Genomic DNA, 72,089 nt, shown 5'->3' with positions numbered 1-72,089 from the left:
AATAGGAGAAGACAGAAACTTATAGTCGCCCATCTTGATAATGGAATCCGGAACGAATACTCAAGAAGTCATATGTCGGGCCGGAGAAACAATAGACAAAGGTCTCGGCAAAACTTGCATAACCAAATCATGCATAGCCACAAAAGGTCTTGAAATGAAAGAATGCGATGCACCAGTATCAAAAAGGACTTTTGCAGGAATATCATTAACAGGAAGATTACCCATGATTACTTCTGAAGAGTCCTCTGCCTGAGCTGCGCTCATCATGTTGACCTTTGCAGACTTGGGATTATGCTTGACCACTGCATTGCTGGCAGATCTCACAGGAGGAGGAGGCGGAAGGCGCCTTCGGTTGAAGCATTTGTTCACATAGTGTCATTTCTGCTGACACTTGTTGCAAGTAACCTCTGAGAGCGGACGGTGATAAGGAGCACTTGACCTTGGAGCATGAGACGGAGCTTTGTTTGGATAGCCTGGGTTGGGTGGGTGGGAAGATCCATTGCCACCTTTACTCTTCTGCTGGTAAGGCTGACGGAACAGAGGAGGAGGAGGCAACCAGAACTTCTGTTTCTTAGCTGCCACTTGAGTTGAAGAAGAAGATGGAGTGGCATCCCTGACTCTCTTCTTAGATGCATAGCACTTGGGCTGAGCGCTTCTTGCTTTAGTGCCATGTTGTAGAATTCATCATACTTGGTCGGCTCAAAAAGCACGAGAGCTAATTGTAGATCTTCTCTGAGGCCACCTCTGAATTGATAAATCATGCTCTTCTCATCAGGGACGTCTTGTTTGGCAGAGCTAGTGAGCCTCTGAAACAGGATGTTGTATTGGTAAACAGACATGTTGCCTTGCTTGAGGTTGCGGAACTCCTCACGCTTACTCTCAGCAACACTTTGTGGAATGTGGTGAGCTTTGAAGTCTCGACGGAAATCATCCCAGGTAATCACACGACCTCCTCTGGAATCTTTGTATTGTTGATACCACTCAGCAGCTTGGTCCTTGAGTTGAAATGAAGCAAACTTGACAAAGTCCTCAGGCCTGACATTGCTACACTCAAAATGTTTGCGGATATCCATGAGCCAATCTTCAGCGTCTGTGGCCTCGACACAATTACTGAAGGACTTCGGCTGGTTTGCGAGGAACTAATTGAGGGTAGCAAACTGAGCTTGATTGTTGCCTTGGCCTTGATTTCCTTGGTTGCGCTCTTGCAGGAGTTGCAAAAGCATCTGAGTGTTGGCGTTGGTGGTGGCTATGACAGCTTGCCATGCCTCCGGAGGTGGAGGTGGTGGCGGAGGTTCCAGATTCTGACGCGTTGGAGGAGCCATCCTGAAGAGGGTGACATCCGTTAGCATCTTGACAGACATATATTCAAGCTGAATCAATGGATCGAAATTGCAATATGTAGACTTAACATTCGAACAAGAATGAACGAATGAATTCCAAAGTAAATGATCACACTTCCATAAGTTGAGAAGCCACTTAGATAAAGGTAGATGAATAAAACAACAAGGTACGGATATGAACAAATAATTGGTAAGGATTACCCAATCACAAACCAAATATCTGCGGAAAGAAATCCTAGTGCTACATGAATTCCCACCTATGAAACTCCCGAAACTTTATGGTTATGCAATCAGGTGTTGGGGATACAGGGGAAGCATAATATCTCACCCAAAACTAGCAAATCCTACATCCAGCTATATCCATCCTTCAACACATAACCAAGAAACCTTTGGAAATCATTTACCTCAACCTTCGAAAAGCATCCATTATACGAGTTATGGCAATACTCCTGAACTCCCGCCCCAGTACTGGGTGGCATCGAGGTTATCTCACCAACAACTGCATAAAAGAGATTTTCGATGTTGGCGAACTCAGGTATTCCAGAATTGCAACGATAAAATTGTGACGACAACACCTCGGAGCTCAACTCCCCGGGACACTGCCACAACCCCTAAATGTCAGGAGGCACCAAGAACAATGTTCTCATCACAAAACCATCAGAACGATTCCAAGATACCCGCGTGATCCTAAAAAAATTCATGAAATTTGAGAAGAGAAGAGTCAAAACTCTACGTCAGGAGGCCTCACCAGAGCGACGAAGGGACTGAGGAGTAAAAAGAATCCTACTCTCCAATATATATAATCCTATAAGACTCAAAACATTTTCTTCTAGACTCAACAACGTCAGCGATTCGATCAAGCAGGGGGCTCCTAAGTCAGGGAAGGCTCTGATTACCAACTTGTAACACCCACGATGCGGCTATATCTCCCACGTGTCGGAGCACAACTTAGAGGCATAACCGCATAGTAGGCATGTCGCAAGAGGGGTAATCTTTACACATCCCATGTACTGAATAAGAAGGGGATAAAGAGTTGGCTTACAATCGCCACTTCACGCAATACATAAATATAGCATTACATCATCCAGAATACAATCAAGGTCCGAATACGGAACCAAATAAAGAAAGACAAACCCAAATGCTAGATCCCCGATCGCCCCAACTGGGATCCTCTACTGATCGTCCGAAAAAGACACATAGTAACGTCCCGAATCCTCGTCGAACTCGGTCGCGTCCCCTGCACTGGCATCATCGGCACCTGCATCTGTTTTTGGAAGTAATCTGTGAGTCACGGGGACTCAGCAATCTCACACCCTCGCGATGAAGACTATTTAAGCTTATGGGTAGAAAAAGGTAGTGAGGTGGAGCTGCAGCAAGCACTAGTATGTATGGTGGCTAACTTACGGAAATGAGAGCGAGAAGAGAAGCAAAGCATGGTCGAGAAGCTATAAAGATCAAGAAGTGATCCTGAAACTACGTACGTTCAAGCATAACACGAGACCGTGTTCTCTTCCCGGAATCCGCCGAAAAGAGACCATCATGGCTACACACGCGGTTGATTCATTTTAACTAAGTTAAGTGTCAGGTTTTCTACAACCGGATATTAACAAATTCCCGTCTGCCCATAACCGCGGGCATGGCTTTCGAGAGTTCAAAACCCTGCAGGGGTGTCCCAACTTAGCCCATCACAAGCTCTCACGGTCAATGAAGGATATTCCTTCTCCCAGGACGAACCGATCAGACTCGGAATCCCGGTTACAAGACATTTCGACAATGGTAAAACAAGACCAGCAAAGCCGCCTGAATGTGCCGACAAATCCTGATAGGAGCTGCACATATCTCGTTCTCAGGGCACACCGGATAAGCGATCCGTACAACTAAAACCAACCCTCAAGTTTCCCCGAGGTGGCGCTGCAAGGGCTCTAGTTTGGACCAACACTTAGAGGAGCACTAGCCCGAGGGGTTAAAATAAAGATGACCCTTGAGTCTGCGGAACCCAAGGGAAAAAGGCTTAGGTGGCAAATGGTAAAACCAAGGTTGGGCCTTGCTGGAGGAGTTTTATTCAAGGCGAACTGTCAAGGGGTTCCCATTATAACCCAACCGCATAAGGAACGCAAAATCAAGGAACATAACACCGGTATGATGGAAACTATGGTGGCAAGAGTGGAATAAAACACCAGGCAAAAGGCCGAGCCTTCCACCCTTTACCAAGTATATAGATGCATTAAAGTAAACAAGATATAATAATGATATCCCAACAATCTCCATGTTAATATGGGAGGCATGACATGGCAATATGGGAGGTGGGTTAGAGGCTTGACATGGCAATATGGGAGGCATGATATAGCAAGTGGTAGGTATCACGACATGGAAATAGAGCAAACAACTAGCAAGCAAAGATAGAAGTGATTTCGAGGGTATGGTCATCTTGCCTGCAAAGTTCTCCGAGTTGACGAAAGCTTGATCCTCATAAGCATACTCAACGGGTTCCTCGATCACATACTCGTCTCCCGGCTCTACCCAAGGCAAGCACACAAGCAAAAGACCAACAATCAATCACGGTGCAATGCGCAAGCAACATGATGCAAAATATGGCATGATATGCGAGATGTGATGTGCAATGCATATGAATGCTCCGGAAGGAAAAGATTGATCAAGGCATCAACTTGGCAAACCAAGTGTTCTGCTGGAAAGATGAGTTGATTTTGATCGAAATCGATATAAATATCAACGGAATCGGATGCACGGTTTGCAAATGGCAAGCAAAACAATAATGACACAATTCTGCAATTAACAGCACGATGCCATCTAGAATGCAACAAGAAACTAAGCTACTGCACCCCAACATAACAACAAAGCACATGGCAGTGATCTACTCAAGATGCTTGACAAAAGATGAACAGCTGATCTCGGCTAAATCACACCAGAGCAGGTACAAACAAGCATGTCAAAAGTGCAAAAGATATCAGCATCACAGACTTAGTGAAAATAACAACATGCCAGGAATTAACATCAGGAACCAATGTTTAGAGCAAGCAAACAACATGCTACAGGAACTTATCATAGCAATACAAGGCACGGCATGAATCTACTCAAAGCATAGAACAAAAGTCCCTTACTGACCATAAGCCAAAAAGGATCAGAAGATATGATGGCACCCATGTAAACATAGCAAGTTTTGTTGACAGATTCAGACTTAGGAGAAAACTGAGCATGGCAAAATAGAAATATGAAGGCATCTTTGCGAGTTTGATTCACTCATCACAAAGCCTTGCATGACAAACTAAGCATAGAATCAACAAGATGGCATGTTCAAGAAGCTAACCAAGGCAACAACAAGTTTATAGCATGCTTGGATCAACTGCAACAACCATGGCAAAATTGATCAACATGTAAACAATCTGCCAGGAACATTTTATAGCAAAAGTAGAGCAAGATTAAGTCATGCTAGGGCACTCCATAATTGCAAACAGGGGCAAGGATGGATAGAGCATAACCATATGTAAAAATCATCCTTACTGAAGATACTCAAAACAAGCATGGATCACACTGTAGCATCATGGATACATGGCATAAAAATAATAGCAAGGAAATGACTTAGTGAAATTCTAAGTCGCTGAAATCAGCAATATCACGAGAGCTACTTTGCATGCTTTTGCTAGTCACCAAATTGATCACAAAAATACATGGCATACACCCCTGTGAAGATGGCATGGCGTAGCCCAAAACACATGTAGAGCTCATGACCATAGGCAGCACACAAAAAATGTAGCAAAATGACAAATGCTCATACTCTGCTAAGAATCAGCATCTAACATTTTGTAGCACTCTTGCATCAATGATTTGGGCATCAAGATGGACTCAAACAAGCATGTGATAATGGAACAAAATGAAGACCACATCATGGTGAACATTTTGATATATTATGCATGCAAAACGGATCTACGGATTATGAGTTATGGCATGTTGAACAGGGCTTCAGAATGCAAAATAAAATGACTTAGTGGGAAAACGAGGTCAACCCTAGTCTTCCAGATCTGGATCTGGGGCTTCGGGTGCGGACTTTGAGGTTGACCGAGGAGCTCCCGGAGTTCTAGCCGGGAAAGAAGAGGACGGCCGGAGGCGGGACGGGGAGGCCAGATCTGGCGCGGGCACTTGGCGCGGTCGGCGGTGACCTCGGGCGCGGGGAGCCCCAGCCGGAGAGGAGGGAGCGGTGCGGAGTCGCAGTCGGCGGTGCGCCGGAGCGGGGCAAGGCGGCGGCGCGGTGCGCGGGAGCCGCGGGCGGACGACGGCGCACGGGCGCGGCCCGGTTCGGGCCCGGCGGCGGGCCGGCGGGCCTCGGCGTCACGCAGAACGGCGACAGTGACGTGGCGGCATGGGAGTGGCTGAGGCGGCGGGGTGGACGCGTCCGACCCAAACGGACGTGTCCGACGGCGCGAGGAGAGGGAGAGTTAGGGTTTCGTCCGCGAATTTTTGAGGGGGGCACATGTTTATACATAGAAGGAGGTGGGAGTGTCCAAATGAGGTGTAGTTTTTGACCACACGATCGTGACCCGACGGCGAAGGACATGGGAGAGTTTTGGATGGGTTATTGGGCCGTTTTGGAGGGGTATTGGGCTGCAACACACACGAGGCCTTTACGGTTCCCCGGTTAACCGTTGGAGTATCAAACGGACTCCAAATGGCACGAAACTTGACAGGCGGTCTATCGGTGGTGCACCAAGGCCGCTTGGCAAATCTCGGTCCATTCCGAGAATGTTTAACACCCGCACATGAAAAGAGACAAAAGGGGGCGCCGGAGGACATAGGAGTGTCGGATTGCAAAACGGACAACGGGGAAAATGCTCGGATGCATGAGACGAACACGTATGCAAATGCGATGCACATGATGACATGATATGAAATGCATGACATGGACAAAATGCAAAATGAAGATAAAACCCAACCACAAAGGAATCTCATAACTTAGAGCCGAAAATGGCAAGAGTCAGAGTACAAATATGGTAAGTTACATCTGGGGTGTTACACTGGTGCGGATCTTACTCTGGTTGACCTACGAGGTTCAGTAGTAACTTGATCTGAAGTTTCATGATCATCATCATTATCTTTGTCACTAATTGGTGTAGGTGTCACAGGAACCGGTTTCTATGATGAACTACTCTCCAATAAGGGAGCAGGTACAGTTACCTCATCAAGTTATACTTTCCTCCCACTCACTTCTTTCGAGAGAAACTCCTTCTCTAGAAAGGATCCATTCTTAGCAACAAATGTCTTGCCTTCGGATCTGTAATAGAAGGTGTACCCAACAGTCTCCTTTGGGTATCCTATGAAGACATATTTCTCCGATTTGGGTTCGAGCTTATCAGGTTGAAGTTTTTTTCACATAAGCATCGCAGCCCCAAACTTTAAGAAACAACAACTTTGGTTTCTTGCCAAACCACAGTTCATAAGGCGTCGTCTCAACGGATTTCGATGGTGACCTATTTAACGTGAATGCAGCTGTCTCTAAAGCATAACCCCAAAATGATAGCGGTAAATCAGTAAGAGACATCATAGATCGCACCATACCTAGTAAAGTACGATTACGATGTTCGGACACACCATTACGCTGTGGTGTTCTGAGTGGCATGAGTTGCGAAACTATTCCACATTGTTCCAAATGTAGACCAAACTCGTAACTCAAATATTCTCCTCCACGATCAGATCGTAGAAACTTTATTTTCTTGTTACGATGATTTTCCACTTCACTCTGAGATTCTTTGAACTTTTCAAATGTTTCAGACTTATGTTTCATTAAGAAGATATACCCATATCTTACTCAAATCATCTGTGAAGGTCAGAAAATAATGATACCTTCCGCGAGCCTCAACACTCATCGGACTGCATACATCAGTATGTATTATTTCCAACAAGTCTGTTGCTTGCTCCATTGTTCCGGATAACGGAGTCTTAGGCATCTTGCCCATGAGGCATGGTTCGCAAGCATCAACCGATTCATAATCAAGTGATTCCAAAAGCCCATCAGCATGGATTTTCTTCATGCGCTTTACACCAATATGACCTAAACGACAGTGCCACAAATAAGTTGCACTATCATTATTAACTTTGCATCTTTTGGCTTTAATATAATGAATATGTGTATCACTACGATCAATATTCAATAAACCATTCACCTTGGGTGTATGACCATTGAAGGTTTTATTCATGCAGATAGAACAACAATTATTCTCTAACTTTAAATGAATAACTGTATTGCAATAAACATGATCAAATCATATTCATGCTTAACGCAAACACCAAATAACATTTATTTAGGTTCAACACTAATCCCGAAAGTATAGGGAGTGTGCGATGATGATCATATCAATCTTGGAACCACTTCCAACACACATCGTCACTTCACCCTTAACTAGTCTCTGTTCATTCTGCAACTCCCGTTTCGAGTTACTAATCTCAGCAACTGAACTAGTATCAAATACTGAGGGGTTGCTATAAACACTAGTAAATTACACATCAATAACATGTATATCAAATATACCTTTGTTAACTTTGCCACCCTTCTTATCCGCCAAATACTTGGGGCAGTTCTGCTTCCAGTGACCAGTCCCTTTGCAGTAGAAGCACTTAGTCTCAGGCTTAGGTCTAGACTTGGGCTTCTTCACTTGAGCAGCAACTTGCTTGCCATTCTTCTTGAAGTTCCCCTTCTTCCCTTTGCCCTTTTCTTGAAACTAGTGGTCTTGTCAACCATCAACACTTGATGCTTTTCTTGATTTCTACCTTCGTCGATTTCAGCATCACGAAGAGTTTGGGAATCGTTTCCGTTATCCCTTGCATATTAAAGTTCATCACTAAGTTCCAGTAACTTGGTGATAGTGACTAGAGAATTCTGTCGATCACTATCTTATCTGGAAGATTAACTCCCACTTGATTCAAGTGATTGTAGTACTCAGACATTCTGAGCACATGCTCATTAGCTGAGCTATTCTCCTCCATCTTGTAGGCAAAGTGCTTGTCAAAGGTCTCATACCTTTCGACATGGGCATGAGTCTGAAATACTAATTTCAACTCTTGGAACATCTGATATGCTCTGTGGCGTTCAAAACGTCTTTGAAGCCCCGATTCTAAGCCGTAAAGCATGGTGCACTAAACTATCAAGTAGTCATCATATCGAGCTCGCCAAAAATTCATAACGTCTGCATCTGCTCCTGCAATCGATCTGTCACCTAGCGGTGCATCAAGGACATAATTCTTCTGTGCAGCAATGAGGATAGTCCTTAGATCACGGATCCAATCCGCATCATTGCTACTAACATCTTTCAACTTAGTTTTTCTCTAGGAACATATCAAAATAAAAGGGGAGCTACATCGCGAGCTATTGATCTACAACATAGTTATGCAAATACTATCAGGACTAAGTTCATGATAAATTAAAGTTCAATTAATCATATTACTTAAGAACTCCCACTTAGATAGACATCCCTCTAGTCATATAAATGATCACGTGATCCAAATAGACTAAACCATGTCCGATCATCACGTGAGATGGAGTAGTTTTCAATGGTGACCATCACTATGTTGATCATATCTACTATATGATTCGCGCTCGACCTTTCGGTCTCGGTGTTCCGAGGCCATATCTGCATATCCTAGGCTCGTCAAGTTTAACCCGAGTATTCTACGTGTGCAAAACTGTCTTACACTCATTGTAGATGAACATTGAGCTTATCACACCCGATCATCACGTGGTGTCTCGGCACAACGAACTTTGGCAACGGTGCATACTCAGGGAGAACACTTGTACCTTGAAATTTAGTGAGAGATCATCTTATAATGCTACAGCCGAACTAAGCAAAAATAAGATGTATAAAAGATAAACATCAGATGCAATCCAAATATGTGACATGATATGGCCATCATCATCTTGTGCTTTTGATCTCCATCTGCAAAGTACTGTCATGATCTCCGTCGTTACCGGCATGACACCATGATCTCCATCATCTTGATCTTTTATCAACGTGTCGTCACATGGTCGTCTCACCAGCTATTGCTTTTGCAACTATTGCTATCGCATAGCGATGAAGTAAAGCAATTACATGGCACTTGCATCTTATGCAATAAAGAGAAAACCATAAGGCTTCTGCCAGTTGCCGATAACTTCAACAAAACATGATCATCTCATAGAACAACTTATATCATGTTTTGACCATATCACATCACAACAAGCCCTGCAATAACAAGTTAGACGTCCTCTACTTTGTTGTTGCAAGTTTTACGTGGCTGCTACGGGCTGAGCAAGAACCGTTCTTACCTACGCATCAAAACCACAACGATAGTTCGTCAAGTTAGTGTTGTTTTAACCTTCTCAAGGACCGGGCGTAGCCACACTCGGTTCAACTGAAGTTGGAGAAACTGACACCCGCCAGCCACCTGTGTGCAAAGCACGTCGGTAGAACCAGTCTCGCGTAAGCGTACGCGTAATGTCGGTCCGAGCCGCTTCATCCAACAATACCGCTGAACCAAAGTATGACATGCCGGTAAGCAGTATGACTTGTATCGCCCACAGCTCACTTGTGTTCTACTCGTGCATATAACATCTACGCATAAACCTGGCTCGGATAGCGCTGTTGGGGAATGCAGTAATTCAAAAAAATTCCTACGCACACGCAAGATCATGGTGATGCATAGCAACAAGAGGGAAGAGTATCATGCACGTACCCTCGTAGACCGTAAGCGGAAGCGTTATGAGAACGCGGTTGATGTAGTCAAACGTCTTCACGATCCAACCGATCCAAGTACCGAACGCACGGCACCTCCGAGTTCAGCACACGTTCAGCTCGATGACGTCCACGAACTCTGATCCAGCAGAGCTTCATGAGAGAGTTCCATCAGCACGGCGACGTGATGATGGTGATGATGTTGCTACCGACGCAGGGCTTCGCCTAAGCACCGCTACAATATGATCGAGGTGGATTATGGTGGAGGGGGGGGCGTACACGGCTAAGGGGTCAATGATCAACTTGTGTTTCTAGAGGTACCCCCCTGCTCCCGTATATAAAGGAGCAAGGGGGAGGCCGGCCGGCCCTAGAGGGTGCGCCAGGAGGAGGAATCCTCCTCCTAGTAGGAGTAGGATTCCCCTCTTTCGTACTCCTACTAGGAGGGGGAAAGGAAGGGGGAGAAGGAGAAGGAAAGGGGGCGCCCCCCCCCCCTCTCCTAGTCCAATTCGGACCAGAGAGGGAGGGGGAACGCGGCCTGCCCTGGCCGGCCCCTCTCTCTCTCCACTAGGGCCCAACAAGGCCCATTAACCCCCGGGGGTTCCGGTAACCCCTCCGGCACTCCGGTAAAATCCTGATTTCACCCGGAATTTTTCCAATGTCCAAATGTAGGCTTCCAATATATCAATCTTCATGTCTCGACCATTTCAAGACTCCTTGTCATGTCTATGATCATATTCGGGACTCTGAACTACCTTCGGTACATCAAAACATATAAACTCATAATACCGATCGTCACAGAACTTTAAGCGTGCGGACCCTATGGGTTCAAGGACTATGTAGACATGACCGAGACATGTCTCCGGTCAATAACCAATAGCGGAACCTGGATGCTCATATTGGTTCCTACATATTCTACGAAGATCTTTATCGGTCAAACCGCATAACAATATATATTGTTCCCTTTGTCATCGGTATGTTAATTGCCCGAGATTCGATCGTCGGTATCTCAATATCTAGTTCAATCTCGTTACCGGCAAGTCCCTTTACTCATTCCGTAATGCACTATCCCACAACTAACTCATTAGTTGCATTGCTTGCAAGGCTTATAGTGATGTGCATTACCGAGAGGGCCCAGAGATACCTCTCCGACAATCGGAGTGACAAATCCTAATCTCGATATATGCCAACTCAACAAGTACCATTGGAGACACCTGTAGAGCACCTTTATAATCACCCAGTTACGTTGTGACGTTTGGTAGCACACAAAGTGTTCCTCCGGTAATCGGGAGTTGCATAATCTCATAGTCATAGGAACATGTATAAGTCATGAAGAAAGCAATAGCAGTAAACTAAAATGATCAAGTGCTAAGCTAATGGGATGGGTCAAGTCAATCACATCATTCTCTAATGATGTGATCCCGTTAATCAAATGACAACTTATGTCTATGGTTAGGAAACATAACCATCATTGATTCAACGAGTTAGTCAAGTAGAGGCAAACTAGTGACACTCTGTTTGTCTATGTATTCACACATGTACTAAGTTTCTGGTTAATACAATTCTAGCATGAATAATAAACATTTATCATGATATAAGGAAATAAATAATAACTTTATTATTGCCTCTAGGGCATATTTCCTTCAGTAATCCGTACTTTAACCATACTTCTGTAACTCCAAAAATCTAAAAAATTAGGACAACGTAGGCAATTTGTATATCAATCTTGTGTAAAAAAATCAGAATTTTATCACACTCTAGTGAATTTCTAAAATTGGACGCAAAAGTTTCTGCTTTACAACAGGATCAAATCAACTATCACCCAACATGAGCCTAAAGGCTTTATTTGGCACACACACTAATTAAAACATAAAAACACAATCATAACAGTAACATAACTATGTGCACAGAAGAAAACAGAAAAATAACTATTGGGTTGTCTCCCAACAAGCTCTTTCTTTATAGCCATTAAGATAGGCTTTGAGATTTCAATGATGCTCACATGAAAATTAATAATTGAAACACAAAGAGAGCATCATAAAACATGTGAAAAACACATTTAAGTCTAACATAATTCCTATGCATAGTAATTTTATAAGCAAACAAATATCAAGACAAGAAATATCTAGCATATGCAAGGGAGAGGAATAAAACATTGGCAATCTCAACATAATGAGAGGTAATTTAGTAACATGAAAATTTCTACAACCATATTTTCCTCTCTTATAATAATTACATGTAAGATCATAATCAAATTCAACAATATAACTATCATATAAAATTTTCTCTTCATGATCTACATGCATAAAAGTCTTATAGTCTTCCAAAATAGTGGGAGTAACATCGACTAATAGAATGGCCTCTCCAAACCCGCTTTTATCAAAAAAATCATAAGATTGAACACTCTCCAAATATGTGGGATTATTTTTACCTAGAGTTGACACTCTTCCAAACCCACTTTCAATATTATTCCAAACACTATTATCAATATTATATTCATCATGAGGCTTAAATAAATTTTTAAGATCATAAGAAGAATCACCCCAATCATGATTATTGCAATAAATAGTGGACATAGCAAAATTAGCATCCCCAAGCTTGGGGTTTTGCATATTATTAGCACAACTGACATTAATAAAATTTATAATAACATCATTGTAATCATGCTTTTCATCTAAGGAGCTATCGTGAATCACTTTATAAATTTCTTCTTTTAACACTTCATCACAATTTTCAGATTCGTGAATCTCAAGCAAAACTTCATAAAGATAGTCTAGTGAACTCAATTCACTATAAATTGGTTCATCATGATTGGATCTTTTAAAAATATTAGCAAGAGGATGATGATCCATCTTAAATAGATTTTTAGCAAGCAAAATGCAAGCAAATAGAAGGCCCATGGCAACGCAAGCAAAGATAGCAAACAAGCAACCAACAATATTTTTGTATTCTTGTAAAACTTTTTAGAAGTGAGGGAGATGAAAATGAGAGGAAAATGGCAAATAAAGTAATTGCAAGGAGATGAGAGTTTATGCATAGGTACTTGATAGATGTTGATGATGTCTCCCAGGCAACGGCGCCAGAAATTCTTCCTGATTGCTTGTATCTGTGTTGGTATTTCCCCGAAAAGGAGAGGATGATGCAGCACAACAACAGTAAGTATTTCCCTCGCTTGTGAAACCAAGGTTATCAATCCAGTAGGAGAACTAAGCAACACTATGTAAACAACACCTTCACACAAACAATAAGTACTTGCAAGCCAACGCATAAGAGGGGTTGTCAATCCCTCCTTGGTATTGAGATAGATTAAATTGTATGAGATTTGATAAATAGATCTAGCGAAAATGCAAAATAAAATAAATAAAGAAAAAGTGTAGCAAGGTATTTTGGGGTTTTAATATGATAGAAAATAGACCTGGGAGGGGCGTAGATTTCTCTAGAGGCTTCTCTCAAGAAAACAGCATACGGTGGGTAAACAAATTATTGTTGGACAATTGACAGAAGAGCAAATAACTATGATGGTATCCAAGGCAATGATCATGTATATAGGCATCACATCCAAAATTAGTAGACCGACTCCTGCCTGCATCTACTACTATTACTCCACACATCGAACGCTATCCAGCATGCATCTAGTGTATCAAGTTCATGGAAAAACAAAGTAATGCAATAAGAACGATGACATGATGTAGACAAGATCTATTCATGTAGGAATAGGCCCCATCTTTTTATCCTTAATGGCAATGATACATGCATGTCATGTCTCCTTCTCTCACTGAGATTGAGCACCGCAAGATCAAACCCATCACAAAGCACATCTTCCCATGGCAAGAAAAATCAATCTAGTTGGCCGAACCAAACCAAAGTTTCAAAGAAGAAATATGAGGCTATAACAATCATGCATAAAAGAGTCCAGCAAAGACTCAAATAATATTCATGGATAGATCTGATCATAAACTCACAATTCATCGGATCCCAACAAACACACCGCAAAAAGTCATTGCGTTAAATAGATCTTCAAGAACATCGAAAAAAACATTATATTGAAGATCAAAAAGAGAGAAGAAGTCATCTAGCTACTACCTATGGACCCATAGGTCTGCGGTAAACTGCTCACGCATCATCGGAGGGGCAAAGGTGATGATGAAGAACCTCTCCGTGATCGTTGACCCCTCCGACAGAGTGCCGGAAAAGGCCTCTAGATTGGATCTCATGGTTCTGGAACTTGTCGCGGCTGGAATTGTGTTTCGTCGACTCCCCTAGGGTTATTGGAATTTTAGAGTATTTATAGAGGTGGATGACGGTCGAGAAGCTTCCCGTGGTGCCCACTACCCACCAGGACACACCTGAGCCTTCTGGCGCACCCTGGTGCCTAGTGGGCCCCATGGGCCTCCTCCCGTGCACTTCGTATGCTCCCTGGGTCTTCTGTCCAGAAAAAATCTCCAAAAAGTGGCATTTGGATTTGGTTTGGTATTAATATTCTACAAAGTAAAAAAAAGCAGAAAACAGGAACTGGCACTGGCCACTATGTCAATAGGTTAGTCCCAAAAAATGATATAAAGTTGATAGTAAATGAATATAGAACATTTAAGATTGATAATATAACAGCATGAAACAATCAAAAATTTAGATACGTTGAAGACGTATCAGAGCCGAGCCTTTATTTTGCCGGTCAAGAATGGACGAGTCGGTACAATAGTGCCATTGTCCAAGAGGTTGGACCGTGGGCTGTTTGCAGACTCGGTCGTGGGCCTAAGCCCAGACCCATCTACCCGACAACCTATACAAGGTGTCACTGCCAGTGGAGTGAATCCTAACTAACTCACTCACTCCTTGCACAACCCTAGCCGTCATCTACTGTTCCTCTCAGTGTGCTGCTTCCGACGATCCCATCCCGATGACTGTGTGCACGGTTGGTCGGGCAGCAGGTGCCTCTAGAACCTTGTCGTTCGAGATTCTACCCGGGAGAACGGCAATAAGGTTTTTGGGGAGCGTCTAAATGCGACTGCTCCTCATCCGTCCCGTCTTCGTCCTCCTCTACTTCCACTACTTTCCCTGCATCGACACCATGGTCGAATACGCCCCGCTAAAAAGAAGGCCACACACGACGCTGAGGCTATTGTTGTCCTCGCCGCATTGGTCTGGCCAACCGGAAGGTATGATTTGTTCATCCCTCGTTTTCATGTGCTAGCCGTATATGTTGTGTTCATAGATGCTTCGATTCTATGTAGTATATATACGTGCTCACATGTTTAGGTATCGTCACATGTTTAGGTATCGTTATGAGTTGCATACCATATTTGGCATGCTTATTGTTTACTCGTGGATTAGTATAATAAAAAATATGCTAATATTTCCCACATGACCTATGCAAAAACATCTTTTTTTTTTGAACTGTGCCTGAACGAACATCTTTTCTTGGAACTATGTATGAACATTCCCGCAAAAAAACATCTGTGCAATGTGTTATGACGGGTGGTGATATGCATCGCTCCTAGCGAGCGATACAGACACGTGTAGGAGACCTCCTGTTAGACACCAGCAGGGGCGATCGCATTGGACCCAGCAAGCATTCGCTGCAGAAGCTGGGTAGTGTAGCGATCTATGTACTTTTTTTCGAATACGCACGAGCGTGTATATCATATATTAAAGAAGAAAAGGAAGAGAGTCCTCCATAGTTATATTACATAATCATCGGCGTTTCCTCGCCATCCACCTACGCACTAAACCGACTACTCGCCATGTGCCCACTCCGATGCCGCTATGAAGGCCGCTGCTAAGTCCCCTCGCAAGATGCCCGCCTACATTCAAGTCCTACTCTCGCTTGCTATTCGCTCCATAAGGCGTGTAGCGCTCACATTCGCCCCGTCGAAGACTAGCATTCATGTGCTTCCATAACTCCCATAGAGTGAGCAGACAGATGGTGCTGATCGTCCTCGCGCTACGCCCAAGCGTGTTGTGTCTTGCGCACCAGTCCTGCATTGACTCTCCTACTTGCGGCGCGTCAGCCGGCATGCGCAAGGCCGTGAAGATGCGGGACCAAACCTCCCGTGCCAATTGGTTCACTGTACGGGATCTGTGTACTGTGGCAGTTGGTTCACTGTAGCACCCGTTTTTTTGATCGGTCTTATTTATTTATTTTTCTTCCTGGTTTGGTTTTTAACTTATACACCTTTTCATTTTTATAACTTTTTGTACTATAAACATTTTTATAATATATGGTGAATTATTTCAAATATATGTTGAACAGTTTTAAAATACACATTGAACATGTTTCATATATAATTTAATATTTTATTAATATATGATGAACTTTATAATACACGATGAACATTTTGTATTATATGATGAACACTTTCTAATATATGATGAACATTTTTGCAGTACACAATGAATTTTTTTCATAATACAGTGAACTTATTTTAAATAGACACTGAAATTTTTTGTAAACACACATTAAACTTTTTTTATAGTGTACGGTGAACATTTTCTTAATTATCCAAAGACCATCAAGGACTTATTCACCGTGAAATTTAAAAAGGTTCATCATATATTAACGAATTGCCTAACATGTGTTGAAAAACCAAAACAAACAAATGTTCATAGTATATTAACAAATTGTTCACCGTGTATTAAAAAATTGCTCACCATGTATTAATAACAGAAAATGAAATAGAAAAGAAAAGGAAAGGAAAACCCAGAAATAAAAAATGGAAAACTAGAAGAAAAAAACTAACAAAACTAAAAGGAAGAAACCAAAAAAATAAAGCAACAAAAAACAAAAGAAAGAAAAAACCGGCAAAGAAACCTACAGTGCGCACTGCCACAAGCTAGGTCGGCCCACCTGCAGGCGCTGCAGGCGAAGCTGGCGCTATTTGCCGCCCGCGGTCGACATAAAGGATCGGTTGATGTGTCGGTCACGTAGCTCTGGCCCAGTCAACCCGCACATTAGTTCGGTAACTGTAGCGTTTTTATAGTTTTTTCTTCCTTCGAAGTCACTAATTCTGAAGTGTCCTTTGCAAAGGCCACTCTCACCTTCTTCGATGGTGTCAAGTGGCGCACTACATGTGCATCACTTGTCGCAACCTGAGAAATTTGCCTTTTTTCGTAGATTCATTTTTTCACAATGTTTTATCGCTTGAACCGTGCGTCTAAATTACAAACTGTTTTTAGCGTTGGATTTATCATATCGAGATCTTCGAAACAAGATCCCATGTTAAAAACTTTTTAACAAATTTCGAAAATGCATACCCAAATTAAGGTTTTTCACTTCTATCATATTGTCGGCCTTCTGCTGGACGAAGAGGGATTCTTTGTTCTCGTGTTGACCGAAGAAGAGGTCTTCGTCCATTGGCTGGCCGAAGAGCCATCTTGGTTCTACGGTGGGCCGAAGAGAAGCACAAATGAGCCGAAGTGTAGTCTTCGGTGGGCCGTAGGACGAAGAGACTGACTTCAGCCAGTACGCGGCCGAAGAGTCATCTTCGTCCAGGACGCGGCTGAAAAGGTCGCAATAAGAGCGCATCCATCTTCTTCCTCCAGACGCCTCTGCTCATTCGACTTTCTCTCTCTTTCCTTCGCCATTTCCGCTCGATCTACCTCATTTTTGGGTCATTCTCGCATCCAAGCAGTAGATCCACTAGAGTATAGCCATCCCCCGGCGGCCAAGGCCCCGATCCATCCATAGGGTAGTTGTTGTGGCGTGGCGGAGTCATGGAGGGAGGAGCGATGGTGTAGCATTGACATACATATGTGCAAGTTATACGATCATATGATTGTTCTTGTATATTGTAGATCAACACAAACTGTATGCATTTTGTTTGCAAGTTTTTGGCCATTATTATTTCCAATTCTTTATTCATTTCCCCCCTCTTTTAGGGTAATGACAGTGCTCTTAATTCATTGTTCCATAGAATAAATGTTGTCTTATTTTTTTGCAAGTAACACCACTTTCACAATTCTATCTTCTGTAGATTGAAATTTACTTATTTTTCTATATTTTTAGTTTTTGTAGTTCACAGTTTATATATTTATATTATAGTTGGCACATATAATAAAAGAGTTTGAAAATTAGTACTTATAACTTCTTCATTTTAGGCATAGTTGTATAGTATAAATTTTATTTTTAGATTTCTTACTTTATCATTCATTATAGGATTAAACCACTCCCATAAGTCATTCTTCCATAGAACAAATGTTTCTTCTTTGTTTTTGTTCATGACCTAAATTTGTACTAAAAGCTAAGTGTTGTTTTGTTTTTGTTTTTAAATTTGACCATTTTTTATCCTTTCTTAATTTTCTTTCTTCTCTTAGGGGTAATACCAATGCCCTTAATTCATTATTCCTTGAATATTTTTTTCCGATGAAACCACTTTCATGATTCTACCTTCCTTAGATTAAAATTTATATAGAAAAAAATAGTTTTTAGTTCACATTTTTACTTTTTTATTTGATTGTAAAAAAAGTAACCTTGGCATGAAAAAATTGTCTAGTTTTCTCGCATGTGCTAATGCTTCACTTTTTTTATTGCTTAGTCAATGTTTGACCGTTGGGTTTTCTTTATTTAGGCGATGATTGTTTTTCATAATCATGTGACTACTTAATTTGTGTTAGGGACTTAAAGTGGAATTCATTTTTAATTAATTCCATTAAATCATAATTATTATAAAGTTGCACTATTTTGTGCTTGTTTTGCATAGTATGGGAGAGTACTAGTTTTTATTTATTTATGTGCAATTACCAATATATTCTAACTGAAGCATATAACAAAAGAGTTTGAAAATGAGTATTTGTAACTCGTTCATGTTAGGCATAGTTGTATAATATAAATTTTCTTGTAATTCTTTTTAGGATTAAACCACTCACATAAGTCATTCTTCGTTAGAAATGAATGTGTTCTTCTTTGTGTTTTGTTCATGATCTAAATTTGTAGTACTAAAAGCTAACTACATTTTTCTAAAATTATTTTTTGGTCATTTTGTATCCTTTCTTCATTCTCTTTCTTCTTTTAGGGTAATTCCAATGCCCTTAATTCATTTTCCTTAGAATAAATTTTGTTTATTTTCATTTTAATTTTTTTTAATAACACGACTTTCACAATTATATCTTCCTTGGATTGAAATTTCTATTTTAAATAGTATTTAACCTTTTTCAGTTAATATGTTCATATGTCATTTATTATTGGTAAAAAAATGTCTGGCATGAAAAAATATGTCTAATTTTCTCGCTTGTGCTAATGTCTCATCTTGTTTTTTTGTTGTTGCTTAGTAAATTATTTGATCATTGGATTTTATTTGTATAAGCGGCGACTGCTTGTTGTAATCACGTAACTGCTTAATTTGTGTCAGAGACATAAAATGGAATTATTATTTTTAATTCATTCGCTTAAATAATAATTATTATTTGCGCTATTTTACACTTGTTTTGCACAACATGGAAGGGTGGAAGTTTTGTTATATTATGTGCAATTTATCAATAAATTATAATTTCCGCATATAAGAGAAGAGTTTGATAATAAGTATTTATAATGTGTTCATGTTAGGCATAGTTGTATAATATAAAATTTCTTATAAAATTTCTTGTTATTCTTGTTAGGACTAAATCTCTCCCATAAGTCATTCTTTCTTAGAAATAAATGTGTTCTTCCTTATCTGAATTTGTACTAAAAGCTAAATGCTATTTATTTCAAAAAAAATGTCCATTTTTATTATTTCATCATTTTCTTTCTTCTTTTAGGTAATACCAATGGCCTTAATTTGTTCTTCCTTAGAATAAATGTCGCTTTATTTTCATTTTTGTTTCAGGTAACACCACTTAGCTTGACTTTGATAATTTTTTCTTCCTTAGAAAGAAATGTGTTCCTCTTTCTTTTAACTTTTTGTTATTCTTTGAGGTACGATATGGACATGTCTGCTTCCGATATGACCAAAGAGATTACATGCATACATATAGGTGCATAGAAAAAAAGACTGAAAATTACATAAAATTCAGGCATCTGACATATAGGTGCTCCTTTTAGTTTTTGTGTTTAGTTAGTGTAGATGCAGCTCCGTCCTCCGGGGTACAATTTGAAAGGATGGTGTCACATAAGGTAAGTCAACTGTTATGTTTTGAGGAACATCAGCTACAGACGAGTGTGTACTACTCTTCATATTATTTATACTCTAGTACATACGCACCGTTTGTCTACCTCTTCGGCACCGTCTGTAGCGCTGCAGCATAGGTAGTCTGGGAACACGAACTTTGAACAAATGCACATGGGCAATTAAGAGCCCCCAGCCCTAGTATGCGTTGAGATTTGAACTTCTTCACTTCTAGAAATCACCTGCTCAGCATTATACGTTATTTTACTATAACCTACGGTACCCCCTCCTTCCCTCCCTCATCGTGATCCCCATTCTTACTTGGTTCGTAGTGGGAAGTGGGAACAAGAGCGTGCCATGCACCACTCGAGCTCGACTCCCCTCTCCCGTTGACGACGTTCGCCACATGATGGTTAAACCATCGCCGATGGAAGGTGCGTGCAACGCGCGGCGCCGGACAGCTTCTGTGGCTAGCGACAGCATAGCAGTGATGGCGGAGCAGCACGACGGCAAGCCGGCCAACGGCGTGCGCTGGCGGCCGCACTACGGCTGCCCGGCAGCGGGAAGCACCACCATCCCCCTCGTGTTCCTTCTCTTGCTCACCGGCGCGCTGCTCCTCATCCTCGGCCCGACCGACTCCATCCTCACCCTCCCCAGCCTCCGCGTCGTGTTCAGCAACCCCATCCACATTGCCACCGCAGCTCCGCCAGCGGTGCCGCCCGCAGCCGCCAACGTGAGCGACGAAGACATCGGCCTCCCGCCGCCCCGGCAGCTCACGGACCCGCCCTACTCGCTGGGCCGCACCATCCTGGACTACGACGCGCGCCGGTCCGCGTGGCTCGCCGCGCACCCGGAGTTCCCCGCGCGCGTGCCGCCCGCGGGCCGGCCGCGGGTGCTGGTGGTGACCGGGTCCGCGCCGGCACGGTGCCCCGACCCGGACGGCGACCACCTGCTGCTGCGCGCGTTCAAGAACAAGGCGGACTACTGCCGCGTCCACGGCCTGGAGGTGTACTACAACACGGCGTTCCTGGACGCGGAGATGACCGGGTTCTGGGCGAAGCTGCCGCTGCTGCGGTCGCTGATGATGGCGCACCCGGAGGTGGAGCTCCTGTGGTGGGTGGACTCGGACGCGGTGTTCACGGACATGCGGTTCGAGCTGCCGTGGGAGCGCTACGCGGCGCACAACCTGGTGCTCCACGGCTGGGAGGCCAAGGTGTACGAGGAGAAGAGCTGGGTGGGCGTCAACACCGGCAGCATCCTCATCCGCAACTGCCAGTGGTCGCTCGACCTCCTCCACGCGATGGCACCCATGGGGCCCCGCGGCCCCGTGCGCGACAGCTACGGCGAGCTCTTCGCCAGGGAGCTCTCCGGCCGCCCGCCGTTCGAGGCCGACGACCAGTCGGCGCTCATCTACCTGCTCGTCACGCAGCGGGAGAGGTGGGGGGACAAGGTCTTCTTCGAGAACTCGTACGAGCTCAACGGCTTCTGGGAGCTCATCGTGGACAGGTACGAGGAGCTGCGGCGGGAGGGCGCCTGGCCGCTCGTGACGCACTTCGTCGGGTGCAAGCCGTGCCGGCGGTACGCCGACAGCTATCCGGCGGACCGCTGCCGCCTCGGGATGGAGCGCGCCTTCAACTTCGCCGACGACCAGATACTGAGGCTGTACGGGTTCGGCCACGAGTCGCTCAACGGCACCGCCGTGCAGCGCGTCAGGAATGAGACCGGCGGGCCGCTGGACGCGGAAGACGAGGAGCTCGGTCGGCTGTTGCACCCCACGTTCAGGGCAACGTAGACGACGACTTAGCCTGGAATCGACTCTTGTTTTGTCGTGGCTGGCTTCTTCTTTTCCCATGTTGTTTTCAGTCTGATGTTTAGTTTATAATAGAGAACTCAATAGTACTAGGACTCGAGTCGAGTCCAGGGATTTTGCCTTCTCTTTATCGATGATTTACTCGGTCTACTATACAAACCCAGTGATCTGGTAGGGCATTTCCTTTACCATAATTTACACGTTAGCATTTGCTTTCTCTAACAAGGCTCTCAAGTCTCAAGTTCTTATTTTTTGTTCGTCCAATAGGATCCCATCTCTCTTGACGGCAAACAAGGGTCAAATGGTCAGGATTTCAATTTGCATCAATAAACCGGGGATCAGATCAGATATAGTTTCAAAATGTTGGGCCACACAAGAAATCCCTCCCAACCTGCCAACTATTTTGGTTCATTCCTCTTAACAAAAACATGCTTCTGCGACGCAAACGGAGAATCATCTGACGGGATGAGTGCAAAAATTCTGCTAAAAGGGAAGAATGCCAACCCCGCACAGCGCACCTCCCACTATAGTGATAGAATCTTGTCTTGGATCCATTCAGATAGCTTGCGGATCTTTTTGGTCATTTCGCCGCTCTTGGAAAAATAAGACTTGGCATTGGCAAGCATCACAGTGGCATCATGTTTGACAGCCTCCGGAGTTCTGTAGTAATCGCTCTGTAGTCTTGCTCTGATCACCTCAATGGAGAATTGGACAGGGAACCTAGAACGCAAGTTGTACAGAGAAAAATCTTTTAAGACAGGTGCTCCTTCATCATAAATAAAAACGATACGCTTCCAGAGTATGCATTGGTTGAATCTTTTTTAACCTTGTTAATGAAAATCATCAAATCTGCATTTTAACAAATATGGCCTCATAACTGAAATGGAAAAGGGGCCTTGTAGGGGTACAGCCATATATACCCAAAAACCTTGTCAAACACGCATTTATTTGACGAGATTTGGAAAATGGGCCTTGTATCAATTAGCGAATTTATGTTAGATGCTCGCTACGAGATTTGCCAACAAAAAAGGCAGTTTTGTAAAGAGGTTGGTTGCTATTATTTTCTAAAAAGTATATGTCACCTACAAATCATGAATAAAGAATCCACATTTTATGTTCCATATATCTTTAGTTCGTTAAACCTTCAAACAAACACAGGTGTGTTAACCTCCCAGAAATAAGGTATTTTATGTTCCATATATCTTTAGTTTGTTAAACCTTAAAACAAACATAGGCATGTTAACCTCCAACGGAAATAAGGTAAACTTTTTTACAAATACATGGTATACTGCATTATCTACAGATTATATGCCTCATGAGGATTATTTCACAGCAGTCATCATTCTCACTTTTGTTATAAATGAAAAAAAAACATATAGAAGCATCTGCACTGCATACTTTTATACAAGAATTACCTGTTTATGAAATCTGATTTTCCTGCAACAGTATCTAACTTCAGAACACCGTAGCGATCCTGAAGACCCGTACAAAAATACGGTAAACAGTCAAAACAACAACCCAAGAGTAGCCAAAGGGTGTAAATTTTGAAAATAAAACTTCACCTGATTTCTGAGAGACTTTTCCTGTAAACCGGTCACTGCTGATAACAATTTGTTCCTGGTACTGGGATCGATATGTGGACGGTTCCATGGAACCAATGGGTTATTAGCATCATGCACCTCCCAGGGGCTATGCGGATGTTCAGAGCCATCAGTTTCATACTGTATGACATATTTCTCCCAAGGGCTCTCAGGAAAATCAGGTGACTTAGGTCTTATTTCCAATACTCGTCCCTCCCACCAACTTCCTCCATCCTCTCCCTCATCCATCCACCAAACTTTGCACCTATCAGCGATGCTCCAGTTATACGTGGTAGTAGCTTCAAACCGTGTTCTTTCCACAAGAAAATCAGGGAACGTAACTAGCTCACGCAATGTGATTACAAACTCTTTGCCAAATCCGCTTGAAGTGTGATCAATGAATTTAATAGTTAATTCACAGCAGCTTTCCCCAGACCCTCTATCTGGCTTGTAATCAAGACCCTTAATTTTGCAAAGCTCGGCAGCTTTAAGGCCTCTGATCCGATTCGATGGGCAATTATCCGATGATTGCACTTTATAAACATATTCTTCATGGCCCTAAAAATAACAAGCGCACAGAAAGTATGATAAGAGGCGCTTCATAAATACTATTTTACGAGTCACAATGGTATATATGCTCGTATTTAACCTATGCACGATTTTCCCACCATCAACTAGTATACCTTACAACTGGGCAGGAGGGGGAAGTGGGAACAGAAGATTTATTATTATTATTTTAGTATGTTTGCAGCTGAAAGCTGCTAGCACCAAAATCATTTCCGTACTTTATACACACAATGCAGCGAAAATAAATAAATACCTGTCGCAAGTACATAACCTCATCGCCAAGTTGAGGAATATAACGGTAGATATCTTCATGCTCTAGCAACATCAACCACGGCCTCGATACTTGGTGCTTTTTCTCCAATAGATGTGTATCAGGAAAGTTGCAACTCTCTCCTTTGTTCATACAAGACTTTATACCAGCAGTCTTTGATGTTGATCCCCACATTACTTCACGCACATTTGCAACAATTCGTCTCCCACTAATTGCTGCTTCGAGGGAAGAACTTTGCACATGAGAGATTGCATCCCTTTCTCTACCATAATCAGTGTATGCACATGACCTCCTTTCGTTTCTTCGTAAACTACCAGTAAGTGCAACAGGACTGCAGTCTAGAGGTTGATGCCCACCATCATCATTGGAAACAGAAGTACTATGTCCATTTCCAAAGGCATCCGAACCCAATCTTTTCCTGTGCTTACTTGGCTCTGACCTTTTGCACACTGTGCCGTATGTGTTCGCAGATTCAAAGTCCTGGAAACGTCTGGACACACTAGTGAAGTCACTACTCCTATGTTGACTGGTGGCAGAAACCTCATCATGCTGCATGGAAACTTTAACATGGTTGATGTCACTCCCTACTGCACTAGTCTTCGATATGTCTGATGAACTTGCTCCATCTGCAAAGCCTCTTGGTCTGGACAACTTCAGTTTAAAGGATATAGACCGAGTGCTGTGGAACTGCTGACCGTGTTCCCTGTTATTTTCTTCCTCTAGATGAGTATTCTTGTTGTCAGTTATCCATTCTTTACCAGGCAAATTACCTTCACGATAATCATCAGTATTGTGGTTTTCATGGATGCTATCCAGATAAATTGCACGTTGTCTTTTCTGTACATTCTGCTCAACCCTTTGTTGGACGCCATTATCATATTGATTAGGTGTTTTCTGACAACCAGACCCATAAACGTCATGTGAAAGTGCATTATTTGAAGAGACCCACATGTCTCCTGAAGAAGAGTCCCCGAACTTGCAATGCTTTGAAGGTCGCAGCTTAAGCTCACCCCCTTTGATTGCGTCATTACTGTGAACAGTACCCGCATCATGTAGAACAGAGACCAGAGGTGATTCAGACTTGCAAGCAGAGGAGTTTCCAGGCTCAAAAGCTAGTTCCGGCTCATCGTCTTTGTATCTGGCTGCTGGAAGTGACAGCACTGCATAATGAGGTGGGAGTTCTGGATTTGCACTTTCTGAAGGAAACTGAACTTTTAGATCACGGCGTGGTATCCTCAGAATCAGTTTTCTACTATTTGCAGAATTTTTTCCCTTGGTTTCAGTGAACTGAGAAGGTCGGGTAACATATTCGGAATCATATTGGTTGGTCTCTCTACCAAGTCTTGGCAGGCCATGCCACGCTGACTGCTCAGCTTCAGTGCTTTCTGTGTTCAGTTCGTTGTCTGAAAGACTGCTCGCTGATCCATCTTCCTCTTCTGTTGAAGTTTCAATCTTCGAGAAAAAACTGTGTGTGCTGTGAGTAGCACGTCTTTGAGGTCGCAATCTCCTAGATTTAGGAGATATTTTCCTTTTGGTAGCACGGCCAGTCTTAGACTTCCTACCTCTATGTGGCCTTGACGGTGTAGCCACACCATGCCCATCCAAATTTCTTTTCTTAACTCGCCGATCAGATGAAGTAACAAAATCAGCCTGTAGAAGACGTAATAAAAGGAAAATAAGTTGAAAAGTTAGAAACCGACATAAAGGAAATGGAATGATCTTAATGTCGCCTCTTACATCAGATCTTTTCTTCTTTCTTCTAGATCTGCGGAGATTAGCAGTACTGTTAAGATTAGATCCATCAATCTCTGCACTTGAGTATGAAGCACCAGAAGCATGACCACCCCAAATCTCCTGTTCTCCTTCACTAGAATAGTCATCCATGCCATTGTACTCGGAATCAGTATCATCAGAGATCGCTTCATTTTCTGGTTCAAGCTCGATGAAGTCTGTTATCTCTGGAAGTGGTTCCCACCTATCTGGATCAATAACTGAGATGATTTGGTACTCGCCAGTGGTTGCATCGTAAGTGGGCCCAACAGCAAAATTTACCGAGGGAGGTCGCCATTCAATACCCAGGGTACCTAACCTGTGTTTCTGGTACATGCTCTGAAAAGGCTCTGGGTAAGGTATCATACCTTCAATTGGCAATTAGCAACTAACAATTATAATCATGTGCGACCAATAAATTACTAAATTATACCTTGGTTAGAAAGATAGAGAAGTTGCATACCCGAGTCGCACAAAAGGTCTTGAATATTTCTCCTATAAGGTGCAAGTTGTGTTTCCTGGGTACAGTAAGAAAAGGCATCATAAAGAAAACTTGATAGCTCATAATGCACTTTGTGAAGAGAAAAAAACAGTTCCACACAGGCAAGAATGATCAGGAACAGGGTTCAATATCCCTTTCTTGGGAAATACCGGACCCAGCAGGCGTCCAGTAGTTTTTCAAACCTGGAGTTCTGTGTTTTATCATGTTTTAAGATTCCTTAGTCTTGCAATGCTAACTTGTTTGTTGGCTTGAATAAGCACAAGAAATAAATAAAAAAGGAATAGTTACTGAAACAAATTACACCCTCTGTATGACTTCTAATGAGATGGTACGAGTAGCACCACACAAACGTTTGATATATAAAACATATTATATATTACAGCTACTAAGAAAACACATTAAGAGGTGATCGGATGATTGTGGTACAGGATGCTTGTAACTTATAAAGTTATAACATACTGTAGTAGGGAATAACAAAACATCAATGTTGTGCACTTTCAAGACTGCCATCAAAGTCAAACTTCCTGCCAATCAGCAGAGTGGTCCTCGCTCGATTTGACAGCACATAATCCACCTTACTTAGCTGCTGAGCTAGCAACACTCCATAAGTAGACTGAAATGGCGGTAGTACGTGGCATTCTTTATAAATACGGTTGGCAGCGAAAAACGACTAACGGATAGCTAGTTCAAATCATCTGACATACTACCTTGTAAACAAATGTAGTGACCTAAAACGTCTTATATTTGTTTACAGAGGGAGTATATTACTTCACCAACCAGTAAAACATATACCATCACAAAAGCAAGTCTAGGACTTCTCTTGAAAACAGTACTTTTTTTAGACAAAAAACAATACATGATACCTATACAATTTCGCTTGTTTAACAAATATTCAGAAAATATCAAAATGAAAAGTTCCACTAAAACGGATTTTGAAACAGTTCACACGATGAATCTGATGGTAGAGTTAGTTGCAGAAAATGAATATAACGACAATATACAACTCAATCGGCTAATGCAAATGCAAAAAACAGATAGCTCATATCCTCAGACGAACCTGATCAATAGCACTTCCATTTGTATCATGAACAAGGGGCCGGTAGTCTCCAAGAAAGAACTGTTTGAAAACATGAATAGTCAGCATCGATGATTGCATACAAGGAGGGATATTTCCAAAACAGGAGGATTATCCAGCGCAAACATATCTAGGTAGAGTCATGCAAACTCTCAAAGCGCCACATGGATGAATAATTCTGTGACTAAGCACCAAGGCCCTGACAGATTAGAAAGTTATACATGATCAAACTGAATTAGAATATCAACTGTGCCTCACCCAGCTGTACACATGATAATGGAGATAATGGCAGTTTGCATGACTGCACCCAACATTGGTTTGCACTAGGCATTCCCCCAATAATTTGGTAGTTCAGTAACAATTCATATACCTGATCATATTTCGCATCCTTTTGGGACTTGCCCTGCCCTGTACCAATAATGAATATTTGCCCAATTTCATCGGTGAGGACAAGTGATGTTCCATCCCTAAATGTCCATTCAGCAACACGTCAAGACATCACGACAGACAAATAAACTCAGATTCATCTGCAATCTATGGTAACTGGTCAAATGGCAAAAATTTCATTTTTGGCAATGATACATCCCAACATTACAGAGAAATAAGTAACGCTGTCAGTTGAAGTCATATTAGTTTGGCTGCACTATAACAGAAAACTAGAACACTAAGGATCATCTACATTTCGACCAGGATAGTTGCCATGCTGTAGCCTAAACAGTCAGCACATCATGGAAGCTCGCCTCACCTTTATGAACAAGGCGAGCACCCAGAAATTCTGGCATCCAAGTAGAGAGAGAAACCTAGCTGCCATTGACAGATAAGTGCACTTTTCTCCCTGGTCAACCAGATTTCACCATCAAGTCATCCGTGAAACAAAAACAGAAAAAGTCAAGAAATATAGCAGAAAAGGGAGGGATCACTTCTGAACAGAACTTAAAAAAAAGCACACCACAATATATTCTCAAAAGTTTTACTATGGAATATCCCAACCTTCCTAAGATCAATGGAACATCCTTAAAATTTATAAGTAGTCCCTGGGTTTTTTCCTGCTATTTTTCTTCATTGTTCTAAACATTTTATGGAGTATCATCTCAATGCAGGCGCATTCTTACAAAAGAAATACAAATAAAATGTACATTTGCTTAAGGGCCAAAACAAAAATTCATGTTGTCACGAATGTGAAGAAATTATAGTGACACTTACGGAGAGAACTTGCCGTCAACAAGCTTATAGTGGCCAGTTTCGTAGATCTGTACAGGCTTTCCTTCCCATATCTGGATACAGAAATAGCGTATTTTCAGGAATGAAGATAGTGACCAAGATTAAAGATGTCTAGTTGGAACTTACATCCCAGATGATTGTCTTTCCATCATACCCAGCACTCATACCTATACGGGGGTTGAACGGATGCACATCAAGAACAAATGTCTGTTGATAATGAATGTGAGCAAATTTAACAAGAGGACATTTGTTTATACAAGGGTCAACCTTTAAGAAAAAAGAAGTTGAATAACATAGTGCAGATGAATTATGAATGAGAATGGAAATCAGGATGTTGCGATCAAACAAAGCTTCAGGTGCTTGATCATTTAAACCAGTTCAATACATGCAAAAATTAGAAATGCATATAGAACTCATGAATCAAGATTGACTATAGCATAGGACAAAGAATCATTAGTTCATTACACTATCACAAGAAAAAAGAGGTTACTAATGTGAAACAATTAAAGTTAAGCATATAGATCAAACTGTGCGAACATAATTGGCTGCCAATGCACTAAACTGTCCACGATTGGGCAACAAAATATATGTGAACTGAGGTCAAGGACAATACTGCTACTACTACTCACTTCAATTCTGAAACGGCAATAATTTTGCAACACACACTGCCATACTCTTAGAAATTTTATTTTATTTTGCTGAGATTAGCATCTCCTTTCATGTTCCATGTAATTATCATCTTTAATCCATGCTCTTTGACGGCATATTCACTAAGAAAATAAGAGTTGTTTCATAGTGTTTTCACTAGTGATATGATGAATAGCATGCCCGTGATGAGTTGCCAGCGACAAAGTTCACACAAATGCACCTAACTGATAGGAAATTTCATGCACAATAAACCTGGGAATAGTTTGGATTGAAACCTTAGTTTCAGTGCGGTTTTCCTACAAAACTGTCTTTGGATTGGATTGAATGGGCTGAGCCCCTAACATAATCTGGTGTGATCTGGGTTTTGCGTATTACTGGATTAGTTTGGTTCGGTCTGGATACATACAAATTGGTTTCAGACTGTTTCAACCCATGGTCAAAACCAAATCCAGCGACCAAACTGTACGAGACCAGCGCTTCCACTCATGGCGGTCATCCACACGACCAGTCCTCAACGGCGCATCACCACAAGCTCTCTGTTGAGAAGAAGGCTACACAGGCAGAGAGAGAGTTCTCCATGGTGCTCTACGCACTAAATACGGTGACAAAATGATGGCAGCCGATCAGCCACAACCCCATCCACGGCAAGAAGCCAAGAATGCATACAGGAAATCAATTAGGAGAAGAAAAACAGAGCCGTGACTCCAGACATGCGGCAATGGCGTGCTATGGTTGCTCGACCATGGAGAAAAGAGGAGGATAAGAAATCACAGTCGGCGAGGAGGTGCTCCGGGAGCGACGGGAATATTCCTCTGTCACGACCCTGCACGCGCGACCATTAGAAAACACCGGAAGGTGGGGTGACCCCAGCCGGCGGCGCGGTCACCCAGTCGCACGGAGGCACAACACTAAGCGCAAGGCAAGGAGGTGGCCGCGAGCTAGTATTTTGGGATGGAGGCGCGCTTGTGCACGACGCAGGCCTAGCGCATGCCGCGGGTTCACTTTCGTCCCGGTGTTTGCACCGGGCAGAGGCGGAGGCTGCCGCGAGCGCGTCCCCGGCAGTCGAAGCCCTTGGCGTCTCGGCGCCAGCGTGGAGTGCGACGACAGCAGCGTCCATCCCGGAGCTCTAGGAGACGAGGTCCCGACGGCGCCGCATGACCCAAAGGGCACTGCAACGATGGGACGTCGACGGAACGGATGCGCGACTATGGCAAGACAAGCAACTGCGGCGAGGTCAGCTACGCGACGCTTGACGTCACTAGCAGCGTGATGGCGCCTGAAATCGACTGGTTCTACTTCTACCTCTCTGGTGTTGCGCTCGCTGACTCCAGTAGAGGATTCTTACTAGAGTACCAGTCCGTTAGATAAGCATGTGCATATGGATTTGTCTATGGTTTGCATCTGTGGATTCAATCCAAAAATAGGAGGCGGTTTGGATTGGTTTGAGTGAATAACTCATAGAGTTTGGTTTGATTTGGTTTGGATGATCGACATGCAGTCCTATAGTTTGGGTTGGATTTAGTTTGGATGTCAAACTATTCCCAGGTTTATGCACAAACTAAGTTTCAACATGCAATAACAAGTTGTTAACGAAATCCAAAAGTAACTCTAATGCTAGACTGCATGGCACATGCTTACTGATTCCTGATGGCCAATCAGTGAATGCACCAAGCTCCCATCAGAAGCATTCCAAACACAAATTCTGCAATCTTCAGAACATAAGACATGTTTAAGTGACATGAATACAAATGAGAACACTGAAAGATAAATTATCAATTATGTAACAACAAGATTGAATTTCTTCATGCTAGGAATACTAGGAACCTTAAATGGTAATACATGCAAATATAAGGAAAGGGTTCAGTCACAGTAAAAATATATAAAGCAGTAGACCAAAGATACCCATGATAGCAGCAAGCACAAAGCGGTTGTCCAAACTCCAAACAATCATATTCACACCCCGAGGAGTTGGATTGTATCTTTGACGTGGACCACCGCGAAGTGGTTGAGGAGCCATTGGGGGTGGAGGAACCTTGAGATGGTAAGCGCGTGTCCAGCGTCCAATCTTTCCCTGGGTTAGTGCAGGAAACAAATTGTGCAAAAAGTTATAAATTCTGCCTAAGGAAACTATAACACCAAATGCCAACTACATTCACCAGCACACACGCTAATACGACTGACCAGTTAGCGAACATGCATTAACTATTACACAGGGCACACTATTAAACTGGCTGATGTGGCAAGTTGCTTTTCAGCCAGCTCTTACTACACACCTCTAGTGATAACACACGTAATACAATCGGAAAATACAAAATATATCAGAAAATAAATATGAATGGTATTAAGGAGACAATACAGATTACTGTAGCAGCAGCCGAAATCAGCAGTAATGCAAATCGCCGTAAACATAATTAGTGAAACAATGTTTGTCAGGAGCAAACTTGGAGTTTTAGGTCCCATTAACTTACATGTGATCTCCGAGACCGCGGAACCCATATAATTGCGCTGCCATCACGGGAGCAGGTAACAATATTATGTGTGAACCTGGCAAAAGGAGACACTCAGATGATGTAGAACTGAAGCCAACAATGAACACCAGTTCAACATGAGGTTAAAGATGAATGAAGTACAGAAACTAGTAAGAACAGGTAAGACAGGAGGTGAATAAACTCAAGGATTACATAAGAACATGTGAATGACCATTCCATAAGTACAAAATATACTGACCATGAATTTCTTAGCTTAAGGTTATTTTCTTCCTTACTGGTGTGACTGCTGTCAGACGAAAAGGATCTTGATACAACACATCCACTAAACTGCACGTAGTTTACATCATTTTCATGACCTGATAATATGTCCATCTCATGATTCGGTTGGTCATGTTCGTCAGAACAACTCTTGCAAGCACTCCACACCTGAAATCAACACTTCTGATGAGAAAAGGCACTTCACCTTTTCGTAGTAAAATCAGAACCTCACAAGTGGCAGTAGATAACAAGAAAACGCACCCTCGCATAAGTGTCTGAACTGCCAGTAACAAACACAGTTCCATTAGCATTGAATGAACAACATAAGATTTGGTGATTTGTTGGTTGAACTTGAACAGCACTGGAAGATGCATCACCACTCTTCCCTGGAATCAACAGCATGTGGTTACAGCAAATAAATGTAAGCGTTACCCACACACACGCAATAGACATGCTTTAATGAACTAACCAGCGGCAACATCTGAAGGTTTTGGTATATATATTCGTGGAGATTGTTGAGAATGTCTAGCATCCCAAATCCTGCATGTCCCATCATCAGATGATCTGCTCATCAATATGATGTGACAGTTAGGGAGAGCAAATAACTTACAAAGTTATAATAGGATGCCAAAAATGCTATAACAATTGTAAAAATACATACAGCAAACAAATGATGAGGTTTTATCCCAAGAACATTCAAAAAAAACATACATCTGACAGTATGCATAAGCAAATAAACGAAATATGAAAATCTGAGCACAATGCAAGGATCTACCATATGAAAACGGAAGGATGCACAGATAATACATGATACACAACAAATGTACCATTCCTATTACTTCAGGATATGGCGGAACTGCGGTAGCAGTGATATAACTTACATAAGTTTGGTGACTAGATGCTCTCAGAGTATAAAAAATGTAAGGGGCTGTTTGGATTGTGACTATGTTTGCCATATATGGCCACATTATTTTTGCCATACTTGCCACACTTGCCTAACTTGAGTTGCTCAAATTGTTAGCCACACTTTGGCTTGCCTAAGGGAATCTTGCCACACTTTTTGTGTCTATGACATGTGGGGTTCACTTCTCATAAAAAAAATCTTGCCTTAGGTGTGGCTAGAACCAAACACCCATCTAACTTGGTCAAACTTGCCTAAGGTGAGGTGTGGCAAAATGTGGCTAGAAATCAAACAAACGAAAATGAACAAAAACTGTTCGAGAAAAAAATGAACAAAACATTCATGATTTTTTCCAAGATTGGTTCGGTTTCTCTAACTTGGACACACCTAATTCGTAATTAATCCTTGTCTTGTTTGCTTGATCAAACTGCGAGCGTGGAACTTCACGAGATGAAATAGGGAAAGACAGAACTTAAAAGGATAACTGAGGTAGCTTTAAACTGTGTGCAATTAAGCATTTCCTTCACTGAAACTAAAGCAGATTGGACATGACTTCTACTAGAGACTTGTACCAGTTCCTTTTTATCATTTTGTACAGCTGCTGCCGTCAGTTAGTACATATAATCATGAATTAAATAACTACAAAGACTATACTATCAGGAATAAGAAAAGGAAACACTCACGACAATAGCTGGAAAGCAGCACCTGGCCTTGGACTAAATGCAATAGTTGTTACAACCCCAGTATGGCCCTTCAACACTGACATTGGCATGCCGTCAGGTATGCGCCACTGCTTAGTAACCAAATGCATTAGACGTATAGAAGGTAGAAAGAGAACTGTCGTAATGTTCTAGGTGGTACAGAAACTAGCAATCTTACCACTCTAATAATGAAATCATTGGAGGAAGATGCTACCACAGCATTATTGGAACTCACAGCGAGGTCAGTAATATCACCCTTAATTTAGAAGATGAAAGGTGATTTAATGGAAGGTTGTGAATATTTATGTGTTGCATTGCAATAAGCAAAGCTTACTTCATGGCCTCGGCAACTAGCCAGACAAAATGCTGTTTCCATCGCCCAAATTTTGACAAGGCGGTCATCAGAACCAGTAATAACATAACGTCCTGAGCGGTCAAAAGTAGCTGCAGAAACAGGAACAGTAAAAACATTACAGCAGGTAAAATGGAAAATGTACAGATGGATAACTATGATGATTTGGAGTTTTGGACAACAACCAAACAGCTCATTATGAAAACAGTAAAATCTTTAGAAACAGAACAAGTGGCATGCATTTGGTAAACTTTCCAGTTAATATCACCAAATAATTTCGTGGTGAACCCTAACACATATAGATCCACTGTAGGAACCTCCTGAAACTTAAATAGGTCTTAACATTCAATTAGCACAAGTATCAACAGGACTCCAAACATAGAGTAAAATTTGGCTCCTGGATATTTTACTTGGATGCCAGTTGCTAAACCCACCAAGTAGTCATGATTTAGCTCGGGGACACAACAACACTGGTGTCCAGATGAAGCACACTACACTATTTAGAATTTTGCAAGTGAAGAGGGCTAAAAGATCATTTTTGCCCTCGGAACCAAACTTGACCCACCTGTCACTGTCAGTGCCCTCTAGCACATGGACACAACTCCCTCTACCACATGGACACAACTTGAGGATCCATGTAAAGCGTGTTTGTGAGACAACTGGAGAATCCATATAGAGTGTGTTTGTGTGGCATGTGAGGGGTCACTGACAGGTAGGCTTAGTTCGATTCTGAGGCTAAAATTAACTGTTTGAGCTACCACTGTCTCCTAAAATTCAACAATGTATTACTGCAATGGCCAGAGTGTGTTCCGCAAGACCGCAAAGTGATCAAAATTCTGTAGTGTCCCTGAGCCAAATCATGGTTGCGTTTGAGCAGGCATTACCCAAGTGGAGTGTCCAAGAAGCGATTTTGCCAATATTCGTATACTTTCCTTGAACATAACTAAATTCAGAAAACGGAGAAGTTCAACGAACCACAATACGCGGCATTCTGATGTCCCCTCAATTTCTTTATAATCTGCATCTTTTCAACAAGGGTAGATGGCTTTGCAATGGCATAGCATGATGCACGTACAGAAGGAGCTCGATGATTCTTAGTGAAACCACCAATCTCCCTCAAACTTAAACCATGAACTTGATCAGCATGTATGTGTGACCACCGGAGATACCTCGGCAGCCTGAGGGTTTCCTTATCTTGCCTGCACCTATCAGCTGAAGGATCCAAGTTTGCATCAGCACGTTAAAGTAATAACTGTTAGAAATATGCAACTTGTATTCCCATGAGGCCATAGGCCAGTATATATACATGTACAGGTGCAGGAAATATGCAGAAGCCCCCTTATACAATGGGGTAAATACAAAAGGCTACATGGCTATATAAATATACTCTAACACCCCCCCTCAAACTCATGGTGGATAAACAACACTGAGTTTGGAGAGATAGAAGCCATGTTGTGCTCTAGTCTGGGCCTTCGTAAAGAAATCCGCCAACTGTAACTCGGAAGGCACATACTGAAGAGCAATAACCCGATCCTGCACACCAGCGCGCACATAAAAAGCATCAACACCAATATGCTTGGTGAGCTCATGCTTCACAGGGTCGCGCGCAATGCTAATAGCACCTGTACTCTCAGACAACAAAAGGGTAGGTGTAGTGACAGAAACACCAAAGTCCTGAAGCAACCACCGTAACCAAGTCACCTCTGCCGTCAAAAGAGCCATAGCTCGCAACTCAGCCCCTGCACTCGAACAGGAAACTGCAGTCTGTTTCTTCGTCTTCCAGGCAATGAGAGAACCACCAAGAAAAACACAGTAAGCAGAAAGTGAACGCCGATCCGAGGGATCACTAGCCCACGTAGCATCCAAATATGCCTGAAGCTGTAGTGAAGCGGAGCGAGGAAAGAACAGACGGTGAGAGATCGTGCCACGAAGATATCGGAGAACACGAAGGAGGTGACCGTAGTGAACCGAAGTGGGAGCAGAGACAAACTGACTTAGAATATGGACTGGATAAGAGATATCTGGACGAGTGACAGCTAGATAGACAAGACTCCCAACAAGATGACAATAACATGTTGGGTCAGACAAGGGGTCACCATCAGTATCACGGAGGTGAACATGGAGCTCCATGGGAGTCTCAACAGTGTGGTCATCAGTAAGAGCAGCACGAGCAAGAAGATCCTGGATATACTTTTCTTGGGAAATATAAAAGCCATTAGAGGTAGAAGAGACCTCGATCCCAATAAAGTAGCGGAGAGGACCAAGATCAGACATAAGAAACTGCTCATTGAGACGGGCCTTCACAAAGGCAATATACTCGGGGTCATCACCAGTGTTGATCATGTCATCAACATATAGAAGAAGAAGAGTCCAACCACGAGCCGAAAGGTGGATAAACAACGCCGGATCATGAGCACTCGCTGAAAATCCAGCAGCAGCCACCACAGAGGCAAAACGCTCGAACCATGCATGAGGGGCTTGCTTAAGGCCATAGAGAGAGCGACGAAGACGGCAGACCATGCCATCAGGAACAGAACACCCAGGTGGTGGCTGCATGTAAACCTCCTCACGCAGCTCACCATTAAGAAAGGCATTCTTAACATCAAGCTGAGATACAGACCAGTGGCGAACAGAGGCCACAGCAAGAAGTGTGCGAACAGTGGTCATATGGGCCACAGGAGCAAAAGTCTCATCGTAATCACGACCATGCTCCTGCTGAAAGCCACGAGCCACAAGACGAGCTTTGTAACGCTCAAGAGAACCATCAGAGCGAGTCTTAACTTTGTAGACCCACTTACAGGTGATGGGACGAACACCAGGAGGGAGAGAAACAAGATCCCATGTGCCAGTGCGCTCAAGAGCAGCAAGCTCCTCTGCCATCGCAAACTGCCATTCAGGATGAACAACAGCTTGGCGATAAGAAGTCGGCTCAAGAACAACAGTACCAGCACTTGGAAAACCAAAGCGATCAATAGGCGGAAGCGGACGAGGACGCAAGCCATAACTAGGCTCAGAGGAGGAAGTAGATGGCACATCGGTAGACGCATCCACAACACGTGAACGACGAGTATAATACCGAGGAAAAGATGGAAGAATACGAGAGATATCCGAATGAGGCGAAGATGGCGAAGAAGACACCGGGGATGAAGGTGCAGAATCATGTGACAAGCGAGGGGAGGAAACCATGGGAGATGGTGGCGTCGGAGCTGCACAAGCCGGAGAAGTAGGGGCAGTAGGACGGACGGGCAAGGGCTCAACGGGAGTGATAGGTGTGTCAGGAAAAGTGAGGAAAGATATATCCTCCACTGAAAAGGTCGAGGAAGATGGACGCGGGTAGAAGGGACGAGACTCATCAAAAGTCACATCCCGAGAAATACGCATCCGACGACCGACAGGATCCCAACAACGATAGCCCTTATGCTCATCACTATAACCTAAGAAGACACACTCAACAGATTGAGCGGTCAGTTTGGTGCGTTCGCGAGGGGCAAGAAGAACATAACAAACACAACCAAACAAACGAAGCGTCGAATAATCAGGAGAACCATCAAAAAGACGCTCGAAAGGAACGCCACCCTGCAGAGCAGTGGACGGTGAAGGTTGATGAGATATGTGGAAGTGAAGACAGCCTCAGCCCAAAAGTGAGGCGGAAGAGAGGCGGCGATCATCAACGCACGAGCCGTCTCAAGAAGGTGACGATGCTTGCGCTCAGCCACACCATTCTGAGCATGAGCACCGGGACAAGAGAACTGAGCAAGAGTACCCTGCTCAGCAAGAACTCCACGCAACATCTTGGAGATATACTCTCTAGCAAAGTCAGCACGGAACACACGAATAGGCGTAGAGAACTGAGTGTGAACCATGGCAGCAAAACGCTTATAGATAGATAAGACCTCACTACGAGAAGACATAAAATATATCCACATGTGTCGCGAGAAATCATCTATAAAGATAATATAGTAGCGATGACCTCCCTTCGAGGCAAAGGGAGCTGGACCCCAAACATCAGAGTAAACAAGGTCGAAAGGACGCCGAGACACAGTCTCGCTATGAGGATAAGGTAACTGGACCTGTTTACCAAGCCGACAACCCTGACAGTCTAAAGACACACCGCCGGAGACGGATCCAAGAAGACCACGTCGAACTAAGGATGAGAGACGAGAGCCACATAAGTGACCAAGGCAATGATGCCACTGCTGAAAAGAGCTGGTAGACAAGGCAACAGTGGTGGAGAGACTGGCGGCGGTGGCAGCGGATGGAAGATGAAGCCAGTCAAGCTCCCAGAGACCCTGAGAGTCACGGCGCCGGGGGCCAGCACCAAGAAGAGCACCAGTGTGACGGTCTAGAACAGAACATGAGTCAAAGTCGAGAATGACCCTGCAACCAGAGTCAACAATCTGACCACCGGAAATGAGCTGCATGGTAAGTCGAGGAACATGAGCAACATCGGGAACATGAAAAGACGAAGTGCTAAGAGTGCCTCGGCCAGTAACCGGGAGAGAGGTACCATCCGCAGTAAGAACATGAACGGGAGAATCGAGAGGTCGAGTAGAGGACAGAGTGGATGAATCATGAGTCATATGAAAAGATGCTCCAGTATCAAGAATCCACGGAGATGTACCTGCTTGTGTAGAGGGTGGTCTCACAATGCCAGAAGAGTTAGTAGCAGAACCAACAAAACCTGTCGGTGAAGAACCAGGGGACGCAGCGAGCAGGCATCGAAGCTGCGTAATCTCTTGCTCAGTCAGGAGCTCAACTGAAGTGGTCGACGTAGATGCACCCGACGATGAAGAGCCGGAGGCAGCCAACAGATCGCGAAGTCGCACAATCTCCTGCTCGGTGAAGTACATAGCTGAAGGAGTCGACGCAGTAGCACCAAGAGAGAAGTGACCACCACCACCCATGGAAGCCGCTAGATGTGGCGATGTAGCATGATCAGTAGCGTCCGCAGAGGTCGATGAAGGAGATGAGACCGTATGCAGACAAGCACCAAGCGCCAAGGGAAGACGCGTGTGCGAAGCGCAGTCGATGGAGTCATATGCACCAACACAACCGGTGAAAGTCGCGAGAGGTGTCGGTATAGAGCGACAATCACCATGTGCGAAGATCGCAGGAGGGGCCGCAAAAGAGCGACCAGCACAGTCTACGGAAGACGCCGAAGGAGACGACGCCATAGGCGGACGAGCACCAAGCACTGGATGCATGTGCAAGATAGGATCGGTATAGGGAACACCCCCAGAAGGCAACGGGCAGCAATGAGACATCTGACCAAACGAAGACGTACTCTTTTTTTTAGCCAACCCAACCAGTCAACGTCACTGGATGCCTGGATGGAGCAGCCCAATGTCCAAAGTAGCAGCCGAGGCCCAGGTCAACGCGCAAAGCAGCCTCGCTCAGATCGAGCGGGCGGCTGACTCGTGATGGCGTGCACGCGCGGCTGTACAGCTGCGGGCGGGCGGACGGCGGTGGAGGCCGGAGGAGACAGCGAGATCCGGCGAAGAGCAGCGGCTGGCGGCAGGATTCGACGAGGGCAGCGGGACCTGGTGAGGGCGGCCGAGACCAGCAGCTGGCGGCGGAATCCACTAAGGGGCGGCGCCGGCAAGGGAACCAGACAACCAGTCGATGGAGGACTGGCAAGGACGAACCAAAAAGACAGAGCCGGGAGACCTGTAGATGCAGACGAAGTACGTGGACGGGCGTGCAGTAGAGTAGGAGCAGCAATCGGCCGGAGAGAGACCGAGAAAGAGAGGCGCAGCGACGGCGGACGCACAAATTTTTGGATCGGAGGAGCACGAGTTGCGCGTGCGAAAAAAAAACCTAGGCTCTAATACCATGTTAGAAATATGCAACTTGTATTCCCATGAGGCCATAGGCCAGTATATATACATGTACAGGTGCAGGAAATATGCAGAAGCCCCCTTATACAATGGGGTAAATACAAAAGGCTACATGGCTATATAAATATACTCTAACAATACACTGAATTACACTGAACATAAAACTAACTACCCAAACTTCAAAACTGAAACACTAAGTTGCAACAAAAGATGTTTTAAATAGCTCAAGAAATGGGGAAAGAAATACTTTAAAGACTAGATTTCAGAATACATACATGCAAGAAGGGAAAAGGAGTTGGAGCCAAGAAGTGTTGGAAAATCAGCAGCATTTGGAGACACATCTCTAACCAAGCTGTCTGGGCGGCAGGAAGTCATCATCAGTTGCTTTAACAGCTTCACCAAGTGGTCTTTACCAATATGAGGGTATCTAAAAGCAGCATAAAACTAGTTAGCAAAAAACTTATTTGCATTTGATTGTTAAGAAAAAAGCAGACAGAAGTTTATTGTTGATAAGGCCATAAGACCATTTTAAATATGTCTGCTTACCCCTTTTGCTAATTATTATGTGATGTGCCTTTATAACATAATAACAGATTTCATAATCATTGGTTTCATCAGTTTTAGATTAGTCACACAAACACTAACTGAAGAACATCATTACCAAATCAGGAAGGGTGGAGGAAGTACGAGCTCCAGAAGACAAAACAAATAGAGTAATGTATGTGTACCTCTCAACTAGCTTTAGGTAACCCAAAGGGAGTGATACACCATCGTCATTTTCTTTGCCGCTATGAAAACCACCACGCGAATACCAAGCATGATATCTTCTAGGTAACAATTGATGCTCCAGAAGTTCATTGCACAGCTCTCCAGCGACCCGCTTAAATGGACCATGTGATAAAAAATGCAAAATTAGAAAGTAAAGTTCCCTCATATCAATATCAATAGGAGCCTCCGATGGAAAATCTGCTGGCATCACTTGATTCACAGAATCAATATCCTCAAGCATTTGGCTAGGAAAATCCAGGTGGACCATACTAATAGAGGTTGCATTAGCAGAAGGTTGATGCTTTCGAAAATCCATGTCTACAACACCACCTGCAGTTAAAAACATAAGCTTAAATACAAGAATACTGCTAGTTGATAAAGAGATATTGAGTTCTGGAAACCAGACAAGAGCTTAGCCAAGAGACAATGCAAAAACACAAGTAGAGAAGTCAAATATTGAATGGACATGAACGGTGCAGAATATTATACTCCCAAGTAATGGAGGATAATACATATTCCATAGTACAAGCACGCACATAGAGGAAAAATAATTTGGAGAACTAGCAGCAAGCTGGTAACCATGAGATGTGGAGAAAACAAATACTCCCTCCGTTCCTAATTATTTGTCATTTTAGAGATTTCAAATGGACTATCACATACGGATGTATATAGACATATTTTAGAGTGTAGATTCACTCATTTTGTTTCGTATGCAGTCACTTGTTGAAATCTCTAGAAAGACAAATATTTAGGAACGGAGGGAGTAGTTTTTAGGATGAATCTGAAATAACTTTTCAAGTGCAATTATATGAATGAACCATAGTTTAACAGAATTGCGGTACAACTGGTCCGTTACTGCATAAAAGGTTCGTCTGAATAATACCTTTTGACAACCATAGACACATCTGCAATGATGTGTGGCATTATAAAGACAGCACAACCATACATACAAGTGGAAGTTGAAAATCTAGTGCAAACAACAGCTAGGTTATCGACAATGCTATCAAGAACCTGGCCTCCACCATCAACCAACACACGACACATCACTTGATTTGCTAAAAGGTAACTTCATTTGCCAACAAATAGAAAACTCTACCAAAAGTTCATGACATGCAACTGATATAGCGGTATAGTACTAATGGAAGTTCTATACCATATACTATGTAGTCAAATGTGTAATGTAACTATTTGAATATATTCCTTTCAACCTTTGTCAGGACGTCTATATGTTTCCGATAAGTCAAAGTTCCATGTTACAATTGCACATCAGCAGATGGAACTTTGGATTTTACATAATCGTCCCTACAAACACCTATCTAATACTTGAAATTCACAAAGTACACAAACCAAGTAAGAGTTTTCTTTTACCTGCACCAAGTGAGATGTTAAGCAAGTAAACTACATATCTAGAGTGCGCAATCACCAAATACAACATAAACACAACCACCTCGCCTTGCATAGATCTTGTTTGAAATGCAAGCATCTCTATAAATTTACCTAAGGCACATGGCAGAGGTACTTACTATTCAACCTCTTCTGCTAACCAACCACTAAAACCTAGAACCTATAAGCAGGATATATATAAGAAAAACAATCCGATACATATTTCTACCCTATATTTGCACCTCCCAGCTTCACAAACTGATCGAATCATGCAAAGCATCCATGACTACTACTCGCATTCGGTCAAAACTGATCTTTGCACTAAATACAACGATATTTTTTTATGGCAAACATTTAGCTTACCATCACTACAGCCCTAGAATTCACAGCATTCAAACTGAGCAGATACAATGCCAACAGCGCTCAATCAAATATGTTCTACTAAAGCTCGTTATGCCACAAATCTCATCTACGAAAGCATCACAGGGGAAAACTCATATGAGGCTTAAGCCTGCAAACCTAGCTGTAAAACCTGTGAAACTTTTGCAATTTTTTACAAATTAGAACTTCGAGACATTTCCTATGCTTGCCACAACTGATATTACTACAGCTTCTGCATGGCATTGAACACATCAATAAGCACAAATCTACCAATCTGGCTAAGAAATTCGCAAAGTCTGAACCACCACCGCGAAAACAGAAAGCACAATATGGTCATAATACGCGCCGGAAGGGGGCTGGTGAGAGATCCACCTACTATACTCAGCAGTGCATTGATTTCACAAATGTGAAGCAATCAAGTAACCGATAAATGTAACAATTAATCAGGAGATTCATTGATAAACACTGACCAGTGGCGGAAAGCAAGTGATTAAGTGACCAGTGTTCTGTAATTGCCTTCCGTTGACGCACGGCTGCACGGCACCGCCGCCTAATGCGCCGCTGCGGCCCAATCCCTCCTCCAGCCGCACGCCAGTTGACTGCCGCGGCTGACCACCGCTCGCTGCCCCTCCTCCAGCAGATTCCTTCGCCCGCGGCGTGCCGGAGCGAACCGGCCGACGAGCCGCTTCCTTCGCCCGCTGCCGAGAGCTCCCTGCACCCCGCTTGCTTCGCCCGCTCCCGAGAGCAGCCGCCCTCCCACAGACCACCTCCCCGGACACCCTAACGCAGCTTGGGCTCCGGCCACTCTCGCTTTTCTCAGTGTTGTCTCCCGCTGCATTCGATAGACTGAATCAGTCTGGTCGAGCCAGCCAGTAGCGACCGAGGGGGGCATAATCGTCAAACGAATAACCAGACGTTCCCCATGCGTTGTCGTGGAAACTAATTGCATTATGTTTTAGTGAGATTTGATTTTATGAAACATAAATATTTTGACTAATATTATAAGAACTGAAATTATATGTATGATTTGTTACTAGCAAAAATGACCGTGTGTTGCAATGGGATAAAAATTTACAAATAAATTATTCCCAACACGACGAAAAATTATGCTTTCAACCATACAGGTTTTGCAAAACCGTTAAATATATATGCAGTTTGGTTTGCAGCCTTCCGAGTTTCATTCTCGCCTTCATTGTTTTAGATGCAATACATCCATGATGGTGTTGTCCATGGGGAGGAGCCCATAGAAGTAATGTTAATGATCGACACTCGATTTGTGATGACGGTGATAGAGCTTCGTAGACCAGACTAACTTGAGGCTCACTGGTCTAAACTCATATGGATGAGGTTAACAAAGTGACAAAAAAGTTTACATAGGACTGACATTTCAATGCCCGCATCGAGGTGATGCTGCATTATGCAACATCCAGTTCACATCTATGGCTAGCATGGAGCTATTTTTTAAAACAATACATTTTTTATTAATTTATAAAAATAATACACGGTTTAGATATATTTCACAAATAATAGGGCGTCATCTTCGGGCAAGACAACTGGAACTAATCGTCTTACTGGTAGATGATTAGTGTCTAGTCGTCCTCGCTGAACAAGGGCTTCTGGTCATCCTCCCCGAAGATGATTAGCTCCAGTCATCCTCCCTGGAGATGATTGGAACATAACTGTGTTCCTGGGACATATCTTCGAGAATCGAAGAGACGAGTGTGAGCCACCGCCCCCCCCCCCCTCGATAGCAATCCAGTGATCCAACCAAGGACATATCTTCGGAAGATGTATGTCTATGATGGGGGCAAAGGCAGAGGTTGGTAGTTTTGCGGGCGACAGAGTCAAACCTAAGTATAGTAGACGAAAGGATTCATGTTAGCATGCCACGGTCGTGGCAATTAGCAAGGTCAATGCATGTTCTGAGTGGATTGGAAGACATGCAGTTTTACGGAAGTTGATTGAGAGGACAGTTATGAGGGCAAACTCATCAAGGAACACTTTAGGGTGAGTGCGGCAACAATGAGTGTATCATTCACGTATTGTATGGTGAGCCGAGGTTTTGTAGCGGTGTTTGACAAAATATTTGAGGTACGAAATCTTATTCCACTATACATTGCAGCTGGGTGGCAACAATAATGAAAAGATGGCGGGAACTGAAGGGATGGTGGGAAAGAAGTTGGCGGAAACATAAGGGTTGGCAGGAAAGACGATGGCGGGAACAGAAGGGTTGGCGGGTGTCGGTGTCAAAACCGGCGGATCTCGGGTAGGGGGTCCCGAACTGTGCGTCTAGACCGGATGGTAACAGGAGGCAGGGGACACGATGTTTTACCCAGGTTCGGGCCCTCTTGATGGAGGTAAAACCCTACGTCCTGCTTGATTGATATTGATGATATGGGTAGTACAAGAGTAGATCTACCGCGAGATCAGAGAGGCCAAACCCTAGAAGCTAGCCTATGGTATGATTGTTGTTCGTTCTACGGACTAAATGAAGGAAATATGCCCTAGAGGCAATAATAAAATTATTATTTATTTCCTTATAATCATGACAAATGTTTATTATTCATGCTAGAATTGTATTAACCGGAAACATAATACATGTGTGAATACATAGACAAACAAAGTGTCACTAGTATGCCTCTACTTGACTAGCTCGTTAATCAAAGATGGTTATGTTTCCTAACCATGAAAAATGAGTTGTTATTTGATTAACGAGGTCACATCATTAGTTGAATGATCTGATTGACATGACCCATTCCATTAGCTTAGCACCCGATCGTTTAGTATGTTGCTATTGCTTTCTTCATGACTTATACATGTTCCTATAACTATGAGATTATGCAACTCCCGTTTACCGGAGGAACACTTTGGGTACTACCAAACGTCACAACGTTACTGGGTGATTATAAAGGAGTACTACAGGTGTCTCCAATGGTACATGTTGGGTTGGCGTATTTCGAGATTAGGTTTTTGTCACTCCGATTGTCGGAGAGGTATCTCTGGGCCCTCTCGGTAATGCACATCACATAAGCCTTGCAAGCATTGCAACTAATGAGTTAGTTGCGAGATGATGTATTACGGAACGAGTAAAGAGACTTTCCGGTAACGAGATTGAACTAGGTATTGGATACCGACGATCGAATCTCGGGCAAGTAACATACCGATGACAAAGGGAACAACGTATGTTGTTATGCGGTCTGACCGATAAAGATCTTCGTAGAATATGTAGGAGCCAATATGGGCATCCAGGTCCCGCTATTGGTTATTGACCGGAGACATGTCTCGGTCATGTCTACATTGTTCTCGAACCGTAGGGTCCGCACGCTTAAGGTTTCGATGACAGTTATATTATGAGTTTATGAGTTTTGATGTACCGAAGGAGTTCGGAGTCCCAGATGAGATCGGGGACATGACGAGGAGTCTTGAAATGGTCGAGACGTAAAAATCGATATATTGGACGACTATATTCGGACATCGGAAAGGTTCTAAGTGATCCGAGTATTTTTCGGAGTACCGGAGAGTTACGGGAATTCGCCGGGGAGTATATGGGCCTTATTGGGCTTTAGGGGAGAGAGATAGGAGAGGTTGGGCGCCCCCCCCAAGGCCTAGTCCGAATTGGACTAGGGGGAAGGGCTACGCCCCCTCCTTCCTTCTCTCCTCTTTTCCCTTGCCTTGACTCCTACTCCTAATACATGGAAGGACTCCTAGTTGGACTAGGAAAGGGGGAATCCTACTCCCGGTGGGAGTAGGACTCCCCTAGGGCGCGCCATAGAGAGGGCCGGCCCTCCCCTCCTCCACTCCTTTATATACGGGGGCAGGGGGCACCCCATAGACACACAAGTTGATCCTTGAGATCGGTCCTTAGCCGTGTGCGGTGCCCCCTGCCACCATATTCCACCTCGATCATATCGTTGTAGTGCTTAGGCGAAGCCCTGCGTCGGTAGTACGTTAAGATCGTCACCACGCCGTCGTGCTGACGGAACTCTTCCCCGACGCTTTGCTGGATCGGAGCCCGGGGATCGTCATCGAGTTGTACGTGTGCTAAGAACTCGGAGGTGCCGGAGTAACGGTGCTTGGATCGGTCGGATCGGGAAGACGTACGACTACTTCCTCTACGTTGTGTGATCGCTTCCGCAGTTGGTCTGCGTTGGTACGTAGACAACACTCTCCCCTCTCGTTGCTATGCATCACCATGATCTTGCGTGTGCGTAGGAAATTTTTTGAAATTACTACGTTCCCCAACAGTGGCATCTGAGCCTAGGTTTTTATGGTTTGATGTTATTTGCACGAGTAGAACACAAGTGAGTTGTGGGCGATATAAGTCATACTGCCTACCAGCATGTCATACTTTGGTTCGGCGGTATTGTTGGATGAAGCGGCCCGGACCGACATTACGCGTACGCTTACGCGAGACCGGTTCTCCCGACGTGCTTTGCACAAAGGTGGCTAGCGGGTGACAGTTTCTCCAACTTTATTTGAACCGAGTGTGGCTACGCCCGGTCCTTGCGAAGGTTAAAACGGAGTCTATTTGACAAACTATCGTTGTGGTTTTGATGCGTAGGTAAGATTGGTTCTTGCTTAAGCCCGTAGCAGCCACGTAAAACATGCAACAACAAAGTAGAGGACGTCTAACTTGTTTTTGCAGGGCATGTTGTGATGTGATATGGTCAAAACGTGATGACATATAAGTTGTTGTATGAGATGATCATGTTTTGTTATCAGCAACTGGCAAAAGCCTTATGGTTGTCTCTATATTGCATAAGATGCAAGCGCCAAATAATTGCTTTACTTTATCGCTATGCGATAGCAATAGTTGCAAGAGCAATAGTTGGCGAGACGACCGTGTGACGACACATTGATATAGATCAAGATGATGGAGATCATGGTGTCATGCCGGTGACGATAGAGATCATGACAGTACTTTGGAGATGGAGATCAAAGGCGCAAGATGATGATGGCCATATCATGTCACATATTTTGATTGCATATGATGTTTATCTTTTATACATCTTATTTTGCTTAGTTTGACGGTAGCATTTTAAGATGATCTCTCACTAATTATCAAGAAGTGTTCTCCCTGAGTATGCACCGTTGCCAAAGTTCGTCGTGCCCAGACACCACGTGATGATCGGGTGTGATAAGCTCTACGTCCATCTACAACGGGTGCAAGCCAGTTTTGCACACGCGGAATACTCAGGTTAAACTTGACGAGCCTAGCATATGCAGATATGGCCTCGGAACACGGAGACCGAAAGGTCGAGCGTGAATCATATAGTAGATATGATCAACATAACGATGTTCACCATTGAAAACTACTCTATCTCACGTGATGATCGGTTATGGTTTAGTTGATTTGGATCACGTAATCACTTAGAAGATTAGAGGGATGTCTATCTAAGTGGGAGTTCTTAAGTAATTTGATTAATTGAACTTAAACTTATCATGAACTTAGTACCTGATAGTATCTTGCTTGTTTATGTTGATTGTAGATAGATGGCTCGTGCTGTTGTTCCGTTGAATTTTAATGCGTTCCTTGAGAAAGCAAAGTTGAAAGATGATGGTAGCAATTATACGGACTGGGTCCGTAACTTGAGGATTATCCTCATTGCTGCTCAGAAGAATTACGTCCTGGAAGCACCGCTGTGTGCCAGGCCTGCTGCTGGAGCAACACCAGATGTTATGAACGTCTGGCAGAGCAAAGCTGATGACTACTCGATAGTTCAGTGTGCCATGCTTTACGGCTTAGAATCGGGACTTCAACGACGTTTTGAACGTCATGGAGCATATGAGATGTTCCAGGAGTTGAAGTTAATATTTCAAGCAAATGCCCGGATTGAGAGATATGAAGTCTCCAATAAGTTCTATAGCTGCAAGATGGAGGAGAACAGTTCTGTCAGTGAGCACATACTCAAAATGTCTGGGTATAATAATCACTTGATTCAATTGGGAGTTAATCTTCCAGATGATTGCGTCATTGACAGAATTCTCCAATCACTGCCACCAAGCTGCAAGAGCTTCGTGATGAACTATAATATGCAAGGGATGGACAAGACTATTCTCGAGCTCTTCGCAATGCTGAAAGCTGCAGAGGTAGAAATCAAGAAGGAGCATCAAGTGTTGATGGTTAACAAGACCACTATTTTCAAGAAAAAGGGCAAAGGGAAGAAGAAGGGAAACTTCAAGAAGAACAGCAAGCAAGTTGCTGCTCAGGAGAAGAAACCCAAGTCTGGACCTAAGCCTGAGACTGAGTGCTTCTATTGCAAGCAGACTGGTCACTCGAAGTGGAACTGCCCCAAGTATTTGGCGGATAAGAAGGATGGCAAAGTGAACAAAGGTATATGTGATATACATGTTATTGATGTGTACCTTACTAGAGCTCGCAGTAGCACCTGGGTATTTGATACTGGTTCTGTTGCTAATATTTGCAACTCGAAACAGGGACTACGGAATAAGCGGGCACTGGCAAAGGATGAGGTGACGATGCGCGTGGGAAACGGTTCCAAAGTCGATGTGATCGCGGTCGGCACGCTACCTCTACATCTACCTTCGGGATTAATATTAGACCTAAATAATTGTTATTTGGTGCCAGCGTTGAGCATGAACATTATATCTGGATCTTGTTTAATGCGAGACGGTTATTCATTTAAATTAGAGAATAATGGTTGTTCTATTTATATGAGTAATATCTTTTATGGTCATGCACCCTTGAAGAGTGGTCTATTCTTATTGAATCTCGATAGTAGTAATACACATATTCATAATGTTGAAGCCAAAAGATGCAGAGTTGATAATGAAAGTGCAACTTATTTGTGGCACTGTCGTTTAGGTCATATCGGTGTAAAGCGCATGAAGAAACTCCATACTGATGGACTTTTGGAACCACTTGATTATGAATCACTTGGTACTTGCGAACCGTGCCTCATGGGCAAGATGACTAAAACACCGTTCTCCGGTACTATGGAGAGAGCAACAGATTTGTTGGAAATCATACATACCGATGTATGTGGTCCGATGAATATTGAGGCTCGTGGCGGATATCGTTATTTTCTCACCTTCACAGATGATTTAAGCAGATATGGGTATATCTACTTGATGAAACATAAATCTAAAACATTTGAAAAGTTCAAAGAATTTCAGAGTGAAGTTGAAAATCATCGTAACAAGAAAATAAAGTTTCTACGATCTGATCGTGGAGGAGAATATTTGAGTTACGAGTTTGGTGTACATTTGAAAAACTGTGGAATAGTTTCGCAACTCACGCCACCCGGAACACCACAGCGTAATGGTGTGTCCGAACGTCGTAATCGTACTTTACTAGATATGGTGCGATCTATGATGTCTCTTACTGATTTACCGCTATCATTTTGGGGATACGCTCTAGAGACGGCCGCATTCACATTAAACAGGGCACCATCAAAATCCGTTGAGACGACGCCTTATGAACTATGGTTTGGCAAGAAACCAAAGTTGTCGTTTCTTAAAGTTTGGGGCTGCGATGCTTATGTGAAAAAGCTTCAACCTGATAAGCTCGAACCCAAATCGGAGAAATGTGTCTTCATAGGATACCCAAAGGAGACTGTTGGGTACACCTTCTATCACAGATCCGAAGGCAAGACATTCGTTGCTAAGAATGGATCCTTTCTAGAGAAGGAGTTTCTCTCGAAAGAAGTGAGTGGGAGGAAAGTAGAACTTGACAAGGTAAATGTACCTGCTCCCTTACTGGAAAGTAGTACATCACAGAAAACTGTTTCTGTGACACCTACACCAGTTAGTGAGAAAGCTAATAATAATGATGATGAAACTTCAGATCAAGATACTGCTGAACCTCGTAGATCAACCAGAGTAAGATCCGCGCCAGAGTGGTACGGTAATCCTGTTCTGGAAGTCATGCTACTAGATCATGATGAACCTACGAACTATGAAGAAGCGATGGTGAGCCCAGATTCCGCAAAGTGGCTTGAAGCCATGAAATCTGAGATGGGATCCATGTATGAGAACAAAGTATGGACTTTGGTTGACTTGCCCGATGATTGGCAAGCAATTGAGAATAAATGGATTTTCAAGAAGAAGACTGACGCTGATGGTAATGTTACTGTCTACAAAGCTCGACTTGTCGCGAAAGGTTTTCGACAAGTTCAAGGGGTTGACTACGATGAGACTTTCTCACCCGTAGCGATGCTTAAGTCTGTCCGAATCATGTTAGCGATTGCCGCATTTTATGATTATGAAATTTGGCAGATGGATGTCAAAACTGCATTCCTGAATGGATTTCTGGAAGAAGAGTTGTATATGATGCAACCGGAAGGTTTTGTCGATCCAAAGGGAGCTAACAAAGTGTGCAAGCTCCAGCGATCCATTTATGGACTGGTGCAAGGCTCTCGGAGTTGGAATAAACGCTTTGATAGTGTGATCAAAGCATTTGGTTTTATACAGACTTTCGGAGAAGCCTGTATTTACAAGAAAGTGAGTGGGAGCTCTGTAGCATTTCTGATATTATATATGGATGACATATTACTAATTGGAAATGATATAGAATTTCTGGATAGCATAAAGGGATACTTGAATAAGAGTTTTTCAATGAAAGACCACGGTGAAGCTGCTTACATATTAGGCATTAAGATCTATAGAGATAGATCAAGACGCTTAATTGGACTTTCACAAAGCACATACCTTGAATTTTTTTTGAAGAAGTTCAAAATGGATCAAGCAAAGAAAGGGTTCTCGCCTGTGTTACAAGGTGTGAAATTGAGTAAGACTCAATGCCCGACCACTTCAGAAGATAGAGAGAAAATGAAAGATGTTCCCTATGCTTCAGCCATAGGCTCTATCATGTATGCAATGCTGTGTACCAGACCTGATGTGTGCCTTGCTATAAGTTTAGCAGGGAGGTACCAAAGTAATCCAGGAGTGGATCACTGGACAGCGGTCAAGAACATCCTGAAATACCTGAAAAGGACTAGGGATATGTTTCTCGTATATGGAAGTGACAAAGAACTCACCGTAAAAGGTTACGTTGATGCAAGCTTTGACACTGATCCGGACGATTCTAAATCGCAAACCGGATACGTGTTTACATTAAACGGTGGAGCTGTCAGTTGGTGCAGTTCTAAACAAAGCGTCGTAGCGGGATCTACATGTGAAGCGGAGTACATAGCTGCTTCGGAAGCAGCAAATGAAGGAGTCTGGATGAAAGAGTTCATATCCGATCTAGGTGTCATACCTAGTGCATCGGGTCCAATGAAAATCTTTTGTGACAATACTGGTGCAATTGCCTTGGCAAAGGAATCCAGATTTCACAAAAGGACCAAACACATCAAGAGACGCTTCAATTCCATCCGGGATCTAGTCCAGGTGGGAGACATAGAGATTTGCAAGATACATACGGATCTGAATGTTGCAGACCCGTTGACTAAGCCTCTTCCACGAGCAAAACATGATCAGCACCAAGGCTCCATGGGTGTTAGAATCATTACAGTGTAATCTAGATTATTGACTCTAGTGCAAGTGGGAGACTGAAGGAAATATGCCCTAGAGGCAATAATAAAGTTATTATTTATTTCCTTATAATCATGATAAATGTTTATTATTCATGCTAGAATTGTATTAACCGGAAACATAATACATGTGTGAATACATAGACAAACAAAGTGTCACTAGTATGCCTCTACTTGACTAGCTCGTTAATCAAAGATGGTTATGTTTCCTAACCATGAACAATGAGTTGTTATTTGATTAACGAGGTCACATCATTAGTTGAATGATCTGATTGACATGACCCATTCCATTAGCTTAGCACCCGATCATTTAGTATGTTGCTATTGCTTTCTTCATGACTTATACATGTTCCTATAACTATGAGATTATGCAACTCCTGTTTACCGGAGGAACACTTTGGGTACTACCAAACGTCACAACGTTACTGGGTGATTATAAAGGAGTACTACAGGTGTCTCCAATGGTACATGTTGGGTTGGCGTATTTCGAGATTAGGTTTTTGTCACTCCGATTGTCGGAGAGGTATCTCTGGGCCCTCTCGGTAATGCACATCACATAAGCCTTGCAAGCATTGCAACTAATGAGTTAGTTGCGAGATGATGTATTACGGAACGAGTAAAGAGATTTGCCGGTAACGAGATTGAACTAGGTATTGGATACCGACGATCGAATCTCGGGCAAGTAACATACCAATGACAAAGGGAACAACGTATGTTGTTATGCGGTCTGACCGATAAAGATCTTCGTAGAATATGTAGGAGCCAATATGGGCATCCAGGTCCCGCTATTGGTTATTGACCGGAGACGTGTCTCGGTCATGTCTACATTGTTCTTGAACCGTAGGGTCCGCACGCTTAAGGTTTCGATGACAGTTATATTATGAGTTTATGAGTTTTGATGTACCGAAGGAGTTCGGAGTCCCAGATGAGATCGGGGACATGACGAGGAGTCTCGAAATGGTTGAGACGTAAAAATCGATATATTGGACGACTATATTCGGACATCAGAAAGGTTCCGAGTGATCCGAGTATTTTTCGGAGTACCGGAGAGTTACGGGAATTCGCCGGGGAGTATATGGGCCTTATTGGGCTTTAGGGGAAAGAGATAGGAGAGGTTGGGCGCCCCCCCAAGGCCTAGTCCGAATTGGACTAGGGGGAAGGGCTGCGCCCCCTCCTTCCTTCTCTCCTCTTTTCCCTTGCCTTGACTCCTACTCCTAATACATGGAAGGACTCCTAGTTGGACTAGGAAAGGGGGAATCCTACTCCCGGTGGGAGTAGGACTCCCCTAGGGCGCGCCATAGAGAGTGCCGGCCCTCCCCTCCTCCACTCCTTTATATACGGGGGCAGGGGGCACCCCATAGACACACAAGTTGATCCTTGAGATCGGTCCTTAGCCGTGTGCGGTGCCCCCTGCCACCATATTCCACCTCGATCATATCGTTGTAGTGCTTAGGCGAAGCCCTGCGTCGGTAGTACGTCAAGATCGTCACCACGCCGTCGTGCTGACGGAACTCTTCCCCGACGCTTTGCTGGATCGGAGCCCGGGGATCGTCATCGAGCTGTACGTGTGCTAAGAACTCGGAGGTGCCGGAGTAACGGTGCTTGGATCGGTCGGATCGGGAAGACGTACGACTACTTCCTCTACGTTGTGTGATCGCTTCCGCAGTCGGTCTGCGTTGGTACGTAGACAACACTCTCCCCTCTCGTTTCTATGCATAACCATGATCTTGCATGTGCGTAGGAATTTTTTTGAAATTACTACGTTCCCCAACACTAAAACTCTCCGGTTTATATAGACACCGGAGAGGGCTAGGGTTACACAGAGTCGGTTACAACGGTAGGAGATCTACATATCCGTATCGCCAAGCTTGCCTTCCACGCCAAGGAAAGTCCCTTCCGGACATGGGACGAAGTCTTCAATCTTGTATCTTCATAGTCCAGGGGTCCGGCCAAAGGTATAGTCCGGCCATCCGGACACCCCCTAATCCAGGACTCCCTCAGTAGCCCCTGAACCAGGCTTCAATAACGACGAGTCCGGCGCGCAGATTGTCTTCGGCATTGCAAGGCGGGTTCCTCCTCCAAATACTTCATAGAAGATTTTGAACACAAAGGTAGTGTCCGGCTCTGCAAAATAAGTTTCCACATATTGCCATAGAGAGAATAATATTTACACAAATCTAATCTGCTGACGTATTCCGTAGCGTGACATCACACCACGACCAAGTCTTTATTTGAATCGTTTTACTGTCCCACCTCAGCGCGTTTAGCGAGGCGGTTTCCTTGGCACGTCTTGTTAAAGCAGAGATCGTGTCCCCTTATTCCGGGATTCTCATCAATACGGGTGCGGGTAACCCAACCGTACCCGTTGGTATATTTTCTCGATCAAAGGCGAGTCCCAAACGGTCACGAGGAAGGCCCTTGGTATTCAACCTCTTATAAAGAGACCAAGGCCTTACTCCTTTCTTTCAATCTCAAACGAGTTCGCCCTTCGCCTCGAGTTCCAACACCCAAGGCTCCAGATTTCAGGCGCTTCAGACCTTCGACAATGTCCGGTTCCGACCTTCGAGGCCGATGGATGCCCTCCTCCGTCACGGAGGACGACGTGCTGAAGTTGAGAGAGGCCAGGTTCTTGACCGGTGAAATCTCGCATAGGCTGCCTGCCCAAGGGCAGGTCATTCCCACTCCCAAGCCCGGTGAGAGTGTGGTGTTCATGTCTCACTTCCTTCGGGGGCTAGGCTTCCCGACGGATCCCTTCGTGAGGGGGCTCATGTATTATTATGGGCTGGAATTTCATGACTTAGCCCCGGAGTCCATCCTCCGTATTTCCTCATTCATCGTCGTGTGTGAAGCCTTCCTCTGTATCACTCCTCAGTTCGGACTATGGCTCAAGACCTTCAAAGTAGAGCCGAAGATGATTGAGGGACGGCACGCGGAGTGCGGAGGTGCTTTTATAAGCAAGAATGCTGGTACTCCATGGCCCGAGGGCTCTTTTCAAGAGGGGTCCGGCTTATGGCAACGAGAGTGGTTTTATATTACCGCTCCCAGGGCCCCTAAGTGGGTGGCGCCACCTGTCTTTCGCTCGGGTCCCCCGCCACGACTGGCGTCATGGGTCAATACGGGGCTGGACTGGGGGACAGCAAAGGACGTGCCCCTGTTGCAGGGCCGCATCCGAGATCTCCTAGAAAGAGACGTCAGTCTGGTCATGGTGATGCAGGTTATGTTAATTCGCCGAGTTCTGCCCTGCAAACGTCGCCCCTCCGCCTGTGGGAGTTCAACCCGGAGGGACAACGAGTTCTCCAACATTTTCTTGGCATGACGCCCGTGGAGATGTACAAATTGTTCTTCGGACCACAAGCAGTGTGTCCGGATTCTACGGAGGACGCAGGTCTGAGCTGCAATCGTCCGGATACTCAAGTAAGTAGCCTTGTGCCCGGACTCGCTATCCGTATATTTATCATAAAATTGCCCCTAAAAGAGCTGTCCTTTAAACATGAGTGGATAGCGAAAGCAAAGTTAATCAGGTGTCCGGCCCCCCTCCCCGAGACCACGCCGGGTCCCGTGCTAGTCAGGATGTTGGAGGTTGTGCCTTCAAAGGGAAGCGAGGGAGGGGACGAGGAAGCTACAGCCTCCTCGAATGAGGTTGTCCAGAAGGGAGGAATCGAAAATTCCTCTCCTCAGGGGAAGAAGAGGACCGCCTCTGAAGACCCGGAGACCATGGCCTTAAAGCGGGGGAAGAAATCTTCGCCAGAGGGTCCTGTGCTGGGGGATACTTCGGTCGAATTATGCCCCCAAGGGGATCAGCCCTCCACCTAGTCGTAAGTAGAGAGGAGTTTTCTTTTTAAGAGACAAGAGAAATCCATCCTTTATATCTGAGGAAAGTAATCGAAAATTTACCTTGTAGCTCGGACCTTAGCCCTTCTCAGCAAAGCTCGTCTTCGGGGGATCTTCTCCCGGAGATGACGGAGAGCGGAACGCCTCCCCCTACCGTACCACCTTGTGAGGCGGGCGACCCAGAGGTATCGTCACGGAGGGTTTCTCTGAATCCGGCGGGGCCGGAAGGTAGTCATATGGCCCCCCAAAGCCCTCCGCGTCCGGCCTTCGAAAAGAGCCATCAGACGAGTCCGACGCCATCTGGTGCGCGGTCGGAGGAGCTGAAGGATCTTCTAGGGCGAGCATCTATCTCAGAGGAGCACCGTGCATTGATGGGTACGGTGATTGAGAGGATTTCATCCGCAGAGAGCGGATTGCACGAGGCCGTCAGGAGTTTACTGACAGGTTTTGAGGTACGCGAAATATTGTACCCTTTTTGGACAGTTGCGCATAAATAAGATGCGCCCTGTGTAGATAATAGCCCCTGAGACTCTGTATGTTGTCAAAAGTGACGGCGCACAGAGGATCATAATCCCAGGTCTAATATGCCGCCTTTATACGTAGGTGGCGAAGTGTCCGGTGGCCAGCCGGACTGATGGATTTGTCGAGCTAAAGCGGCAACTTGACGTGGCAGATGCCGACATCGCGCTTGTCAACAAGCGGCTTGACGAGGCACAAGGTATGTAATTCCTTCGGCGGCGCCTGGTAAGAGGAGCTTTATGCCAGTATCTTACAATGTGTGCGCTTGATGCAGATGGTGCTGCTGCCATGGAGAATCTTCGGGCGGAACTTGCCCGAGCCAAGGAGCAAGCCAGGAAAAGTGATGCGGCTGTCGGAAAAGCAATTGAAGAGCTGAAAGCCGAACAGGCTGCTCACTGCCGAAGCAAGAAGCAAATGGCCGAGATGGTCGTGAAGCTGAAGAACGCTGCTGACCGTTGCAAGCTTCTTGAAAAAGAAGATCAGGCGGAACAGACGGACCTGAAGAAGGCCGTTGCCGATGCCAAGGATGCTCGCTCTGCGATGAGAGCTATGAAGGAGGAGCTGCGTCAGGCCGGAGAAATCGCGGCTGGAAAGCCCTTTATGCCGCGGAGGAAGTTCTGTGATCCTAAACATGCTCCGTTAGACCAGATGTGGAGTACGGCGGACACCTATATGGATTTAGCAGCGAGTGCCGCAGATGCGGCCGAGCACTTCCGAGATCAAGAAGATCGCAAAGTGGAAAAGCTCTTCTAGTCACAGTTCCACAATCCAGAGCGTCCACTGTCATTAGCCAATCATTTGGCCGAATGGGACGAGCTAAATAGGTTGTCCGGACTCGCCATGAAGTATGTTGTGAGTCATTTGTGGCCAGAGAGGCCAGAGCCAAAAAGTTATTTCAACTTGGTGCAGCAGTTCCTTGGTGCGGCGCCGCATATCAATGCGATGAAGAGGTCAGCGTGCATAGAGGGTGCGCGGATGGCTCTTGCCCGTGTCAAGACATACTGGGCGGAAATGGAAGCCACCGCTGTTGCATCCCCAGACTCGGATGGAAGCCGAGTACCTGCCGAGCGCTATTTTTAGGAAGTTCTGCAAGGCGCTCATTTAATAGAGACGCAGTGCTCGAAGGATACTATATTCGAATAGCATGTATTATTGTAAAACAATATTTTGATAAATTGTAGAAGCTTTTTATACTTGTGCCTGCAAGTATTATGATACCTCCTGTGCGGCCGTTTAACATATATGTATATATAATCTGAAAGATGGCAGTCGTCAGCTTCAGCCCCCACGCACATAATGCGGGGGTGTTCGCAGAAGGCGCATTTTCACACTTGATCCAACGTCTTGGTCCTACAAAGGAGGTGATAGCGCAGCGAACTAGGCAATCGGACTATGATGCTTTATCACTTTCACTTAGCCATAGGAGTTTGACAGTGAGGCTACTTATATAGCCCCTGGTGGTGCCTGCGCTCGCCCGAACTCGGGGCGCGTATGTGCCTGGCCGGGAAACGGCCCTTCGTTAATGCGGAGGAATCCTAAAGATTCCGGTAAGTAATTGAGTGGTTGACCAGTCTCACGCTATATCATGACAGTCAGTTTTCGGCTTTCTCTACTGAGGTGCTCGCCTGGCCGAACCGGGGCACAATCGCAGTAGTTCTCCTGGTGCTGCCTTAGCCGATAGAGCGGAGCGTAAGGTAGCAAAACACAAGAGCCGGGCAAACCCAACATTTGACCAAAGACATGATTCGGAGCTGATGCATATAAGGCCAAACTCGTGACGCCGAACACTCCCTAAGGTATTTGGTCTTTATGAGGGCGGGTGGGATAACGCCCTTAGTAGTAAGCCCCTAGTGTCCAGGTACGTGCAAAATTCTGACGTGGCCACATGCCAAAACGCCAGCCTCCTCCTTGGTTATATCAAGAAACCAGGGGATGTGTATCAACAAGAGACAATAAAAAAGGTTTATGCAGGGTCTTAATCTGAAAAGAATCCTTGGAACGGGTCCTTGCTGCACGTCTACGCATGTGTCTCCGTTGTGCCGTATCCTGGACGGGCGTAGCACGGTGTTCATCTGTAAAAGAGAGGAACTTGGTTAAAGAAAGATCGTGCCGAACATAAGTTATGCTAAATAAACGAAGTATAAATCGAAATGGGTAAAATTGAGCTTTATTATCCCTTGTTTTATCTGCGCGGAGCCCCTAGTACAGGGGTATACGGCTATTAAGCCTTTATCAATTGTATGTTCATGCCGGACTCGTCTAGCCATGTCCATGGTCTTGACGACCTGTTTAGATGCTTTGGCTGGTGAAGCCACTTTATTGTGGGGCTGTCAAGGCAGCCGCACTGTTTTCCGCGTGGGGGGAACACTCAGTGTTTTCCCTTTAATGAGATGATGTCTCGTGGACCGGGCATCTTAAGCGTAAGAGATGCATAATGCGGTATTGCGTTAAAGCGGGCGAAAGCTTCGCGTCCCAGCAGTGCTTGATAGCTACTTGAGAATGGGGCGATGTGGAAAGTTAGTTGTTCGCGATGGAAGTTATCGGGGGAGCCGAACATAACTTCTAGCCGGAGAGAACCCATACAGCGGGCATCCGGGCCTGGCGTTACCCCTTGAAAGGAGGTTTTGCTATGACGAATTTTTGTTGGGTCTATCCCCATGTTGCGGATTGTGTCCTGGTATAACAGGTTTAGACCACTGCCGCCGTTCATCAGGACATTTGTAAAGTGGAGTCCGCCGATTATTGGATCTAATACCAAGGCAGTCCAGCCTGCATTCCGGATACTTCTAGAGTAATCCTGACGGTTGAAGGTGATTGGTTTTAACAACCATTGGCGAGACTCCTTTGGGATAGGCCGTATGGCGCGTATCTCTGGTGGCGCCGTTCTGTTCGTCGCGTGAAGTAAGTTTACTGTTTTGACTTTTTGTGGGAAATCCCTTTGTTTCCTGGTGCTCTGCTTGTGGGGTTCGTCGTCGTCCTCACTTGGTGTGTCGAGCCCCTTGTGTTCGGCGTTGAGCTTGCCGGCTTGCTTGAAAATCCAACAATCTCTGTGGGTATGGTTCGCAGGCTTCCCGGGAGTACTGTGTATTTGACATATCTTGTCCAAGATTTTGTTTAAGTTGGATACCTCGTCCCTGTTATCCTTGAGGGGTGGCTTTCTCTGATTTTGCCGCGAGCTTTTGAATCCGGCGTTGACCGCCGTGCTCTTTGGGTTGTTTCCCTTATTCCGGTGCTGGTCCTTGCTGCGTCGGGGTTTTCCGTTTCCATCCCTAACTTCGGATGTACTTGGGTCGCTGGTGCTACATCTTGCCAACCAGTTGTCCTCTCCTGCGCAAAAGCGGGTCATGAGGCTTGTTAATGCGGCCATTGTTCTTGGCTTTTCTTGGCTGAGGTGTCTGGCGAGCCATTCATCTCGAACGTTGTGCTTAAAAGCTGCTAGGGCTTCAACGTCCGGACAGTCGACTATCTGATTCTTTTTAGTAAGAAATCTGTTCCAGAATTTCCGGGCTGACTCTCCGGGCTGTTGAGTTATGTGAATGAGATCGTCTGCATCCGGAGGGCGGACATAGGTCCCTTGAAAATTTGCCCGGAAAGCATCCTCAAGCTCTTCCCAACTTCCAATGGTGTTTTTGGGAAGGCTTTTGAGCCAATGCCGGGCTGGCCCTTTAAGCTTGAGGGGTGAGTATTTTATGGCGTGGAGGTCATCTCCTCTGGCCATGTGTATGTGGAGGATATAATCCTCGATCCAGACCCCAGGGTCTGTTGTTCCGTCGTACGCCTCTATGTTTACGGGCTTGAATCCCGCTGGAAATTCATGGTCCAGCACCTCATCGGTAAAACATAGGGGGTGTGCGGCACCCCTGTATTTGGGTGTGCGATGATGTTCGGATATTTGTTGTGTTGCATTGCTTACTAGAGCTTGCTTTCTTGGCCCGTATATAGATCTGGCTGGGCCGTCTTTTTGATGCGGGTCCTTTGGTGGATCGCGTGCCGGCTTGTGTGCGGCGCCGCTTGCCGCTCCATGCTGGCCATGCGGTCGTCCATCTGACCGGATGGCTTTCCTATTTTTTGACTGCGGGGGCTCTAAGGCCTCCTCGTCAAATTCAGGCAGTAGCTTTCGCTTTGGATAGCTTTTTGTGCGGCGACTGCCGGCATATTTGTCTGTGGTGTTGCGTACTTTGCTCCATCTGATTCTGAGTGCATCTTCCGCAGTTTTGAGCTTCCGCTTCTGCTTTTTCAGGCTATGCGCAGTGGCGATGAGCCTTTTGTGGAGGCTCTTCTGCTCCATGAGTTTATCCGGCGTAAGGTCGTTCGGACTGTTGCTTCCGCCGGGGACGGGGTTTTCGGTTTGTTTATCCAAGTTTCCCTGTTCGGACGCTTGCTCGAAGGCATGTTCGTCGTCCACCGGCTCGTCCTGCTCTATGGCTAGGTCTGTATGTCTGCTGTTTCTGTCGAGGCGGGGCTTGGAGCGGCGCTTACGTCGCCGCTTTGATTGCTTTTCGAGTGAATCCCTCGTTGCATCCCTGTGTTCCTCGTCTTCTCTTCCTTTGGGTGTGTCCATCATGTATACATCATGAGATGAGGTGGCTGTCCAGTGCCTTATAGGCGTTGGTTCATGTTCATCTCCTACATCATCGTCCATACCGTCGATGTCTTCGGAGTCGAAGTCGAGCATGTCGTTTAAATTATCGACAGTGGCTACGAAGTGGGTGGTGGGTGGGCTTTGAATTTCTTCATCATCTGCATCCCAACCTTGTTGACCATAGTCCGGCCAGAGCTCTCCTGATAAAGAGAGAGACTTTAGTGAATTCAGAATATCGCCGAAGGGCGAGTGCTGAAAGATGTCCGCGGTGGTGAACTCCATGATCGGCGCCCAATCGGGTTCGATCGGTCGGGGCGCGGAGGGCTCGGAGTCTGGAGAGGAGTCCGGCTCCTTGGAGTCATGGGCTTCGCAGAGAATAGGGCTGGTGTTCGGCTCGATCGCCGTAGAGATTGCAGCCCCCGAGGCGGTGTCTAACCACCATCCTCGATTGGTGTGATCGGCTCCGAGCTAGGGGTCGGAGCGGACACAGGTGCGGCCTCCAGGGCACTGTTCGGCGGCAGAGCTAAATCATGCCCATCGTGACAGTGCGGCGCGCTCGGCTGTGGCTCGAATCCGTCGAAGATCAAGTCTCCGCGGATGTCGGCCATGTAGTTCAAACTTCCAAATCTGATCTGATGGCCAGGGGCGTAGCTTTCGATCTGCTCCAGATGACCAAGCGAATTGGCCCGCAGTGCAAAGCCGCTGAATACGAAGATCTGTCCGGGGAGAAAAGTCTCACCCTGAATCGCATCGCTGTTGATGATCGGAGAAGCCATCGGGCCTAAAAGTGACGACACAGAGGAACTCTCAATGAAAGCACCAATGTCGGTGTCAAAACCGACGGATCTCAGGTAGGGGGTCCTGAACTGTGCGTCTAGGCCGGATGGTAACAGGAGGCAGGGGACATGATGTTTTACCCAGGTTCGGACCCTCTTGATGGAGGTAAAACCCTACGTCCTGCTTGATTGATATTAATGATATGGGTAGTACAAGAGTAGATCTACCGCGAGATCAGAGAGGCTAAACCCTAGAAGCTAGCCTATGGTATGATTGTTGTTCGTCCTATGGACTAAAACTCTCCGGTTTATATAGACACCGGAGAGGGCTAGGGTTACACAGAGTCGGTTACAATGGTAGGAGATCTACATATCCGTATCGCCAAGCTTGCCTTCCACGCCAAGGAAAGTCCCTTCCGGACACGGGACGAAGTCTTCAATCTTGTATCTTCATAGTCCAGGAGTCCGACCAAAGGTATAGTCCTGCCATCCGGACACCCCCTAATCCAGGACTCCCTCAGGGGGAAAGGCAGGTTTGGCGGGAAAGGGTTCCCAAGAACACAGTTATGTTCCAATCATTTTCAGGGAGGATAAACTGGAGCTAATCATCTTCAGGGAGGATGACTGGAGCTAATCATCTTCGGGAAGGATGATTGGAGCTAATCATCTTCAAGGAGGACGACTGAAAGCCCTTGTTCAGCCGACTACCCAGACATCTTCAGGGAAGACGACTGGACACTAATCATCTACCAGTAAGACGATTAGTTCCAGTCGTCTTGCTCGAAGATGACGCCATATTATTTGTGAAATATCTAAACCGTGTATTATTTTTGTAAATTAATAAAAACTGTATTATTTAAAAAAAGTTTACATAGGACTGAGATTTCAATGTCGCGTCGAGGTGATGCTGCATTATGCAACATCCAGTTCACATCTGTGGCTAGCATGGATCATGGTGCATGCGTCTATCGACAACAATCGAACCAAGAACAAAGTCTAGGAAATTGATAACATCTACATTCTATTCTAGTAATTGGAAAATCTCTTATTAACCGCGACATAGTCTTTGCAGCGGTTGGTATAGGTTGAACGTGGAAATTCGTCATTCAGGAAGCATGATCAAGCCCTGCTTCATCCTACGCACACGCAAGATCATGGTGACGCATAGCAACGAGAGGGGAGAGTGTTGTCTACGTACCCTCATAGACCGGAAGCGGAAGCGTTAGCACACAACGCGGTTGATGTAGTCGTACGTCTTCACGGCCCGACCAATCAAGCACCGAAACTACGGCACCTCCGAGTTCTAGAACACGTTCAGCTCGATGACGATCCCCGGACTCTGATCCAGCAGAATGTCGGGGAAGAGTTCCGTCAGCATGACGGTGTGGTGACGATCTTGATGTTCTACTGTCGCAGGGCTTCGCCTAAGCACCACTACAATATTATCGAGGACTATGGTGGAGGGGGGCACCGCACACGGCTAAGAGATCAATGATCAACTGTTGTGTCTAGAGGTGCCCCCCTGCCCCTGTATATAAAGGAGCAAGGGGAGAGGTGGCCGGCCTAGGAGGAGGGCGCGCCAAGGGGGGAGTCCTACTCCCACCGGGAGTAGGACTCCTCCTTCCCTTGTTGGAGTAGGAGAGAAGGAAAGAGGGGGAGAGGAATAAGGAAAAGTGGGCTGCACCCCTTGTCAAATTCGGACCAGAGGGGGGGGGGCGCCTCCTTCCTTTTGGCCTCTCTCCTCTATTCCCGTATGGCCCAATAAGGCCCATATACTCCCCGGCGAATTCCCGTAACTCTCCGGTACTCCGAAAAATACCCGAATCACTCGGAACCTTTCTGATGTCCGAATATAGTCGTCCAATATATCGATCTTTACGTCTCGACCATTTCGAGACTCCTCGTCATGTCCCCGATCTTATCCGGGACTCCGAACTCCTTCGGTACATCAAAACTCATAAACATAATATAACTGTCATCGAAACCTTAAGCGTGCAGACCCTACGGGTTCGAGAACAATGTAGACATGACCGAGACACGTCTCCGGTCAATAACCAATAGCGGAACCTGGATGCTCATATTGGCTCCCACATATTCTACGAAGATCTTTATCGGTCAGACCGCATAACAACATACGTTGTTCCCTTTGTCATCGGTATGTTACTTGCCCGAGATTTGATCGTCGGTATCTCAATACCTAGTTCAATCTCGTTACCGGCAAGTCTCTTTAATCGTTCCGTAATACATCATCCCGCAACTAACTCATTAGTTGCAATGCTTGCAAGGCTTAAGTGATGTGCATTACCGAGAGGGCCCAGAGATACCTCTCCGACAATCGGAGTGACAAATCCTAATCTCGAAATACGCCAACCCAATAAGTACCTTCGGAGACACCTGTAGGGCACCTTTATAATCACCCAGTTACGTTGTGACGTTTGGTAGCACACAAAGTGTTCCTCCGGTAAACGGGAGTTGCATAATCTCATAGTCATAGGAACATGTATAAGTCATGAAGAAAGCAATAACAACAAACTAAACGATCAAGTGCTATGCTAACGGAATGGGTCAAGTCAATCACATCATTCTCTAATGATGTGATCCCGTTAATCAAATGACAACTCATGTCTATGGCTAGGAAACTTAACCATCTTTGATTCAACGAGCTAGTCAAGTAGAGGCATACTAGTGACATATTGTTTGTCTATGTATTCACACATGTATTATGTTTCCGGTTAATACAATTCTAGCATGAATAATAAACATTTATCATGATATAAGGAAATAAATAATAACTTTATTATTGCCTCTAGGGCATATTTCCTTCAGTCTCCCACTTGCACTAGAGTCAATAATCTAGTTCACATCGCCATGTGATTTAACATCAATAGTTCACATCACCATGTGATTAACACCCATAGTTCACATCGTCATGTGACCAACACCAAAAGGGTTTACTAGAGTGAATAATCTAGTTCACATCGCTATGTGATTATTACCCAAAGAGTACAAAGGTGTGATCATGTTTTGCTTGTGAGGGAAGTTTAGTCAACGGGTTTGCTACATTCAGATCCGTATGTATTTTGCAAATTTCTATGTCAACAATGCTCTGCACGGAGCTACTCTAGCTAATTGCTCCCACTTTCAATATGTATCCAGATTGAGATTTAGAGCCATCTGGATCAGTGTCAAAATTTGCATCGACGTAACCCTTTACGACGAACCTTTTGTCACTTCCATAATCGAGAAACATATCCTTATTCCACTAAGGATAATTTTGACCAATGTCTAGTGATCTACTCCTAGATCACTATTGTACTCCTTTGCCAAACTCAGGGCAGGGTATACAATAGGTTTGGTACATGGGATGACATACTTTATAGAATCTATGGCTGAGGCATAGGGAATGACTTTCATTCTCTCTGTATCTACTGCCATGGTCGGGTTTTGAGTCTTACTCAACTTCACACCTTGTAACACAGGCAAGAACTCCTTCTTTGACTGTTCCATTTTGAACTACTTCAAAATCTTGTCAAGGTATGTACTCATTGAAAAACTTATCAAGTGTCTTGATCTATCTCTATAGATCTTGATGCTCAAGATGTAAGCAGCTTCACCAAGGTCTTTCTTTGAAAAAACTCCTTTCAAACATTCCTTTATGCTTTGCAGAATAATTCTACATCATCTCCGATCAACAATATGTCATACATATATTTATCAGAAATGTTGTAGTGCTCCCACTCACTTTCTTGTAAATACAGGCTTCACCGCAAGTCTGTATAAAACTATATGCTTTGATCAACTTATTAAAGTGTATATTCCAACTCCGAGATGCTTGCACCAGTCCATAGATGGATCGTTGGAGCTTGCATATTTTGTTAGTACTTTTAGGATCGACAAAACCTTCTGGTTGCATCATATACAACTCTTTTTTAATAAATCCTATTAAGGAATGTAGTTTTGTTTATCCATTTGCCAGATTTCATAAAATGCGGCAAGAGCTAACATGATTCAGACAGACTTGAGCATAGATACGAGTGAGAAATTCTCATCGTGGTCAACACCTTGAACTTGTTGAAAACCTTTTTGCGACAATTCTAGCTTTGTAGATAGTAACACTACTATCAGCGTCCGTCTTCCTCTTGAAGATCCATTTAATCTCAATGGCTCGCCGATCTTTGGGCAAGTCAATCAAAGTCCATACTTTGTTCTTATACATGGATCTCATCTCAGATTTCATGGCCTCAAGCCATTTCGCGGAATCTGGGCTCATCATCGCTTCCTCATAGTTCGTAGGCTCATCATGGTCAAGTAACATGACCTGCAGAACAGGATTACCATACCACTCTGGTGCGGATCTCACTCTGGTTTACCTACGAGGTTTGGTAGTAACTTGATCTGAAGTTACATGATCATCATCATTAGCTTCCTCACTAATTGGTGTAGTAGTCACAGGAACATATTTCTGTGATGAACTACTTTCCAATAAGGGAGCAGGTACAGTTACCTCATCAAGTTCTACTTTCCTCCCACTCACTTCTTTCGAGAGAAACTCCTTCTTTAGAAAGGATCCATTCTCAGCCGAATATCTTGCCTTCGGATCTGTGATAGAAGGTGTACCCAACATTTTCTTTTGGGTATCCTATGAAGACACACTTCTTTGATTTGGGTTTGAGGTTATCAGGTTGAAACTTTTTCACATAAGCATTGCAACCTCAAACTTTAAGAAACGACAGCTTAGGTTTCTTGCCAAACCATAGTTCATACGGTGTCGTCTCAACGGATTTAGATGGTGCCCTATTTAACGTGAATGTAGCTGTCTCTAATGCATAACCCCAAAACAATAGCGGTAAATCAGTAAGAGACGTCATAGATCGCACCATATCTAATAAAGCACGGTTACGACGTTCGGACACACCATTACACTGTGGTGTTCCAGGTGGCGTGAGTAGTGAAACTATTTCACATTGTTTTAACTGAAGGCCAAACTTGTAACTCAAATATTTTACTTTTGTGATCATATCGTAGATACTTTTATTTTTGTTACGATGATTCTCCACTTCACTCTAAAATTCTTTGAACTTTTCAAATGTTTCAAATTTGTGTTTCATCAAGTAGATATACTCATATCTTCTCAAATCATCTGTGAAGATCAGAAAATAATGATACCTGTCGTAAGCCTCAATATTCATCGGACCACATACATCAGTATGTATGATTTCCAACAAATCTGTTGCTTGCTCCATTGTTCCGGAGAACGGAGTCTTAGTCATCTTGCCCATGAGGCATGGTTCGCAAGCATCAAGTGATTCATAATCAAGTGATTCCAAAAGCCCATCAGCATGGGTTTTCTTCATGCGCTTTACACCAATATGACCTAAACGGCAGTGCCACAAATAAGTTGCACTATCATTATTAACTTTGCATCTTTTGGCTTCAATATTATGAGAATGTGTATCACCACAATCGAGATCCAACAAACCATTTTCATTGGGTGTATGACCATAGAAGGTTTTATTCATGTAAACAGAACAACAATTTATTCTCTTACTTAAATGAATAACCGTATTGCACTAAACATGATCAAATCATATTCATGCTCAACGCAAACACCAAATAACACTTATTTAGGTTCAACACTAATCCTGAAAGTATAGGGAGTGTGCGATGATGATCATATCAATCTTGGAACCACTTCCAACACACATCGTCACTTCACCCTTAACTAGTCTCTGTTCATTCTGCAACTCCCGTTTCGAGTTACTACTCTTAGCAACTGAACCAGTATCAAATACCGAGGGGTTGCTACGAACACTAGTAAAATACACATCAATAATCTGTATATCAAATATACCTTCGTTCACTTTTCCATCCTTCTTATCCGCCAAATACTTGGGGCAGTTCCGCTTCCAGTGACCAGTCCCTTTGCAGTAGAAGCACTTAGTCTCAGGCTTAGGACCAGACTTGGGCTTCTTCACTTGAGCAACAACTTGCTTGCCGTTCTTCTTGAAGTTCCCTTTCTTTCCCTTTGCCCTTTTCTTGAAACTAGTGGTCTTGTTAGTCATCAACACTTGATGCTCTTTCTTGATTTCTGCCTTCATTGATTTCATCATCAAGAAAAGCTCGGGAATCGTTTTCATCATCCCTTGCATACTATAGTTCATCATGAAGTTCTACTAACTTGGTGATGGTGACTAGAGAATTCTGTCAATCACTATTTTATCTGGAAGATTAACTCCCACTTGATTCAAGCGATTGTAGTACCCAGACAATCTGAACACATGCTCACTGCTTGAGCTATTCTCCTCCATCTTTTAGCTATAGAACTTGTTGGAGACTTCATATCTCTCAACTCGGGTATTTGCTTGAAATATTAACTTCAAATCCTGGAACATCCATATGATCCATGATGTTCAAAATGTCTTTGAAGTCCCGATTCTAAGTTGTTAAGCATGGTGCACTAAACTATTAAGTAGTCATCATATTGAGCTAGCCAAACGTTCATAACGTCTGTATCTGCTCCTGCAATAGGTCAATCACCTAGCGGTGCATCAAGGACATAATTCTTTTGTGCAGCAATGAGGATAAACCTCAGATCACGGATCCAATCCGCATCATTGCTACTAACATCTTTCAACTTAGTTTTCTCTAGGAACATATCAAAAATAAAATAGGGGAGCTAAACGCGAGCTATTGATCTACAACATAGATATGCTAATACTACCAGGACTAAGTTCATGATAAATTTAAGTTCAATTAATCATATTACTTAAGAACTCCCACTTAGAAAGACATCCCTCTAATATTCTAAGTGATCACGTGATCCAAATCAACTAAACCATAACCGATCATCACGTGAAATGGAGTAGCTTTCAATGGTGAACATCATTATGTTGATCATATCTACTATATGATTCACGCTCGACCTTTCGGTCTCAGTGTTCCGAGGCCATATCTACATATGCTAGGCTCATCAAGTTTAATCTGAGTATTCTGTGTGTGCAAAACTGGCTTGCACCCGTTGTAGACGGACGTAGAGCTTATCACACCCGATCATCACGTGGTGTCTGGGCACGACAAACTTTGGAAACGGTGCATACTCAGGGAGAACACCTTTATCTTGAAATTTAGTGAGAGATCATCTTATAATGCTACCGTGAATCAAAGCAAGATAAGATGTATAAAAGATAAACATCACATGCAATCATAATATGTGACATGATATGGCCATCATCATCTTGTGCCTTTGATCTCCATCTCCAAAGCATCATCATGATCTCCATCGTCACTGGCATGACACCATGATCTCCATCATCTTGATCTATATCAATGTGTCATCACATGGTTGTCTCGCCAACAATTGCTCTTGCAACTATTGCTATCACATAGCGATAAAGTGAAGCAATTATTTGGCGCTTGCATCTTATGCAATAGAAAGATAACCATAAGGCTTTTGCCAGTTGCCGATAACTTCAACAAAACATGATCATCTCATACAACAACTTATATCTCATCACGTCTTAACCATATCACATCACAACATGCCCTGCAAAAAACAAGTTAGACGTCCTCTACTTTGTTGTTGCAAGTTTTACGTGGCTGCTATGGGCTGAGCAAGGACCGTTCTTACCTACGCATCAAAAGCACAACGATAGTTTGTCAAGTTGGTGCTGTTTTAACCTTCGCAAGGACCGGGCGTAGCCACACTCGGTTCAACTAAAGTTGGAGAAACTGACACCCGCCAGCCACCTGTGTGCAAAGCACGTTGGTAGAACCAGTCTCGCGTAAGCGTATGCGTAATGTCGGTCCGGGCCGCTTCATCCAACAATACCGTCGAACCAAAGTATGACATGCTGGTAAGCAGTATGACTTATATCGCCCACAACTCACTTGTGTTCTACTCGTGCATAACATCAACGCATAAAACCTAGGCTGGGATGCCACTGTTGGGAAACGTAGTAATTTCAAAAAAAATTCTACGCACACGCAAGATCATGGTGATGCATAGCAACGAGAGGGGAGAGTGTTGTCTACGTACCCTCGTAGACCAGAAGCGAAAGCGTTAGCACAACGCGGTTGATGTAGTCGTACGTCTTCACGGCCCGACCGATCAAGCACCGAAACTACGGCACCTCCGAGTTCTAGCACACGTTCAGCTCGATGACGATCCCCGGACTCCGATCCAGTAGAATGTTGGGGAAGAGTTCCGTCAGCACGACAGTGTGGTGACGATCTTGATGTTCTACTGTCGCAGGGCTTCGCCTAAGCACCACTACAATATTATCGAGGACTATGGTGGAGGGGGGCACCGCACACGGCTAAGAGATCAATGATCAACTGTTGTGTCCAGAGGTGACCCCTGCCCCTGTATATAAAGGAGCAAGGGAAGAGGTGGCCGGCCTAGGAGGAGGGCGCGCCAAGGGGGGAGTCCTACTCCCACTGGGAGTAGGACTCCTCCTTCCCTTGTTGGAGTAGGAGAGAAGGAAAGAGGGGGAGAGGAACAAGGAAAAGTGGGCTGCACCCCTTGTCCAATTCGGACCAGAGGGGGGGGGCGCCTCCTTCCTTTTGGCCTCTCTCCTCTATTCCCGTATGGCCCAATAAGGCCCATATACTCCCCGGCGAATTCCCGTAACTCTCCGGTACTCCGAAAAATACCCGAATCACTCGGAACCTTTCCGATGTCCGAATATAGTCGTCCAATATATCGATCTTTACATCTCGGCCATTTCGAGACTCCTCGTCGTGTCCCCGATCTCATCCGGGACTCCGAACTCCTTCGGTACATCAAAACTCATAAACATAATATAACTGTCATCGAAACCTTAAGCGTGCGGACCCTACGGGTTCGAGAACAATGTAGAGATGACCGAGACGCGTCTCTGGTCAATAACCAATAGCGGAACCTGGATGCTCATATTGGCTCCCACATATTCTACGAAGATCATTATCGGTCAGACCGCATAACAACATACGTTGTTCCCTTTGTCATCGGTATGTTACTTGCCCGAGATTTGATCGTCGGTATCTCAATACCTAGTTCAATCTCGTTACCGGCAAGTCTCTTTACTCGTTCCGTAATACATCATCCCGCAACTAACTCATTAGTTGCAATGCTTGCAAGGCTTAAGTGATGTGCATTACCGAGAGGGCCCAGAGATACCTCTCCGACAATCGGAGTGACAAATCCTAATCTCGAAATACGCCAACCCAACAAGTACCTTCGGAGACACCTGTAGAGCACCTTTATAATCACCCAGTTACATTGTGACGTTTGGTAGCACACAAAGTGTTACTCCGGTAAACGGGAGTTGCATAATCTCATAGTCATAGGAACATGTATAAGTCATGAAGAAAGCAATAGCAACAAACTAAACGATCAAGTGCTATGCTAACGGAATGGGTCAAGTTAATCACATCCTTCTCTAATGATGTGATCCCGTTAATCAAATGACAACTCATGTCTATGGCTAGGAAACTTAACTATCTTTGATTCAACGAGCTAGTCAAGTAGAGGCATACTAGTGACATACTGTTTGTCTATGTATTCACACATGTATTATGTTTCCGGTTAATACAATTCTAGCATGAATAATAAACATTTATCATGATATAAGGAAATAAATAATAACTTTATTATTGCCTCTAGGGCATATTTCCTCCAGATAAAGGCATCCGGTGGTAGCTTAGGGCATTAAAAATTATGTATGCGGAAATTGCAAAGCTAAAAAAATTGGAATCTTTTTCACCCGTTTTGGCCTTACAATTTTTTTCGAATCTGTCATGGCATTAGAATAGTGTTTTTTAGAATCCTCCATATTATAGATGATGTGTCCGCGATGCTGCATTACTTTGTTCTCTCTTTTTTCTTTGAGCAGGGCTGTGTTACTTTGTTTGAATCCCCTACGGCAGCAACGTCCCTCCTTCTTCAGGCTCACAATCGATGGTTCCCTTTTTTTCTTGAGCGGGTTGTGTTACTACTTTGTTCGAATCATAAGGCGGCACTTCCCTCCTCCTTGAGGATCACAATCGTGAAATCTATCCTCCTCATGTAGCGTGCACGTGCATCCATACTTGATAATTAAATCCTTGCAAGTCCACAATCTGAAATTCAGCCCCATAATTTCCTTTTCAAGGACGGAATCCTTCCTTTAATACCCCTCCCTTGAGGCAGCCCACAAATCCTGATTATTTGCCATGCAAAGTGCACACCTGCATTCACAACCGCTGTAGTTAGTTAGGCCTATTG

General features: G+C 44.3%; 2 protein-coding genes across 4 annotated transcripts; one reads left to right on the top strand and one right to left on the bottom strand.

Moving 5' to 3' along the window:
- The first annotated feature begins 20,048 nt into the window (after window positions 1-20,048).
- Window positions 20,049-22,102, top strand: LOC125551912 (putative glycosyltransferase 5). Its single transcript, XM_048715313.2, has one exon. The coding sequence runs from the start codon at window positions 20,537-20,539 to the stop codon at window positions 21,920-21,922; it is 1,386 nt and encodes a 461-aa protein (XP_048571270.1). The 5' UTR covers window positions 20,049-20,536; the 3' UTR covers window positions 21,923-22,102.
- Window positions 22,103-22,257: 155 nt separating this feature from the next.
- LOC125551911 (uncharacterized) lies at window positions 22,258-43,500 on the bottom strand. 3 transcript variants are annotated; one of them, XM_048715309.2, is made up of 23 exons: window positions 43,115-43,500; window positions 40,841-41,210; window positions 40,388-40,539; window positions 35,251-35,487; window positions 34,258-34,367; window positions 34,102-34,179; window positions 33,906-34,012; window positions 32,791-32,885; window positions 32,583-32,707; window positions 32,302-32,489; window positions 32,043-32,118; window positions 31,477-31,645; window positions 31,213-31,283; window positions 29,053-29,133; window positions 28,909-28,979; window positions 28,076-28,172; window positions 27,688-27,747; window positions 26,592-26,646; window positions 26,096-26,496; window positions 24,341-26,008; window positions 23,503-24,078; window positions 23,356-23,414; window positions 22,258-22,660 (listed from the first exon to the last, which is right to left on the bottom strand). In XM_048715309.2, the coding sequence occupies exons 2-23, from the start codon at window positions 41,194-41,196 to the stop codon at window positions 22,465-22,467; spliced, it is 5,028 nt and encodes a 1,675-aa protein (XP_048571266.2). In that variant the 5' UTR covers window positions 41,197-41,210; window positions 43,115-43,500; the 3' UTR covers window positions 22,258-22,464. The 3 variants fall into 3 exon arrangements, with proteins under 3 accessions (XP_048571266.2, XP_048571268.2, XP_048571269.2); XM_048715311.2 differs by lacking the exon at window positions 35,251-35,487; XM_048715312.2 differs by lacking the exons at window positions 40,841-41,210; window positions 43,115-43,500 and having other exon boundaries at window positions 35,251-35,480; window positions 40,388-40,524.
- Window positions 43,501-72,089: the final 28,589 nt, after the last annotated feature.

This window comes from Triticum urartu, chromosome 4A (assembly GCF_056163025.1).
Source record: "Triticum urartu cultivar PI428250 chromosome 4A, HENAU_Tu73, whole genome shotgun sequence".
Lineage (NCBI taxonomy): Eukaryota > Viridiplantae > Streptophyta > Magnoliopsida > Poales > Poaceae > Triticum > Triticum urartu.
This window is presented reverse-complemented; position numbering and strand designations above follow the sequence as displayed.

Bases quoted from the DNA above. Each gene is read 5' to 3' on its own strand.
- LOC125551911 (XM_048715309.2), bottom strand. From the start codon at position 41,196: ATGGATTTTCGAAAGCATCAACCTTCTGCTAATGCAACCTCTATTAGT. The intron at 32,886-33,905 runs GTGAGTGTTTCC...ATTGATGAGCAG, and splicing joins GCTGCTTTCCAGCTATTGTC to ATCATCTGATGATGGGACAT. The intron at 31,284-31,476 runs GTATCTTTGGTC...TATGTTCTGAAG, and splicing joins TGTGCTTGCTGCTATCATGG to ATTGCAGAATTTGTGTTTGG.
- LOC125551912 (XM_048715313.2), top strand. From the start codon at position 20,537: ATGATGGTTAAACCATCGCCGATGGAAGGTGCGTGCAACGCGCGGCGC.